Here is a 70,494-nt window from a genome sequence, read left to right as displayed (position 1 = left end):
TCGAAAACTTGGAAACTACATAAAGGTAAAGAATTTCTATCGTTATTAACTTATACATAAATGCTATCTTAGACTAATACTGTGTGTACAGGGGCGGAGTAGGCGACCGGTACTGAGTGGACAAGAGGTACTGAGTGAACTACAGGAGCTGAGTGGACTACAGGCGCTGAGTGGACTACAGGCACTACAGGGGAGCCGTGGACTACAGAGCTGGAGTATGCAGAGTAGCTCGACACAGCAGGCTGGACTACAGACGACACCACAGCAGGGGCGGAGTAAGCTAGCACGTGCGAAGGTGCAGGCGCAGCGGCGGCGCAAGCCAAGATGGCGAAAAGGATGATCTGGAAATAAACAAAAGAAAAATTAGGAAGACATAAAATAAACAAAAGAAAAATTAAGAAGGTCAAAGTCAAAGTCAAGTCCTTTATTTGCTTGGACTATTAAATAGTGCTTACAAATAGCCAAATATTAAAATAATAAAAGAATAAAAATAAAAGTCTAATAAAAAACCTTAAAGTTTTGCTCATATGGAACTTTTACATTTTCATAAACTTTTAGGGCTATATTTCACCGGCACATCATGGCGGCGCAACCAGTCGCCGGCTACCAACAAAATGTATGCAGCTTTGCGCAACCAAACGGACACCAGGTGAGTAACTATCTATAGAGCTGCATACATTTTGTTGGTAGCCGGCGACTGGTTGCGCCGCCATAGTGTCCCTGTGAAATATAGCCCTTAGCCCAGTGCTTCGAGACCAACATTTGGCAAGTTCTGAGAAGAAGCGCCGCAACAAATTCAACTCAAACAAGGTGTTAAATCGGGCACCGAAGGCACGAAACAAAATGGCAAAAAAATCCAACTTCTATGCGGATTATTATTTATCTGATAGAGAGCTAGACACAAACAAGAACGATGCGAGCTACAGAGTTGAGGCACAGGATAGTTGAAGATCAATTAATGTGACCATTCAGCAGTATAAAATGTAACAGTATAATAGTGTATGTTATTTTGTTACACAATTCGGGTAATAATATGCTTATGAAGTTTTAAAGACTCGTAATAATAGTCGATATAATGCGTATTACGAGTATTGTTCAAATTAACGAAACAAATTCTAAACTGTCTAACATTTTTGCTGAATCGTCTAAATGTCAGGAACAAGTACCTAAGTTAAATCAAAACTAAGAGGGTGCGTAATTTTAAGTGTTCCCTTAGGATTTAACCCTTCCGTGCCCGGCGAAACATCTGGCTACGCTTAACAATGTGCCAACCGTTATTATAAAAGCGATGTAATAAAGCTAATGGATAAGAACTGGATGGGTCGGTCGACGAACCCGAAATTGTTTCAGGTAAAGGAATCCCAAATTCCTAAATTAGGTCGCAATATTTTTTGCGTCTAGGTTCTAGTTAGAAATTTATAAACGATTCAGGGCAATGAAGGAATTTGAAATGAGTTATAACGCCGGTGGCAATGAACTGGAGGTGAAAGAGGTACGCTAAGGTAGCTCTTAATTTTTCCAAAACATAAACAGAGTGGGAAATAATGATAAATTTTAGGTCGGAGTTTTCTTTCGAACAATTGATTTGATTTGAGTATATGCGACATTGCTTACAATGTCTCAGACACTACTAATTTTCACAGAACATAAAACTGATAAATTAAGAAAATACAAATGCAAAACAGTACCATTCTGGCGGTCTTATCGTTAGGAAGCGATCTCTTCTAGACAATTTAGTAGAGGATGTATAGTAATTAGTAAAGGAAAGTAGAGAAACATGGGTCAAAGGATATTTTTTATATGAGTTACATATGTATTCACGGCTTGACGTTTCGGCTGCTATGCTGCAGCCGATACGCCGAAATCTTATAAAGTAAAGTAAGTGACGTACCGATTTGTACATGTTGAATAGGTTTCGATCTCGTCTAACAAGCAAACAAGCTGCCACTACGAGGTCTCCTCTTGACTGATGACCAGCTCCCGCCTCAAGAACTTATATATGACTCGTCACGATTTCAAAACAGGCCAAACTAGCCCTCTTTTGTCTTGCCACAGCATCTGCTCGTGACGATACAATATAATACACCTTAATGTCGAGTAGTAAAGGTCATATCCGAAATTTTGCATACTACTAAAAAGAATAACACGCTCGCATAACAGGTTGGGTACTCTTCGAGATGATAGAGCGATGATTTCAATAATTCGTGTCATCTTGTGTTTCGATAATTTATTCAGAAAACACTTCCTCTTCCGATACTAAAAATAATCCTACCTTTTATTAATTAAATTATATTAATCATTTACAAAGCTGTACCACCAACCAAAACAAAAAGCGTTGTACTCATATGATCATAATATTAACGTTTAGAAGGAACACGATATTAACACTTACCTTTTTCTTTAAATCTCCATTTAACCTTATAATTTTTAATTAGATAAAAAATTGTCAAGGTCTAATTAACAGTCCTAACTTATTTTGTGTTCTCTATTAATTTATGAAGTTCCAATTAATTGACAAGTTTTCTAATTAGCACGGGATTAACGTACGACAACGAACTCTACCCAACTTAATCGAAATAATTGAATTAGCCGTAATACCTGGCATCCTTGTTTCCGTATCTAGGGACTAAGTGCGGTTAAATATTTAATGGTTTTCGATAAATGTCTTGAAAATGAACAGGGACTTGAAAATAAACAGGGACTTGAAAATAAACAGACTTTTTGTAATAAATAATAACACCTTTCAGATGTCCTATTTTCACGCTAGCGACCCACCCCGGCTTCAGTCGTGTTAACATTTATTGTTTCTGTTACAGCACTGGCCTATTTTTTGTCCTAACAGTGGTAAGGTAAGGTGTAATACTGTTACTTGTAAAAGTTAGGAGCGCTGAAAACAAATTACTTTTATGGCTTTATTTCACCAGGCCGATAAATAAATAAATTATATCCTTTGACATTTTACACTCCGCCGCCAGACCCAAACTAAGCAAAACTTGTACTATGAGTACTAGACAACGGATATAAACTTACTTAAATACTTTTTTTTTTTCAAATACATAATAAATTGAACGACTCATTGTTATTTTTTAATTTATGATATATAGTTTTTAGGAAATATACAAGTAAAATATTCGGAAACTAATATAGAACCTGATTTACTTCCTATTTTAAATGACGCATTTGAAAAACAATTTCGAAGATTTCCTGTTTTTTATAAAATTACAAAACATTGTTGATCAAGTTCCAGTAGTTTATTTTAACATTTTGACGTGATAAACAATTATAGGAAGACCGATTTAGTGCCTGATATCAACAACTGAATATAATAAAAACAAAACAAACGAAATTAACAAATGAATAGGTACTGTAATGTCAAAACAAAAACAATAAACGATACGTTAAATGTCCATGACGTGTTGCTACGGTATCCGTCACGCCTCTCTTTGGTTTAGGCTCCACGCAAGCGTAGACAGTAAACACGGGGTAAAGGTAATAATATAGAAAAATAATTAAGACTGAATGCTCTTGAAATTTCTATTGAAGTACAGTAAATTTATTGTTTTTTGTTTTTTGTTTAAGTAGGTTTAAAAACCCTAAAAAATATTGTATGTATTTTTTCCTTTTTTTTCTAAGTGAATAAAGACAACAACAAGCCACGCAGCTCTACAAATAACTTGATGTGCTCTGTGCCTGAAGACAATAAAACATACATACGATTGTGATTTGATCGCGAGCTCCTCATTGCGTTTCTCAAATTAAATTCTACGCAAAAAGAAGGGATCACTTGAAACTACAACAAAATTTTTCTTCTAGATCAATTTTTTACTAACATAATATGGACTGTGTTTGTCTATAAATAATTTTTATTTTTTATTTTATTTATTTATTTTAGTATTTTTTTCAAAGGCAAATTAAGGACCGGTAATTTGTCCATCAAAGTTTTCATCTAACGAAGGATGGCAAAACTACAAAGTCGTTTGGAAGACAAGAGTCATGCAAGTGAAATGCGCCATAAAATCCATGTTATGAAAATTATTTTTATCTATAGTAAAATACCACACAAGCCATAATAAGTTCAAGCCTGTGATTAGTTCAACAAAACAATACAATCAAAATTTCGAACCTCCTCCTTTTTGCAGTCGGTTAAATATAATTGTATCTTGTTTCACCGTTTACGCAGCACCTAACCGTTATGTCAGATGACGTACTCACGCACGACATGTGAACTTGACTCGCAATTCGGGCGCACACCGGTCGTGAGTCTGACAACCGGTCGAACGTGTCGTGTCTGCGATGTATCTATTACCAGTATTTACATCTATTATTTAAACAAATCGTTTTATTCACGATGATTCAGCCGAGCTAATTTAATTTAGTGTTAGTTAAAAGTTAGACTGGGTGGGTTGCACCATATACTTTAACTTATTTTAAAGTCTGTCAAACTCCATACAAAAACTACGGTTATGGTTACAGTTACAGTTAAAGGTGGTACAACTCAACCTTAGTGTTATTAAAATATTATTACTGAGTATTATATTAAGGCCCAGTTTTTTTATTCATGGTTAAAATTGTTAAAGGACAATGACCAAAAATGTATAGAGTGTGGTTCAAATGTCCACCACTAACGAGAGCTATGTAGTAAAATAGTCTACTAAATACTGATTCATTATAACCAAACCGCAATCAAAAATATGCTGTCAGTAAAAAGTTATGACTGAATGAGAAGTTTGTTTTTTACCTTTTCATCAGAAAAATGTTCTTGATATCATTCTATCCATTGCACATTTTGGACTAATCTACGCATGTTATGTCATGTCGCATGTGGGGCGGGCTTATAGATGAATTTTATTAAATATTATACTAGCTGTGCCTACGACTTTGTACGCGTGAAATCGTCTGAATAATATTTCCCATTTTTACAACATTTGTCTTTACTGCTCCGCCCCTATTGGTTGTAGGGTGATGTTATTTATCCCAAAACCACCCTTGATAAATGGGCTATCCATAACAAAAATAATTTTTCAAGTCGGACCAGCAGAGATTAGCGCGTAAACTACTACAATTTTTTAAAGTGTTATAACTTTTTACTGACAGATTATTTTTTTTTCGTCCCATACTGAAAGTTAATCTCTATTTAATGGACTATAAGCCAATATAGGTCTCATTAATGGATTAATGGTGGACATTTGGACCACTTTTGGTCATTGTCCTTTTGCTACTAATGGTTAAATATTAACAAAAAACTGGGCCTTAAGCCCGGTTTTTTGATTCGTAGTTAAAATAACCAATAGTCAAATTTGGCAGATGTCAAATGACAAGTGGTTGAATATCAGAAAAAAATATTTTTCGAACAATGGTTAGCTTGACTATTAGTACATTTTTTAACTATTAGTTAGCATTTTGTTAATATTTAACCATTAGTAGCAAAATTTAACAATTTGTTATTTTAAGTATGAATCAAAAAACTGGGCCTAAGTAGTACTAACTAAGTTCAATCATCACCATCGCATCTTAAGCAACAGTCATCTCCATGGGTCATCTGAAAGAGATCGCTTCCTAGTGATAAGCCTGTTGTTTAATTATATGCTGTTTCATTTTGATATTTCTTTCATTTGTCAGTTTTATGTGCAATAACGATAATAATCTATCTATCTTAGGTGGAAAAGCCTTCATCTAAAAAATACTACACACAGCAATATTTCATCTTTACCGAGGCTGAACTCAATTAACCTCGGCCTTCGATGAAACGGAAGGTAAAAGTTTTCGCTTAGTTAACAAAGAGAGTAGATTATAGCTACTCAATACAGTTCTAATAACTCCAAAAATATGCTTTTATAAAGCCCTAATCCGGCTGTCATGCCACTTGAATGACATGCAGAGCTATTCTAAGCTCTGTCATGATAAATTACGGTTTATTTTTAACAACACCAATACGTTCCGATGCATCAAGATGAAGGTCATCGCCCCTTGATGATGGATGCATAGATTAGACTGACTGTTCAACATGTGATATTAATACACTTACATCCTACGAGTATTTATAAATCTCAGTATTTTTGTCAGTTTTACTAGTACCTGTAAAGTTCCAATATATGATATTAATACACACATTGTAATCATTTACCATCAGGTGATCCGTCTGCTCGTTTGCCTCCTATCACATAAAAAAAAAAAAAAAAAATGTTACTTATTTATAAATCACTGTTGTCTTGTCAGTTTCACTAAGTTCCCAAGTTCCTGTAAAGTTATAGGCAGTTATCTGACATAAACAAATGAAGGTTGCTGACCGATTACTTCAACTGCCAGATACCTCTATCCGAGACTAAAATTCGGGGTTTTATTGACAACTAATTAATTTTATAATAGGCTATCAGGGAGTTAATCAGGAACCGGCTAATAACAGTATAAATGACACATTTCCTGTGCAACAATAATTATGTACCCAGTAAGTTTATAGCCAAGATAGCCGAACGGTGAAGGGGTCGGACTGGCCGACTCGAGATCCTAGGAACGCGGGTTCGAATCCCACCGCCGCTCTACTATTGTGGTGAGCCCACTCGTAACACAAGCTTATTTAGCCTAACACGAGGGGCCAACGGGACTATTAGTAATTTGGCAATACAAATTGCTAATAATATTTAAAAAAAAAAGTAGTACAGACAGCGCATCAGACTATAAGTTTTTTGTTGCAAAATCGTCTCTATTGCTAAGTACATAAGAGACCACCGTGATTAGCTTGACGTGCAGTCGTCTATATGTATATCAGATAAGGGCACTTATGGGTTACATTAATGTAAAATAACTACTTGTTTCTACTACTATCCTTGAAATACTGGAGGTTGTCAATTACGTTCCTTTACATAGATAACTAAATGAGCAACAAGTGTCTTGTTGTAAAACAACTTATAATAACACAGTATACGCACACCGAAGTAAATAAATAATGCCGGTGTATATTATTAGACGGAATTTAAATTAGTACATAAATCGGCCATAAAAACCTGTGACTTTAGTAACGTGATTACGGAAATAATTTTATTACTTTTATGATATAAGTTTTGCAAGTAATGCTTTGATACATTAATTTATTAATATGTATTTAAACATCGCAATTATGTTATTTGCCAACTATTTGGTTTTGTGTGATCATTCTTTGTTTTTTTTTTTAAATAAATGTCTGCCTACTAACTTTTTTACTAAACTTGATTCATTTGGTTCTATAAAAGCCTGTTTTGCTAAAACAATTAAGTTTATCTAGTTATGTAACATCTCTAAATCATTAATCAAGTGTAACTATCGTCCACTTATCTCTCAGATAATTATAATAGAGTACTGCCGCGGCCAATATCTAGTTATAAACTTAAATACAAATATTGAATGAAATCGATGTAGCAGTATGGGACAACTTTCCGAGGTGAAACGAATTTATTGACCTCAGATGTACGAGTTGGCAAGAACAATCAGAAACGACTGATCAAAACGGAAAGTTTGCAAGTTTTAATTGCTTACCTGAATTTAGTGTTTCTGGGAATATCTAACGTTAATTTGTTTGTACACATTTGGGTCTGCTCATGTTTACTAGCCTTTCTCAGAGGTTCGATTGCTTATTCTAGAAGTTTCCATCGCTATAAATTTCGTATACCTAAAAGTGGTAGCACTTAGTAGAAACATGCCCGTTTTCACCATCAATCCCTAATTTTTAAGTGACCCTCATTGTGACACATAACAGGCATTTTGGTTTCATAGGCTTCACTTTAAAATTAGGGATTGATGGTGAAAACGGGCAACAGTCTCCTCTCTTTTATTTATTTAAAAACTTCTTTACTTTATTTTCCCAGATAAAAGTATCACTGGTAATCCTACTCTCTCGGACTAGCATCATCTCTGTATTACAAAAGCACCTACTTAGTTAGCGCTAAATGAAAAACATCTAATAGAAAAAATCTGTTTTGCAATATATGCTTAAGTACTCGTATAGCAGGGATATTAAAGAGTACAAGTAGGTAAATGAAATTATTTGTCATAAGATACATAAGCATACCCAATTACCCATTTCTAATCATTAAATTTCAGGATAGGGTGGTTAATTGTTATCGTAGCTTTCCTGTCGAAATTCACCAGATAGTGCAGTGACGTTTTCACATTAGAGGGCAACATATCAAGTCGTCACATAATGAAATAAAAACTTGAATAATGATTCTTCCCTCCGACGCCATGCAAATAGTAGTCATCACATTCCAAGTCTAGCCACCATACCGAAGAGCATACGAGCAACACTTTGGCTGGGTTGCACCATCGTAAGATTACGTAAGTTAACTTTGACAAACGTCAAAAATCTGTCAAACTCCATACAAAAAACAGCGGTTATTGTCAAAGTTACGGTCAAAATTAGGTGGTGCAACTCAGCTTTAATCTTAATTAATTAACTATATTGTTCAAATCAGTTTCCCTCTAACAGCATTTGCTATCGGTTCGTTAGGTATATTCATTACTAGATTTAATTGACTAGAGAAATCATAGCGAAGTAAAAAATGCGAAGGAATGTGCAAGGCCCTCCAAGGCCTCGGAGTCGGAACAGCGCCAGTCTTGCGTAATACGAGTATAATGCGCAGCAGACAATAAACACAGGAACACGTAATCCTGACCTATTTATTTCGCGGGTTTATTATTAAGTATATCCTTCGTCATCATCATCATCATCATCTCAGCCATAGGACGTCCACTGCTGAACATAGGCCCAATCCCCCAATGCTTTCCATGTTACCCGGTTACGGGACTATTCCCACCTCTCGTTCCCACCACTGCAACTCCTGTGCAGCCAGGATCTACAGCTTGACCGCCACAAAAACCCAACCAATGAAGGTCAATGTTACCCAGTTGGTAGCGGCCTGCGTCCAGCGCTTTCCTGCTACCTTTATGATGTCGTCGGTCCACCTTGTGGGTGGACGTCTCACGCAGCGTTTTCCGGTACGCGGCCGTAAACGAACTAAAGTCGCTGACATAGCCCGACGGATTAGCAAGCTGAAGTGGCAATGGGCAGGGCACATAGTACGCAGAACTGACGGCCGATGGGGCAGCAAGGTTCTGGAATGGAGTATATCCTTCACAATAATTATAATTATCCTTTAGCATGTTATCCACACTTATAAAACGTTTAACGTCTACTTGTTTAAGCACATTTTTTAGTTTGTTTTCTACTCGCCTCGCCATAAACATGTCAAATATGCCCACATCAGGCTATCCTGACCCTTCTTGGTACCATGGACATGGACAGTGTAGACCAAATCCTCCATTTGCCTCTGGTAAACTGAAGAAGGTCGTGCAGAGGAGGCTGAAAGACTTGAAAATGATGATGATACTCGCCAGGATGATACTGCTACCAATCGATCAACGTGGAAAGCATTAGGGGAGGCCTATGTTCAGCAGTGGACGTCCTATGGCTGAAATGATGATGGTGATGACTCGCCAGGAAAAGCTCTGCTTAGTGTAGTGTTATTAAGGTTCAGAAAAACAGCTGCAGTTTTAGGTACCTAATTAATTATAGTGATTTAGTTACTGTCTTCATCCACTGGTAATTTTATTGGATATTCACGACAAAATATCTTACAAGATTCTTTGAAAACTTTATTAGGAATATCTATAACCAACCTAAATCCAAAATTAATAAAGCAAAGTCAAAGACCCTCAGATTATTTCCCAATATTATTTCTCGATTTCACAAAACTTTTTCAACTGATGTCGACGACCGAGGTTTTTAATTAGTCTACCTTCAATCCGTTAAAAGCAGGTGTTCCTGTAAAGAGCTGGGACGATGGCGTGTAATTGTTTGAAATTAACTCACGGACTGTAAAAGTTCATTGTTTGGGAATAACAGTAGCCTTTATTCCTGTTAACGTGGCTATTAATAATGCTTTCTAAAATGAATACTAACTAATACTAAGAAATAATGTAGAGTGAGCGCTACCAACCGGGAGATGTGGAAGTCATTGAGGGAGGCCTATGTTCAGCAGTGGACGTCCTGTAACTGAAATGATGATGATGACGAATGTAGAGAGTAAAGGGAACAGATAAGAATATAAAGGCTGATTTACACGTATTAAGTACGTAACTAAATTTTAACTAATTAATTAGTCATTAATAGCATGTAAACACAGAATTTAGTAGCACAGAATTTAACTTGGAACTTGAGTTTACATGCAATTTAATCACTTAAAATTAAGTTACCTATTTCTTTAGTTATTTAACTACTTAATACGTGTAAATCAGCCTTCATAGTTTTCCCTCAGATCATCTTCTATGATCTGAGAGTTTTCCCCAATGATTGCTTACGCAAAACATACCATTTCTTTCTCAATGAATAGATAGATTAACCATACTAACGTAGGTATAATATCATAAGGAAGTAACATTAGAGCTTCCGTAAACGATAAGCTTAAGATTGTCATATGCACGACATAAAATATGTATGACGCATATTTAAATCGCTAGTCATAAGTTAATAACGTTACGCACACAGCTGATAAATACCGTTACCGGATTATCAACTCCTATTATCCTCTTACAATAAACATGAAAGAAACTTTTTCAGCTGGTAGATTACTTTTTCTCATCTAAGCGGCTAAACTGATTTAGCTATTTAGAAATAGATTGGACCTTGGAGTGGGACATAGGCTTTTGTTTTGTAGCAAAAAATCTTTAAATGTGTGGAACGGGGACTAAAATACCTTTGTATTGTACTTACAAATCGCGCTAAAACTATGAAACAATTGTTTTGAAATGTAGAAAGAGGTCCATATAGGTGGATATTCTACCGGAAGTACATATAATAATGTAATGCAAACAAGTCAAAGGTAGTCAAACTATCTTCTATACTTATAATAAATCTGTAGAGAGGTCAATTCTGTACATGAAATATATTTTCAAAATAACTATCAGGGGGTGATTAGTGATCGATACTGATGCCAAAAATGCAATCAGTATAATTTTTGTCTGTCTGTCATACTCCTGAGCAGGTTATAGTATACTTAGGAATTCCCACGGGAACAGGAATTAGCGGGAAAATCCTTTTGTATGAAAAATCTAAACCGCTTAAGTTAGACGCTTGAAATTTGGCATGTAGGTACCTTAGTAAACTTAAAGCTTAGTTACAACAAGGAATTCCCGAAATTCCCACGGAAATGGGAATTAGCGGGAAAATCCTTTTGTATGAAAAATCTAAACCGCTTAAGTTAGATGCTTGAAATTTGGCATGTAGGTACCTTAGTAAACTTAAAGCTTAGTTACAACAATGAAATCCCGAAATTCCCACAGGAACGGGAGTTAGCGGGAAAAAACATTTGTATGAAAAAATCTAAACCGCGTAAGATAGATGAAGGCGGTAAAACGGGATCCACGCGTACGAAGTCGCGGGCGGCCGCTAGTAAGTAATAAGTTTAGTCATAAGGAAAAAGGACATTCAATTTTATTGATTGTCTTTTTAGCCCATATCCATAAATAGGTTGACTAAAAAGATTGACGCACACTTCTCAATCAATTGAACCTCTGAATCTAAGAGGTGAACTTTATTTTAAGAGACTCAAACCCCACTTAGTGCTTCTGCAACTGTGGCATGACTTTTAAATTTGCGGTTTATATCTACAGACACAATGTACGAAATTCATATCTTATTCTAAAGTCTACTTCTGTCGTGTGGGTTTGGGACCATACCAAAATGGTCTCCAGTCAGTATAAGCAGTTACAATTGATTTACCAAGCCTGTTTTATCTGCGCAATTCGNGGTTGGATGTAATATAAACATCGAATTACACTCTCTTCGCGATCACCTGAACAATTTTATCACAACTTTTAAGGATCTAAGTGAAGAACATGGCGAGCAAATCCACCAGGGCCTTTGTACGATAGAGGGACACTATCAGGGCCACTGGAATGCACACATGATGGCTGACTGCTGTTGAATCATTCAGAAGAGCTGTCTGCCTTCAGCATCAGCAAGGAAGTCAAATAAAAGAAAGTTTTTTCAACTTAACAACTTCATAAAATAGGATCATCTCTAAAAAAAGAGTGTTTTTTTACAAAAAGACCCAAGTGTCATATTTTTTTAACCAGAGCTGATACAGATATTTCAATTACAGATTTGAAATCGTCATTAAAAATTAGACTAATATCATGTAACATAACCCAATCATCAGAAATGCTGTTGTGCAGTGAATGCTTTCTAAAATGAATACTAACTAATACTAAGAAATAATGTAGAGTGAGCGCTACCAACCGGGAGATGTGGAAGTCATTGAGGGAGGCCTATGTTCAGCAGTGGACGTCCTGTAACCGAAATGATGATGATGACGAATGTAGAGAGTAAAGGGAACAGATAAGAATATAAAGGCTGATTTACACGTATTAAGTACGTAACTAAATTTTAACTAATTAATTAGTCATTAATAGCATGTAAACACAGAATTTAGTAGCACAGAATTTAACTTGGAACTTGAGTTTACATGCAATTTAATCACTTAAAATTAAGTTACCTATTTCTTTAGATATTTAACTACTTAATACGTGTAAATCAGCCTTAATAGTTTTCCCTCAGATCATCTTCTATGATCTGAGAGTTTTCCCCAATGATTGCTTACGCAAAACATACCATTTCTTTCTCAATGAATAGATAGATTAACCATACTGACGTAGGTATAATATCATAAGGAAGTAACATTAGAGCTTCCGTAAACGATAAGCTTAAGATTGTCATATGCACGACATATGTATGACGCATATTTAAATCGCTAGTCATAAGTTAATAACGTTACGCACACTGCTGATAAATACCGTTACCGGATTATCAACTCCTATTATCCTCTTACAATAAACATGAAAGAAACTTTTTCAGCTGGTAGATTACTTTTTCTCATCTAAGCGGCTAAACTAATTTAGCTGTTTAGAAATAGATTGGACCTTGAAGTGGGACATAGGCTTTTGTTTTGTAGCAAAAAATCTTTAAATGGGTGGAACAGGGACTAAAAATATCTTTGTTTGTTTTTCTTACTTACAAATCGCGCTAAAACTATAAAACAATTATTTTGAAATGTAGAAAGAGGTACATATAGGTGAATATTCGACCGGAAGTAGGTACATATAATAATGTAATGCAAACAAGTCAAAGGTAGATCACTATGAGTAATAAGTTTAGTCATAAGGAAAAAGGACATTCAATTTTATTGATTGTCTTTTTAGCCCATATCCATAAATAGGTTGACTTAAAATATTGACGCACACTTCTCAATCAATTGAACCTCTGAATCTAAGAGGTGAACTTTATTTTAAGAGACTCAAACCCCACTTAGTGCTTCTGTAACTGTGGCATGACTTTTAGATTTGCGGTTTATATCTACAGACACAATGTACGAAATTCATATCTTATTCTAAAGTCTACTTCTGTCGTGTGGGTTTGGGACCATACCAAAATGGTCTCCAGTCAGTATAAGCAGTTACAGTTTATTTACCAAGCCTGTTTTATCTGCGCAATTCGTTATTATACAATTACTAGTTAACATGCAAAAAACAATGTAAGGACATACATTCTCCAACTCTAACAAGATATTTCTCATGGAACATGCAAAGTCATGCTGATCATTGCTATCATATTATTATTGTTATGGTCAGCTAATCTTACGTGCCCGTACAGCGCGGTCCCCGTTTTACCCCCATAGCGGTTGGATTTTGCAAAATCCCGTCTTAGTGAGCACCATGTTCCAATAGCAACCCCCATGCAAGAAACTCCTAGCACTTGTAGTTTCGTAGTTTCTGAGATTTCGTAATGAGTTATTGAGTCAAAATGACATGCGTCAAAAATGCCGCGCGTTAGGCCCAGTTTCCGCCAAAATGAAGATGAGATTTCGTTAAGAGTTTCAGTCGAATTTCAACCAAAGAAGAGAGCCGCTGTGGTGGAAACCGGGCCTTAGTTGTATATGTCAACGTGAAATTGTGATCTCTGTCAGTTTATAATATAACGCGTTAGATTGTAAACTAACAGTGGGTTAGGTTAGGTTAGATTGTAATTTAACTACGTTAGATTATAATCTGACAGAATTCACAATTTTACGGTGACATATATAAATCAAAATGAGATTCGTTCATTCGCTCACGAACCCGATGACTTATGGTCAGTGACAATCATACTAGATTGCATTCTTGGCCTGGATAAGTCGCTGCGACATTCCTAAAAGTACACAGTCCTATAATCAGCATATTGTTGAACCACTTCGCTGGTAATAAACAGTTATTTAATAAACCGCAGAGTAAACTGTCAACCGGTCAATATTTACAGGTAAAGTACTTTAACTAGTTTATAATGTTTTTAACTGAAATTAATACTGCTTCAACACCACTTAATAATTCTCTGATAGACGGAAGAACCTAAAGCCTTGTTTTTACTGTCACTTTATAAGTTACATATTTGAACGATATTAAACCTAAGTGTGTCTTTGTCATGTAAGTATTACGTGTACCCATTCCAATACTTACGGAACTAGTGCTCATAAATATAAATTGATGAGTAGGGAAATATTGTTCGTACACATCTACGAGCCTAGCATAGTTTGAGGCTAGATGTTGTGTTTTGTTTTGGAAGACTGACCAAACATCAGCTGTAAAAATTGTATGGAATCATAAGGCTGTAAGTACTCATTAAAGCGTTTCAGTAGCTCTGTGTAAATGGCTTTTATCAATGTTATATTCGTGAGAAAACGTGTCATTCGTCGACTTCAATACCAGCCCATACGTGTGCCCATGTCGATATTTTTGACGTGACGTATGCGACAACTGACATAGCATAAAGAGTCGGTTTGCTCATTGCAAGGCTGCGACGACAGTTGCAATGGTCGCGGGAAGTGGACTGCGCGATTGCCTTGATCTAGTATCGCTGGTCATGCGTGAGTCCGCGGGGTAAATATATCACTGTTGGACAAACAGCACATCAAGCTAAATGTAGCATCTTATGTAGTCGCAATAAATGCATTTTGTACTTTTGCGAATTAAAAAAAGTTTAAATATTAAGACCCAAGAGCACAAATCACTCTAAGGTGGTCACCGGTCGGATAGAGGACTTCTGGGATACAAATGTTTAAGCCACGTCAATACGACCAGTTGCTGTGTAGCGTGTTGCATAGCAACTTGAAGTATTAATAAAAATACATGAAAAAATCAAGCAAAGTCTAGGTGACTTTGACCAAGTTATTGTGTGGTGATCAAGACCTACCAATTGGAAATTCCTAGAAATTAAATGACAATAAAAGACACATAAATTAATTCTTAATTTATTGCAACACTAATCAAATGATAATAAACCAAAATACCTAACCAAAGGTTGCAATCTCAAATATTGAATTTTTGCTTTTATAAAACTGAGTAGAAAAGCAACCTTTTATGACCGAGGTTTGTCCGACCACTGTGCTCTTTAATCTTTCCAATAAAATTAAAATGTGCATGATATATGACACGGATGTGAATATTTACAAATTCATGAGAACATGAATATTTTTAATCATTCGTTTTTTTTTAATGCAAGCAATAAGTGCCGAAGAAAATTTTTTTTGTTTTAATTTTATAATCTAGCTAGATAGCCTAGGAACTGAAAGTGCGAAATACTTTAATAACAATAGTTGCATTGCAATCCAGTCCATTAACCACGGCCTTAAACTCAGTTTAAAGTATAAATTAGAGACAATCCGTCACTCATCGAACCAATATCTTTTACTTGTAGAGACTTGTAGAGAAAAGTTAACTTGTAAAGACCCTGAAATTTTAATATAACTACAGTGAAATAAGGAGAAACATAGTTATTTAATTTTTAGCGTTAAGAGTCGCATATCAAACTAATTTGAAAATTATAAATAACTTGAAAAAATCGTGGGTTCAATTCCCACCTTAGACAGTTCGATTTTTTCAAGTTATTTATAATTTTCAAAGGAGAAACATGTCTACAACTTTATTTAAATTCTACGTCATTTAAACGACAGTTCAAAACAATTTTCAAGGATAAACAAAAATTACAAAAGTATAGAGCGGTGAATTGCGGAATATTGGCGTTGAAAATAGTGTTAGCAAACTACTTCAAAAGAAAACTTTGATATTTTAGCAAAATCTTAAGTTAAATATATATACATATTATTAAAATATTGTCAGCTTCATAGGTATTTTTTTATGCTAGGCAAGGTACGAGTATACTTTATTATTATTGTTACCAAATGCCACTTATCACCACAGCAGCTATCTTGATCTTATTCTGTATGCAAACTGTATCCGCCCCACCAGAGTACCAGACAGCTGTGACGTCACCAACGCCTGTCATTGCTCTGATACCTACTTCCTTTAGGCACTGTAAGCCTTCTGTTACACCGACGCGTAACTTCTGAGCTAACTGAAATTCGAATGGGTACTGTTTAAATATATGCAGCTAATTAGTTTATGAATTAACCTTCATAACACACCATACTTCTACGGCGGACTTTCTCTCAACTTACGAGAATTTGTCTACCTATCGAACAGAGGTTATTGACCCTCTTGTCAAACTTTACTAACTGCCTAAGGCATCCGTTTCCGTCTGAAATAGCTGACACACGACCGGTAACAGAGTTTAATCTGTCACGAACATGAATGGACCTAGGAGTGCCCAGGACTTTGTCTAAAATAAATATTCATTTATTTTCAACTAGCTTTCACCCGCGTGAAATTTAGTTTGTCACAGATCGTCATAAATTATAGCCTATATGTTATTCTGGGCTATAAACATTTATACTGTAAAGTTTCTTCAAAATCCGTTCAGTAGTTTTTGCGTGAAAGAGTAACAAACATCCAGAAATTCATACAAACTTTCGCATTTATAATATTAGTAACGTGTAAAAGTACATTTTAAAAGCCTACTGGTAAAAATAAAATGAGTGAATGAGTTGAGTGAGTTAGCTTTAAAAAGCACTTTTAAATGTTTCAATATTTTTAATTACTTGCTCACTTCATTGACAGATTCGTTACGGTGTAACAGCTTCCTATTATGCCACGATCTTGTTGTTTAGCGTAGTTTGAATGAAAACAGCAACTGAGTGGTTTATCAGATCGCTCTAGTTCGCCACAAAGCGGTTGCCCACCCACTCGCGGAAACTTGTATGGGAGCTGGGAACAGAGAGTACGTTGCAGTTCTTTACTTAGTTTGTATGAATGACATCTACCGTTTTACATGAGAAAGACATTAAGCCACGCGAAGATGTTATCTAAATAATTATGGTCTCGATGTCTCTACCATACAACCGGCGTAATGTTTTAGTAAACATTTACAGCGCATTCTTTTACTTATTTGCACAGATAGGTTGCTCTTGATAACAATTTTTATACTATAGTTGCAGATTGTACTTTACGATTGTAGGAACACAGAGGTTCGGAAACGCTGAGGCTGAAGGAAATTCAAGAAAGTTGACTCTAAAAGAAAAAATAAAGAATATTCGGCTTTTATTTTTACTTGACAAAGACCATTTAATCTACGCTCAAACACTTCAGTGATTACATACAAATTTAACTCAACTCCAGCATTGGTTCAAATACTTGAAAGTCGCACTCACTCGATTACCAGTTTTAATTATAGTTTCTACTTTAGGAAAACATAAGTATCAGCCAATGGTTCAAGGTACCTAATTATTTATTTTAGTACTATTCAACAAACAAAGATGCATATTTCATTAATTGTAAATCTGATACCTTTATTAGTAGTTTCCGTTAGTTAATTAGACCCTTAAAGTATTTACAAAGTGATTATTTACTTAAGCCCAAAAATAAGTACAAACTTTGTGCAGATATTGCCTGCTATTACAATGGAATAAGGCTGCAATAGAGCTAAAATAGTAAACCTATTTTTGAATTTTACTGTACAAGTTCCTATTTGCGCAAGTTTCGAATGACGAAATGAGTTCACAAATTGCATCAGGAATTCTTCGAGTATTAGGTATTTATTATCCTAGCAAGATAAACATCTAGATAAGCTATTTAATGAAATAATATTTGAGACAGATTAATATTTCCTAATGTATAGCACTTCCGTTGAGTATTTAATATACCGCAATTATGTATTCGTAATAGACTTTTAAGCAAAGGTAGGTGTTTTTATTGTACAAAACACAAAAGTGAATGCTAGAAACACAATCAGTGGTAATGGCACATTTTGGCTGTCTTATTGCTAGGAAGTGAACTCTTCCAGGCAACTCGAGAAGGCGATAGTTTTGTGTAAAAAATAAAATCCAATGTATTACTTATTATTCAATCAGTAATTTCAGAGTTTAGGGCTGACACTGTGTAGGTTTGTGGTCGACGCAACAAGAAGTAATTTAAAAGATGTTTATTCTTTGATTGTAACACTATTCACGTGAAACCCAATAAGTATAAGAATACTGTTTCAAAACTATCTTATTTCATCATTCTAAAGCCCGATCACATCTAATCAGATCGTATCATTTAATTTAACAGCATCGGTACATTTATCGAGTGGCTACATCGAATTTAATATTTAATTACAAAGTATTGTGCCCTGTACAAACAATGGAAAGAAATTACGGGCAACCTCATTTCATAACTCCGAAGTAAGGCTATCTACTGCTATTTGGCTACAATGGACTTCACTGACATTTAATCAACTGTTAAATCCAAGAGATACGAGCAGCTAAAAGTCACGTTTGACGCATTAACGACTTTTATTACGCGTTTCACATGATCCTTTTAGGGCTTGCAGCCGTGAAGTAGAAATATTTTATCACAAATTGTCTTGAGATTGCATTCATGTAGTTAGTTACAAAATAAATGTGTCGCGTTACTGTGTGATTTAACTCCATGTGGACATTTTAGCATTCTGCCTATATTCTTGTTTATGCGGCCTTCAGGTGACAAATTAGATGACTGCCTAAAGGAAAGAAGGTTGGATGAGATAAGTCAGAGTTTGGGCTCATTGACATCGCTGGCTCAAGGGGTAAATCGACAATCCCATCAAAAACAATACTTGTCAAAAAAACCAAGTCTCGCAACTCAGTTGTTCTACGGTAAAAAGTTGTGAGATCCATGTAGGAAGGAAGAGGCCAGGAAATCTTTAACGTTTTACATAAATTATTGACTTGGCCATCGCACTAAATAATTTAATTGACACGTGTTTTCATGCGATGGCCAAGTCAATATATTTATGTAAAACGTTAAAAATTTCCTGGCCTGGACTTGGTATTACATGGATCTCACAACTTTTTACCGTAGAACAACTGAGTTGCGAGACTTGGTTTTTTTGACAAGTATTGTTTTTGATGGGATCTCATTTCTTTTTGTATTTTGTAGACAGCAGTTACGTATCTAGAAAACTGGACCAAAATTTAAAAATTTTACTCGACTTGGCGGGGACACTACCGTGCGCCTTTATATTTATATGGTTAAGTAAGTAGTTAAATATTTATAAAACTGGACCGAAATTGAAAAATTTTGCTAGACTTAACGGTTGCACTACCGTGCCCCCAAATATTTTAGTTTTTCCTTGATTCATACACCAAACACTACTTATATTCCAAATTTGAAGCTTCTAGGTCTGCTAGAAGTGCCTTAGAATTTTGATGATCGGTGAGTCAGTCAGTCAGTCAATCAGTCAGTCAGTCAGTCAGTCAGTCAGTGAGTGACAAAATTAAGAAACTTGATCCGTTATAATTCTTAAACTACCTACTGGTTCAAATTGAATGAAATTTGAAATATACCGTGTCTTTACAATTCTTGCATGGATACTGAAAATTCAGTCTTCTAGATTTATCCACAACGATGATACAGGGGGTCGAAAATGATAGTACGGCCGTGCCGCTTTTTTGCTCGACTTGGTAGGGGCACTGCCGTGCCCCCAGATATAAAACTTTACGCCAGCCGTATGCCAGAGTACTTTAAGTTTCATTGACAATGTATTTATGTAGATGATAATAAGAATTCATCCAAATCAAGTGCGTAAAGCGTGAAATTTAGTAAAAGGCAGTCATTAGTAACATTACAGAGGCAATCGTTCACGTTAATCATCTTAACCTGAAAACATAAAATACCCAAAATTTACACGCCAATGTTAAAGTATCGCGTGCCTGTTGGCTCTTATATAACACCTTTTACTATTTATGCGAGCATTACTCGATGGTCAACCACTATCTCCTTTCAATAAATCCGAAGAAATAGTCTGACACTTTTATGTAACAAGGTTTCGTTTTTAAGCATTCATAAAGTCCATTTGGGGATTATACATACTTTTTTTTTATACTTTCATGATTGATATTATGATTTGTATATATGCTTATGCTTACGCTGACATAGCCCGACGGATTAGCAAGCTGAAGTGGCAATGGACAGGGCACATAGTACGCAGAACTGACGGCCGATGGGGCAGAAAGGTTCTGGAATGGAGGCCGCGTACCGGAAAACGCAGCGTGGGACGTCCACCTACAAGGTGGACCGACGACATCGTAAAGGTAGCAGGGAAGCGCTGGACACAGGCCGCTACCAATCGATCAACATTTAAAGCATTGGGGGAGGCCTATGTTCAGCAGTGGACGTCCTATGGCTGAAATGATGATATGATTTGTAACGTTTCATGATCATGATTTGTTTGATAATGCTATTTAAAAAAACGATATTGAAAATTATCTTTATCAACCCTCCTACAATTTTTATCCCATAACTCTTTCACGTGCAACTATGAGTTGCGTGTATTATTAAATTCCAGTCTATGATTATGTTGTACACTGGAAATGAATAGCCTAGATGATGTTCAAAGATTATAAAATACATGCGAGGACATATTAATGGAGCTGGACTTTTCCAGCCATTCAATAATGTTCGCCCAAGCTCTGCTGTGGTTGGTGATATGTTATGTCATCAAGGTCGTGGTTATGCTGCAGCGTGACCACAAAATTGTTGTAAGTATTCGAAGACTATCAAAATAAAGTTCATAAGTCATTACCTACACCACCACACCTACTTAGTAGCTACAGACGTAAACCATTAATATTGAGTACCTAATATTTAAGCTTAATATTTAATAATTAAATTAAATACATAATTTGAAGATACATTTTATTTAATAGATTCAGCTTATCAAATTGTATTGTAATAATATCATTGAAATAAGAACAATATCTAATTATAGGCACAAAGTAAACTATGAAAATAATATTCCGTTCTGGATGATATGCCTTGATTGTTTTTGTTTTCTTATTCTTACCTATTTTAGAATACTTTATATAATATTATTATCAATGTTTACATTAATAATAATAACTAGCTGTGCCCGCGACTTCGTACGCGTGAAAAACCTGTTTTCGCAACATTTTTCATTATTGCTCTGCTCCTATTGATCGTAGCGTGATGTTGTATAGACTATAGCCTTCCTCGATAAATGAGCTATCTAACACTGAAAGAATTTTTCAAATCGGACCAGTAGTTCCGGAGATTAGCGCGGACAAGTAAACAAACAAACTCTTCAGCTTTATAATATTAGTATAGATTTAAATCTAATGTCAATTAAATTGTTTAATTTATACTTATTTAAATGCTTCGCTAGATCAATTACTTTTGTGTAACACTATAATTTAGATAGCACTTAACCTGTTATACATGTATAATATTTATGTAAAATATGTAATTTACCTACTAGGTACTAATAATACTAGGTACTACAACTAATAAATTAATATGATACATTGAAATAATGGTTTTCAACAGGGCCCATCAGATTTTCTATTCCAATCATTGTCAGATTGCGATGATGTGGATCCCGTAGTGCGTTTTGGTATTACTCAGAAGAAATATAACCGAAGCACTAATGTTTTGGAAATTAGCTTCGGGGCGCCGTATGACCTTGGAGACGACATAGTTGTGAGTGTTTCTTATTTAGATACATAGGGGTACGGGGCTATTCCCACCTTCCTTACGTGCCCAACGCTGTAACTCCTGTGTAACCAGAATCCAGAATCTACAGCTTGACCACCAATAAAAACCCAAGTAATGAAGGTCAAGTAGTAGATTCAATATCAAGCAGACTGCGGGCTATAAGGACGATCGGGTTGCCGCACAGATGGTACCAATACTATCTACGAAATTTCATAACGTTTTGCTTTCATACAGACTCATGAGATTCGATAATACCTGTACTGTAAGCCAAAAATTGTAAGAATTTCAAAACACAACACTAGTGAAGTGACTATCTGGATATTGGCTAACAGCAGTTAGTTTTTACATCAGGTGACTTCACCTACTCTGGGTTTACTATTAATTTATATCATTATGATCAGTCTTCTATTGGAATACGGATAATTTTCCATTAAAACATTTTCCACTATGCCTTATCCTTAGCTTCTTATATGGACGCCACTTTATGGTGGAGTTCTAAAAGTCGTTATCCATATCAAAATAATTCGTCGACCCCAACGGCCATCAGTTCCGTATTGTTTGTGACCAGCCCATTTTCTCTTTAGCCTTACACAAAGTTCATAGAAGTAGCCCACCTGTTGATTACTTTATTCTCTGTTGAATATCTTTATTTATCATCCATATTTGTGCACTTGGAAGTCCATAATATTTTACAGGTCGAACTTAAGGGCTCTCTAAAAAAAGATGGAGGCTACAAACCCGGCGCGTACTACATGAAGGACACACTTTGTAACCTACTGAAGAGTATTGTGGGAGATATCGCGAACGATATTTTATCGCAAGCGGGAAGCGAAGGATGCCCCACTCCTGCCGTAAGTTGCTTTATTACAGAAACTATAAGTTCAAATTCAAATAAGTTCCCAAAGAGCACTTTTACAAGTCCCAACCCTACCACTGCTTCGAGACAGTAATATGGGCCAGAGCTGAGAAGAAGCAGTGCAAGCCACTCAGTCACTTTAATGTCAGGCTCTTTTTAAAGATTTAGTAGAAGCAAGAAGAAAGTAGTGTAAGTAGTAAATGCTACCTAATTAATTTCTATCAACATCCGCATACAGAAATTGTCTTTTTCTGGAATTAGACTTCCCCAGTCGACTTCGGTAAAATCTATTAAAGTGGCTAAATTCAATCAGTTTTTTTACCCTCGTCGGAAAGGAGTAAGTACCTATTATAAGTCGTAAGTGTTTTAAGTGATATAAACTACCTTAAATGTATATTTTTCTTCAGGGGGACTACATAGCCGAGCAGTACTACTTCGACAACACGAAATTCAACGTGCCGCAGGTTTTTGGTGACTATAGAATGGAAGTGTTCTTGTACAAGGACGAGGTGTTGCAAAGTTGTTATTTGGCGTACTATGAACTTAAACAGAAATGTGACTAAGTTACTGTAAACTTTAAACATCGTCACAGTATCATTCCATTGGGTATGAATGACAGTAGATCAGCAATTCTCTTTGAGTTCTTATGTAATTAAAACTTAAATGTATTTACTTATAGTTTTTATGTACCTACTGTCGACTACCTATACTAGACAACAAAAACCTTTTTGTCTCCAAGATTTAATCGTTTAATTTGCAACTCATGTTACCAAGTTCTCGGTCATCATTATACCTAGCTTCCTTTAAAAACAATCAAGTCAAGTATCGAACTAACCAAACATACTTAATTGCCAATTTACTAATATCTTATTTAACTTTGAGTCCAACACAGAACATGTTAAGAGAGTTCAACACTCTCAATCATTAGACCATTGAAGCCTTTATACGAGTATACAGGGTGGAATTTTCTAATGCCACCAAAATTTTACTGAAAGAAAACATTCCTTTATTTTTGAAAAGAAAGGGAACTGCATTCAAAGATTTTCGAAAATTCACTACCATGCCATACAATTTTCTGTAACATAATCAAGATATTTTAAGATTTCATGGTTTTCCTTTCATTTGATTTATCAAGTTTGTTAGAGAGATTTCATCCTTATACTTGACCCTAACGATCGATGTAAAAAAATACAGGGTGTAATTTTTAAGACATAGGTTGTTGGTTCGATTTCCCGGGTGTGGCAAGCAAATTATTGAAAATCTTTGAATGCAGTTTTATTTTTTTTAAATAAAGGAATATTTTCTTTGAGAAAAAATTCTATCTATAATATTAAGAGTACTTTCCCTCCAGGTGGCATTACAAAATTCCACCCTGTATATTAGAACACTAATAAAATGGCCTTCGGATAATTATGTAGTTGGATATAATTATTTATACCAAGGTTCGTTCGTATCCTACGGCATTGAAGTTACCTACTTTAAGCGATAGCAGGGCGGTGAATTGCTATAAACTAAGCAAAGGATTCCGGGTCAGCCAGGTCAATGAAGTAACTAAATGGTCTTTTCATAGGTATAAAAATACACAATAGGTATCTAGATACGTACTTTGTACAGAGAACAATAGTGTATGGACAAACCTTAAGAAGATATAAAACACTATTTAACGGTTTTTAAGCGCACTTCGTATCTTCCCTTTCTGTTTTAATCTAAGCATCCACACAAAAATAATTCTAGCTCCTTACTTCGAAAACTCTACAACTGGTACGGACAAACTTTATATAATTGACAAGGAACCCCAATCCAAACTTTAAAACGATTCATGTTCAAATGTCTAAATCAAAATGATAGAGGTCCCATCCCTCAGGCCGTTGACCCAAAGGAAAACAAATGAATCCATACGCGGCAATGCGGCATTAAGTAACGTCAACCTTCGTCTGACGCGGGTGCTATCAATCCTGCAACTCGGGCAACCATGCGGCACCGGGCAATCATCTTAGTGGCCCCTTTCCGAAGGGTTAATGTCCGTCATTTGGATCATTCATGCTAAATGCAAAGTTGGTGGTCACGTAAAAATATTAGAAATTAAATGAACAGTTTAAGAACTTGCAGTTAAGAACTTGATTTTTTGACATTAGTTAAACTTAAGAATGCGGCGGTCGTTAATAAGATGAGTACCAGTTGAATTGATCGCAATATCAATATCAACACCTGAAAATAGGCACTATACTTAATTGACATCATATTGCAAACTTAGAATATGGACCGCGTTGAAAAACGTTTCATTGATTCTTTTAAAAAACTTAGTAGCTCGTTACTAACGTTATCTAATTAACAATTAGATAATCACATAATTCAAGAAGTATAACGATGTAATTACGTACAACACGTGGATTGATATAATTAGGAAGCTGCTAAATTAATTGTTTATTTATTCAAATGTGCAACATTGATTTAATTAGACCATGAATGTTAGATGAGGCTGTTATTTTCGTTATTATATTAGAACAAAACAAATTTTAATGGTTGTTTATTATGCGATCTTATTCTTAGTAAGTACCACGTGGGTGTAGATACTTATTTGTAGTTGATTTTGAGCTAACGAAGAAATTCTATTTATAAATGTTAACAAGTAGAGAAGTGTATTTTTATACGAACCTACCTACTAATTGCGCCTGTCTGTGCTAAATTAAGATATTGCTCTCTGTGTTCTTAAGAATCAAAATTGCAAAATGCGAGGCGTTTTATCGATTGAAACAAACCATATCTTAAAATAAGACATAATAATGGTCCATAAAACATTGTTATAATTTTAACCAACGCACGCCCTCACTGTGTTTTTTATTCTGAACAGTACTTAGTATACATAAAAGTCCTTCTAAGAAATTTAAGTGCGACTCTACGTAGGTACATAGAGGAATATTAATGCAATATTACCGTCCGTCAAATCTTGCAATTCTCTAGCTGGTCTCATTGTTATTTCGAAAGCTATGGCTGGGCGCCGGCTAGTATGACATAAACCCAATACACGGCAATATCCTTATTCACACTCATACAGACAATGCACCTAACCTGCAATGAGTGATTAAGTGTACAGAGCATTCGAAGTGTTAATGAGCGAGCTAATATTACCTCCATATGGCAAGATATTCGAAGAGATAGAGTTACTTTCTTCTTCTAAATATTTTACAACAAAACTGTATTTTTATGAAAATTCTAGCACTTTCTGTCCTAGATACTTAAACCTAGATATTTTTATTTTAAAACACATATTGTAATACTCAAATCATTTTGTAACTCAAAGTATCGGTGACTTAAAAATTATCTTTGTTCATATCAATCAATAGTATCAATTTCATCAAATCTCTATATTTCACACCCATAAGTTGGGTTAAGGCGTATGTTCTGCAGAGGAACATAAGGCTCATTTTGCATTGAGTGCATTTTAGATACAACTAATTAACCATCTGTCTGTCATCTACAACCTAATGCGTTTAGAGATTTAAGTCCCACACCAGGGTTCAAGCAATTCAAGCGGTCTACGTCGTCTGACCAGAAAAGTATTAAACTTTGCCCTTGAGAAAGTGTAACGTCCTTCTTACGGTCACTCTAAGGTTCCCGAAAATATTTGTATCGACAGCGTGAAAGTTATTTTATCATAGTGTTTATTTATTGATTGTTTCGTACTTTGGGGGATGAAATGCTGTTCGCTGTAAGTTGTTTGCAGTGCAATGACTTGAGATTGAAAAGATAATTTATTTTAGGATAAGCTAAAAATAGTAACTCTTGCATTATTTTTATACAGTGGAAAATGTTCTTTCAGTAAACCAGATTAATAAACAAGCACGTTGACACGTAAGTATTATTTATAAATGCAGCAATATAATAAAACCTAATGTGTAAGCAATTTTACGCCTAAATGATCACATATTCGCTCTTTTGTAAATGTTTCTCCATGAAACATACTTAATTTAGTTCTAAGTTGTGTATAGAGTCAATTGAAACGCACTTATATCAACCGTGTGTCCTTTAACTACAAAAACACGGAACTAAAGTGTTAGTAATCGAATAATTCCTAGTTCGCGCTTGAATGGCCGCCCGGCTCCTTTCTTCGGCGCGTGCGCCGCCGACGAAGGCTGCGCGCCATTCACGATCTAATGCTTATTGATTTAGATACGCTTATGGAATCATTAGGAAGCTAAGATATGGCCTTCCAAGAATGAAGTAAATACAAGGACGTGGGATGTCAAAGTCCTGGACAAGCTGCAAGCTAAAATTATGTCGTCGGGCTGGTGAGATGAATTATTCGGCCAACCGGATCTACAGAAAAAGCTATGAAGTTGTTATAGCCGGTTCTCACCGGACCTAGAATTTATTTTTATCAAATCAATGCAAATGCATTCATACATTCAACAGATAACGTAAGATGTGAGTCATATTGATGCTCTGATGTTTAATTTGGTTATATTATTATAGATTACAAATTGTTGTGACCCGGCGAACAAAATGATAGAAATACGAACGAATATGTAATCTTGAACTTATTTACCGGTGTATTACTCGTATTTTATCAAAGTTGTGATAATTATGTAATATTGCATTTTAATTAGGCAATCTGAAAACCCCTCAAATGGTGGTTGATGCTAAGTGAAGATGTGGACTGCAATTCAATAGGATGAAATAACGTCGAAGATTTAAACTACTTAAGTTAAATGATACGACTTGACACAAGAGTATAAAAAAATACAAAAAATAATTCTCTACAAAAATGCGAAAATATTAAAGTAAACCCCCTTTTCATTTTCCAACTCAAAATATTAAATTAGTTTACCCATTTTTTGGCTATGATATCATAATTGTTATAACCGCTTTTATTACGTAGCAGGCGGTATGAACTACCCGGCTAAAGCATCGCGAATGGCCGCCGTTGCGCACTACATACTCCGACCACGAAATTCTTTCGCTTTGACCGCCACACACGCACCGAGGTCACGCATTTTATTGACAACTGACATTGTTCTAACAGATATTATTAAAGTCGAAATTCGCCTTACCTTTTAATTATATCCGGTCAGTATAAATATGACGGAGTGCAACTCGAATTTATCAGTCGACCGTGTGCGGTTTGAAGTGATCTAGTTCGTCAGAAAACACAGACCACGTTCANTTCACTCGTACCTCCAGAAATAGCAACTCATTGGAATATATCCTGGTGTAAAATATGTCCATAAACATGTTACATTTACAAAATAATAATTGAATAGGTGCTAAGCATGGATTAGAATTGAAAATTCTTTCCTTAAATTTTCCTATGGGGTTTTTTGCTCGCGGATTTATGGCAAACGTACTTATCAGAAATAAGATCAATCGCTGCGCAAAAGCTGCCCTCAACGAGGTTGTTTACTTTCACCTGACACTTGACATTGCTTGTTCACAAATAATTTAAGCCTCGTAATATAATAAGCTAATTATTTCATGGCTGTTAGTATAAAAAGCCTGTGTGTTGAGTAAGCAGTATCAGTCGACCGATCAACGGTTTGAAGTGATCCTCTAGTGTTCGTCGAATTACAACACAGACCACGTTCGCAATGAATCCGATGGTGGTGTTGTTCGCTCTGTTCGCCGCAGCTTGCGGCTCGCTGGTGCCGCTGGCGCAGCCCGCGCACCACCCCGCGCTCGTGCTGGACCCGCACGGCCGCCCCCTGGACACCGCCGAGGTCATCGGCGCGCGCGCCCTGCACCTGCAGGCCAAGGCGCTGGAGCACTCCTACGCCCCCGTGGCCCACGCCGCCGTCGTCGCCCCCGTCGCCCACAGCGTGTACGCCGCGCCCGTGGCCCACTCCGTGCTCGCGCCCGCCGCCGTCTCCCACCAGTCCCGCGTCGACGTGCACTCCAGCCCCGCTGTCGTGTCGCACGCCGTGCACGCGCCCGTGCTCGCGCACGCCGCCTACTCGCCGCTGCTCGGCCACTCCGCCTACGGCCTCGCTGGACACGGCCATCTGCTGAAGAAGCGCTCCCTGGCCCACGTCGCCTACAGCGCCCCCGTCGTCGCCGTCGCTCCCTCCGCCGTCTCCCACCAGTCTCGCGTTGATGTCGTGTCCAGCCCTGCTGTGGTGTCCCACGCTGTCGCCGCCCCCGTCGTTGCCCACGCCGCCCCTATCGTCGCCCACGCCGCCCCCGTCGTCGCTGTGGCTCCCTCCGCCGTGTCCCACCAGTCCCGTGTTGACGTGCGCACCAGCCCCGCTGTAGTGTCCCACTCCGTGGTCGCCCCCGTCGCCCACAGCGTGTACGCCGCTGCCCCCGTCGCCCACAGCGTCTACGCCGCTGCCCCTGTCGCGCACGGCGTGTACGGTGCCGGCGCCTACGGTCACGGTGTGGTCGCTCCCCTTGCCCACAGCTCTGCCTACCATCATGCCTCTCCCTTGGTCCATGCCTGGTGAACAGCGAATCTGACGAACCTAAGAACTTAGTGAATTGTAAAAATGTAAAAAAAATATTTATAAATAAAATATGTGAAAACCATAACATTTCTGTATATTTTTTCTATATATCTCGACCTCCTTCCTCTACATAAGAGTTATTTCAAAACATTAACATAAAACCTTCAAAGGAGACACTTACCTACTCGTATTTTGTGTGTATTCCTTAAGCGATTCGCCAAAAGTTCTCGTAAATAAAAACACTACTTAGAACAGTCACAGGCTAACAGGATAGACAGAGGTAACAAAAAGACATTTTAGTTTATGCCTTGAGCCTATTTTTAAGCCAAACATGGGCTTAGCATTGATCAAATAAAATTAAAAGTATTAACGAACATTTTCAGTGACATTGTTGCCAATTTTAAGACTGAATAATGAAAGTATAACTTAATACGTAATTTCAAGTGAAGTAAGTTTTAACGATACCCGATAACCTTCTACACATGAACTAAGAATGTTTTATGTAAGTCCAGAGATATGTATAATACCAATATTAATTTTATGTCTCTTTCTCCTATTTAAAATCGTTTTTAGTTAGCATAAAAAGTGTAACAAGGAGGCAAAAGCTTTAAGATATTTCTATACTTTACAAGCTTTTATTTAACTTGAACTGTTCAGATGTACAAGTAAGCGACCACTTAATGGAAACCTGTCCTATCTGATTAAGATAATTTTGCATACACTTTTGTTGTCATGTTTAGAAAAATAAAATATGTTAAATGCCATTATTTGATATTGCGGAAATAAAATCGCTACACAGAAATTACAGGATTTAGTCACAGTGAGGATGATTAGGATTCATGAACACTACATAAAATAGAAGAAAACACAGTTGCTTATCCGCAGTTTGAGTAGCCTAATTACGTATCGTATCTGAAAAAATATGATTACCTTCACATTCTTACTTATTTTAAACAACCCTAGGTTGTCTGGAAGAGATCGTTCAAGTTCAAGTTAAAACGTTTATTTGCCAAAAACACAGTAATAAAAGGTAACAATATTATGGTAATTAAGCTCATGTGTTCAATCTGCTCGCAGACGTGTAAAAATTTCAAAATTTAATAAAATAATAGTTAATAAATAAGATAAAATTTCAAATAATTAAGTTAATGTCAGCGTGCCTCAGCGGGAGGCATGCTACGCTCTGTATGAACGAACCATCACAGATAACTAGCCATTAATGAAGTCTAACACCACGTTTTATGCCCTCATTTAAAGAAGGCCGACCATTCATATTTATTTTTTAACCATTTTGTTGATGTCTTTTTTGGTTGATTTCTCACACGATATACAGAGTGTCAGAAAATTAGCACTTCATACTGATATTGGAGGTACTGGGCATGAGACGCATCGAAGAAGAATTTACAAAACACCTTTTGTTTGTCGAATAAAAAAACATTAATTGTTCAGTTGTCTCCACGTCACACATTATCCCAATAACCTTATATTTTTAAATATCTTCAAAATTATAAGTTGAATTATCGTAAATACCGGATCAGTTTAATGACATACTTGTTCCATTGCTTTTGCAGTGGTTATAAATCAGCTAATTGAGCCAATGGTATATACTACCGACCTGCCTATAATTTCCGAAGCCATGACATTATGCAAAATAATGTTCCTGTGTTAAACTGCTGTATAATTAACAAGAATTATTATAAGTACCCCTGAAAATAATTAGAGTGTGACTGATAGACGTAATTATTGTGGTATAAAGACTCTTAAGATAAAACTTTTTTGCAAATTCCTCGTACAAGTCGACTTAATCTTACCGACTATTACTTATCTTAAAAACTTTCCTACAACTATTAAAGTTTGCTATATTTCTTTTATTACAAAAGTAATTGCCACTGCTACTGTCAAAATTACTCGTAGCAACTTTATTAATACTCTAACAACATCAGTAGCCACTCCAATCTGATATCACTTTATTTATGAGTCAATTTTCTAGGGAACATGACACAAAATACTCGTCTGTTATTTTGTAAATTCTTAACTTACTCGTATGTAACTATGTATTATACATAGATACTGCAATAATACTCTTAACTTAGTAATGTTTGGGGTGATAAGGCATCAATTGAAATTAAAGAAATGTGTAAATTTGTAAAATTGGTCTATATTTGTCTATTCATTTTAATAAAATAAACTATTAAAACGAAAACTACATCGTTCGTCGAATCGTTGTTCACCAAAGGGCGGAATGGAAGAGTCCAGAATGGGAAAGATGCGCAGCGGGGGCGGTCCAGACGGCGGAGTGCGCGAGGGGCGCCACGTGAGCGTAGGACACGGAGGGGACGGCGTGAGCGACGGCCACGGGGGCAGACACGACCTCGGACACCACGGCGGGTTTCGAGATCACGTCAACGCGAGACTGATGCGACACGGCGGAGGGAGCAATGTGAGCAACGTGGGCAACGGGAGCGTAGACGTGAGCAAGAGAACGCTTCTTCAGGAGATGGCCGTGAGAGAGACCCAAGCCAGCGTGAGCACCGTAGACGGAAGATACACCGTGACCGTAGGCGCCGGCACCGTACACGCTGTGGGCGNTTTTTCTATACTCGTATATCTCAACCTCCTTCCTCTACATAAGAGTTATTTCAAAACATTAGCATAAAACCTTCAAAGGAGACACTTACTCGTATTTTGTGTGTATTCCATAATAAGCAATTTGCCAAAAGTTCTCGTAAATAAAAACACTACTTAGAACAGTCACAGGCTAACAGGATAGACAGAGGTAACAAAACATTTTAGTTTGTGCCTTGAGCCTATTTTTATGCCAAACATGGGCTTAGCATTGATAAATAAAATTAAAAGTATTAACGAACATTTTCAGTGACATTGTTGCCAATTTTAAGACTGAATAATGAAAATATGACTTAATATGTAATTTCAAGTGAAGTAAGTTTTAACGATACCCGATAACCTTCTACAAATGAACTAAGAATGTTTTAAGTAAGTCCAGAGTTGTATACTTGTTTTACTTAATAACAATATTAATTGTATGTTTCTTTCTCCTATTTAAAATCGTTTTTAGTTAGCATAGAAAGTGTAACAAGGAGGCAAAAGCTTTAAGATGTTTCTATACTTTACGAGCTTTTATTTAACTTGAACTGTTCGGATGTACCTACAAGTTAGCGACCACTTAATGGAACCTACGTGTACATCCTATCTGATTAAGATAATTTTGCATACACCTTTGTTGTCATGTTTAGAAAAATAAAATATGTTGACGAATGACATCCACTGCTGGACAAAGGCCTTCCCCAAGGTTTTCCACAATGAAAGGTCCTGCACCGCCCGCATCTAGGCTCCTCCCGCGACCTTTACCAGATCGTCGGTCCACCTAGTAGGAGGCCTGCCCACGCTACGTCTTCCAGCCCGTGGTCGCCATTCGAGAACTTTTCTGCCCCAACGACCATCGTCTCTACGAGCTATGTGCCCCGGCCACTGCCACTTGATTTTAGCAATTCTGCGTGCTATCACTTTGGTTCTCCTTCGGATCTCCTCATTTCCGATTCGATCACGCAGGGAAACTCCGAGCATAGCCCGCTCCATCGCTCTTTGGGTGACCTTGAGACTTCTTATGAGGCCCATAGTAAGCGACCACGTTTCAGATGTATATGTTATATCACAGAATAATAATAAGTACTGTTATAGTCAAACTCATAATCAGTCAAAACGACTATTGACTACAAAAGATAAGACGCCCTTCGTTAATATCACTTTACGACTAGAAAAATTAGTCAAAAATGGTGTTGACCGATTATAAGTTTTACTGCAACATCTTATGCAAAAAGTATATTTACAAGTAGGTATGTATAAATATAACTTACGTGTCTCGGGTGGCATGCCAAGCTCTATGAACGAACCATCACAAACGCTTAGCGACTGAATTACGTAGTATGTCCTCATTATAAAGGAAAGAAAGTAAGAAAGAAAAAATATTTATTTGGTACTAAAAGGTTGTGGTAAAAATCGTTGATTGTTCAGTTGTCACCTTGTCACACTTTATCCCAATAATCTTATATTTTAAAATATCGTCAAAATTATGAGAAATCTTAAAATATCGTAAATACCGGATCAGTTTAATGACATACTTGTTCCATTGCTTTTGCAGTGGTTATAAATCAGCTAATTGAGCCAATGGTTTAAACTACCGACCTGTCTATAATTTCCGAAGCCATGACATTATGTTCCTGTGTTAAACTGCTGTATAATTAACAAGAATTATTATTAGTACCCCTGAAAATAATTAGAGTGTGACTGATACACGTAATTATTTGTGGTATAAAGACTCTCAAAAGACAAAACTTTTTTGCAAATTCCTCGTACAAGTCGACTTAATCTTAACGACTATTACTTATCTTCGAAATGAAAATAAAAACTTTCCTACAACTACACTCGGCATCAAATAAATCGCACCTTCCGCAACAAGCACTTTTCAAAAGTATGCATCCTCACTTCCCACCAACATTGGTACCATTTGAAAGCCTAGTTCTAAACTTAATTTCATTAAAAGAAAGGTTTTTATCCCAAAAATGTGTCTTTAGAAGGATCCAGAGTCACTTCTTCGAAAAATAGGTAGTTGTTACGCTTGAACCAACTTTATTAATCGCTATCCATCTGTTAAAGAGGACACGTGAGGTTATTATTTGGTTTTATAACCATAAAAATTGGTCTAATTGATCCCACAAGTGAGCCCAAAGTGAGGTCATTTTTCAAGTCACATTTATGGTATATGTTAATCATTTATTAAGAAACTAGCTTTCCGCCCGCGGCTTCGCCCGCGTGGAATTTTGTCTGTCACAGAAAAACTTTATCGCGCGCGTCCCTGTTTCAAAAACCGGGATAAAAACTATCCTATGTTCTTTCCCGGGACTCAAACTATCTCTATGCCAAATTTAATCAAAATCGGTTGCGAGGTTTAAGCGGGAAAGCGTAACAGACAGACAGACAGACAGACAGACAGACAGACAGACAGACAGAGTTACTTTCGCATTTATAATATTAGTTGGGATTAAATGTGTTTTTCTTTAAGGATATTTATTCAAATAACACCAATATTGTTGGAGCACCATGATTGTGTCAGAAAAAAAGTTCGCGTCGCGGAAGGTGCGATTTATTTGATGTTGAGTATATTAAAGTTTGCTATTATTTCTTTTATTACAAAAGTAATTGCCACTGCTACTGTCAAAATTACTCGTAGCAACTTTATTAATACTCTAACAACATCAGTAGCCACTCCAATCTGATATCACTTTATTTATCCGTCAATTTCTCTAGGGAACATGACACAAAATACTCGTCTGTTATTTTATAAATTCTTAACTTATGTAACTATGTATTATACATAGATACTTCAATAATTGATAATACTCTTACTTAGTAATGTTTGGGGTGATTAGGCATCAATTGAAATTAAAGAAATGTGTAAATTTGTAAAATTGGTCTATATTTGTCTATTCATTTTAATAAAATAAACTATTAAAACGAAAACTACATCGTTCGTCGAATCGTTGTTCACCAAAGGGCGGAATGGAAGAGTCCGGAATGGGAAAGATGCGCAGCGGGGGCGGTCCAGACGGCGGAGTGCGCGAGGGGCGCCACGTGAGCGTAGGACACGGAGGGGACGGCGTGAGCGACGGCCACGGGGGCAGACACGACCTCGGACACCACAGCGGGTTTCGAGATCACGTCAACGCGAGACTGATGCGACACGGCGGAGGGAGCAATGTGAGCAACGTGGGCAACGGGAGCGTAGACGTGAGCAAGAGAACGCTTCTTCAGGAGATGGCCGTGAGAGAGACCCAAGCCAGCGTGAGCACCGTAGATGGAAGATACACCGTGACCGTAGGCGCCGGCACCGTACACGCTGTGGGCACCATCTTGTAGGTGGACTTATTGGGTCTTGTGGGTTTATTCGCTTTAGCAACCCATAATAAAACCCTTAAGAAGAAATAAAACTTTAACCCCTTTATTAATAAAAGTTACACCCTAGTTGAACTCTGGCTTAAATTGTCATTTGGTATGGAAATGTCATTATAATCTTTTAATCAAGGTTTTTTTTAATCAAGGTTCTTCCTACGTGTAACTTTTTATTAATAAGGGGGTAACTTCTTTGAATAAAAATATTTATTTCACAATTGTCCCCATCAATAATTATAGAGTTAAGGAAGGATGCTGGAGCAGTAAACCCTTCCTGCCTCGCATAACCTAAGTACCATACGATGGACACGTATGATACTTCTTCTTCTTCTTCCTCGGTCCCTCACTGATGAGGATCGCGACCACAGATAGTCTTCCTCCACAGACTGCGGTCATAAGCTGTGTGGACCGCACGATGCAAACTCCCGTCCACCGTCTTCCTCACCGCGACCATCTCGTCGGTGCCCTGCCCCTAGCGCGTCCCCCTTCATACTGTATGATACTTAGGTTACACAAAGAGTATCTTTATCTTCGAACGCAACCAGATCTGAGGCTGGTGGCCATAGTAAATGTTGTTCGTCTTGGTAAGACCTTTCATATGACACTACAAACATAACTATTGGAGCTGGGTAGCATTCTGCAAAAAAGTATGTATATCTTCGTACACAACCAGATCTGAGGCTGGTGGTCATAGTAAAAGTTGTTCATCTCGGTAAGACCTTTCAAACGATACTAGACACATATCTATTGGAGCCGGGTACCATTTTGCCCATTGTCCTTTTCGCTATTCAATCACACACTCACGATTGCAACCGAAATTGAATTGATCTGCCCCCTAGACAAGTGGCAAAATCTGATATTCTATTCGGACGGATTCGATTTTCGAAAAGTGTGACTAGTCTAGTCTACTAATAGACCCACTGATCGCGTTCAAAGCACCTGTGCGGAGCTATACTCGTCACGACATGCAACGAGACAATGGGCCAACTATCCGGCCGCCGGATATCCGGCTATCCGGCCTAGCAGCTGGCCGGATATCCGGTATCCGGTATCCGGCCAAACAACTATCCGTTTCATCTCTAATAATCATATTATCTTTGAAAAAAAAAATGATCTGAAGAAAATAATTTTTAAAATATATTATTACCACGAACCGTAAAGTTCACCGGTATTATTTTTCTTTATAACATTATCACCATCTAAAAAAAATAATCGGTGTCTGCCATAACTACATTTTTATTTGATTATGGCTACTTATTTAGACTAAAACCTGTATAAGATTCCAAAAGTTTGTCCGGAGTTGGTACACTTCAGACATTTGCTAGAGAACAAAGTTGAAGTTCCTATAGTCATAAACTTTCGAGACGTCAACACAACAGTTATGAAGACGCGAGCGGAGCAACAAAAGTTTTANCGATAAGGCAACTTCCCCTTCCATTCGTCCAAGTCAACCGGCTCGAAACGACTTATCGACAGCATGCCCCGGAAGTAGTCAAAATCAATACTTAAATAACAATTTATATCTAAAATACTAAATTGTATACAATAAAATTTCTAAAATAATTACATTAAATAATAAACATGAAATATGTAATTGAATATAATACAAAATAAATTAATATCTGCAACAATGTCCAGGAAGTAATCAAGTAAAGTATTTAATTTTAATAATGGGTTTTTAAATTCTACCAAAATTATTACAATAACTATTTATAAGCAACTAATAATCGTATAAAATACAATATTAATTCTAAAATCATTACAGGTGAAAGTAAACAACCTCGTTGAGGGCAGCTTTTCCGCAGCGATTGATCTTATTTCTGATAAGTACGTTTGCCATAAATCCGCGAGCAAAAAACCCCATAGGAAAATTTAAGGAAAGAATTTTCAATTCTAATCCATGCTTAGCACCTATTCAATTATTATTTTGTAAATGTAACATGTTTATGGACATATTTTACACCAGGATATATTCCAATGAGTTGCTATTTCTGGAGGTACGAGTGAAACCAAAGTTCCGACAGATGACGTAGACATTCCTCCCTAATCAGTGGAATTCAACAACTATAGCAACTACTTTTAAAGTGACTTCAATTATGGACATTCAAACGCCGAGTCAAACTTGCAAGGCAAATATGGTGATGTAATGTAAATACGAGAATAATATTTGCAAATAGTATCTAGATAAAATAATGTGTGTAAGATTACTAAAAATGCTAACTGTTCGTATTATTTCTTAGATTTATTACTACTTAATATTAATATTAACTTTTAAAAGCATTGAAATATCAATAAAAATTAAAATAATGATTAAAGCAAACATTATTCTAAGTTATTAACATCTTGTATGTCCTTATCAAAGGTATATTCTTCATATACGTAAGCTCAAAACATTCTTTAAACAATCGAAATGATCGGGTTATACAATAAAACATCATTTGTATACATAAATAACTGCATAATATGTTTTACATTTTAATACAAAATCACGCAAAGTATAATTAAAAAGATTGCAATGAGATGAGCAAAAACAATACAGTGAAATTATTATCAATGACGTAATTATGTAACCCGGAAAATAATTCATTTCAAATTAACGTGCACACAATGTACGAGTAAGAATTTGGCAAGGTCAGATGCAAGCATTCCAATTCAATAGGACTTGTAATAAATAAATAAGTTATTGTTCCGATATTATGTAATACGTTATGTTATTACTTGTTTATCAGGTTCAACTACATTTTATGAATGGACTATAAAACTAGACCGCTTGAGTTGTGTAAAAACAAATGAACAAAACGAATACTTTGTGACTCAGTTGACATATCGATTTCGATGTAACACATGACAGCACCTCAAGCCAAACTTTGTGGCATCTTATACTCGTACATAGTTAGGTAAATGGGTTTATAAGCCGACACTGACCCATGTTAACATGTGCATAATTATAAATGGTATGGTGAAGTCAGAAATTTGATATCATCATTTTAATTTCTTTAATTATAAAATCAGATTTGTATCAAAATTAAAAAAAATATTACTCCTCTGTAACATGGGCTAGTGTCGGCTCATAAACTCATTTACCTAACAACCTCTATGTAGCTTTGATAGGTCTACTATTGAGTTACGATATATCTAATGTACTACAAGTACAACTAAAGTGCTACGTAAGTAGGTAAATATTAATTCAATGGGCTCTACTTGGCAACATAAACGTACTTTATTCAAAATCAAAATCAAAATCAAAAGTATTTATTCAGTTTAGACCACAAGTGGCACTTATGAACGTCAAAATTATTATAGAAAATAATAAAAAAGAAAGAAAAGTTAGCCCTTATGGGGCACTTTACATGTCTCCTTATCTTTGTACATACAACTGTACGAGTACTGTACGATTTCATTTTTCTAAATCTCATAACTCCGTTTTAGACACTTGCCGCGAATTTTCATGTAATTTCTTTTAATTGTAATAACTACTTACCTATTTATAAAAACTTCATAACAAAAGTTTCTTGCTGAAGATTCGTCTGCTCGTTTGCCTCCTGTCACATAAAAAAATGTGCTTTCTGTATTTGATCTAATGGAGTTACGAGCTTTGACACTTTTTAGCTGACGATAGAGATAATGTTCACGGATAAAATTTCAATTTTAAATACAAGTCAAATGATTCATTACAAACTACGAGTATTATGTACTAGCACCTTCTGATCATCTCTAGCCATCAGTTGACGTTTCTTCTAAAATGCTGTTGCCCGACAGGGTCCATAATTGTAATTTAAAATAATACCGCCTCTGTAATATTAAGGCTGGATTGGACCATTAGGCTGAGTTGCACCACCTAAATTTAACCGTAACTATAACGATAACCGGTGTTTTTTTATGGAATTTGACAGATTTTTAACGTTTGTTAAGAGACCTAGAGCTTCCTCGTTCTAATTAAAAAAAGCTTCTACTTAAAGTTTCGCTTGTGTAGCTTTTAGTCCGTCACTGACATCCTAAATACTTGAATGTGAATTCTCATATCTCTAAATGATATTAATCAGGTTTTACGTAGATATTATTCAGGTTTTTAGTAAAAATAATATACTTTCGTACTGTTTACTCAAGTTCAGTTACTATGTATTATTCCTACTCATAGCTTTGTCTACGTGATTTTAAAGATACCCTAAGGACATCAGATTGTCAGATTTTAAGCATTTTATACTGAAATAAAACTTACATCCAAATTATACTAACATTTAGCGCTGATTTCGCTTCTAAAACTTGCAATATTGTTCTTAATAAACATTAACATTTTACAACATGACTGCTATAAGCGCGTATTAATAAAATAAAACGTATTCATAATGTGTAAAAATTTTATTTATTTACATAATACATACATTTTCTTTAACGCTTACGGGATCCTTAATACTGTAATCTAGATTTACCAGCTGTACACAGCGGGGGTCAGAACCGAGCGGGCCTCGACCACGGGGGCCACTAGATGTTCGGAAACCACGGCCGGGGAGGACTGCACGTCGACGCGGGACTGGTGGGACACGGCAGAACCACCGGCGTACACGGTGCTGACGGGAGCGGCGGCGTAGGCCACCACAGGCTCGACGACGGGGGCGGATGCGACCACGGGGACAGAAGCGACTACGGCAGGGGATGAGCGGACGTCCACGCGGGATTGGTGGGACACGGCAGCGGGGGCGGCGTAGACAGCGCGCGCCTCTACCACGGGCTCGGCTACCACGTGAGTAGCGACTACTGGCTCAGCTACGTACTGAGTCACCACAGCTGGGGACGAGTGCACGTCCACCCGGGACTGATGGGACACGGCCGAGGGCACGTACAGCGAGGGGGCGGCCACCGCCGCGGCGATTACAGCGCACAACACCACCAGCGATCTCATATCGAACGAGGTCTGTGTTGGGATCCGAGTAAGGAAGATCACTTCGCACCGATCACGGTCGACTGATGCCTATTTCGGACTCGTCCTGCTATTTATACTAATGATAATATCTACGATTGATACCCGAGATCGTTTGGGCGTCTAGGAATACAAAGTGATCGTCCTTGTAAATGTCGCCGATATCAGTGGTAAAGGTCGCTCCTAAGTGTCTGCTACTGTTGGCTCTCGCGGTAGTAGGCAGCGGTAGCGAGCTGTTGACATTTGTGGACGGATAGTTGACATCGTGGGTGGCTACATGCAAAAAGCTCATTGTATGGTGATCTACAAACGTTTATTTCCAAGGGCACTCTATATCCGTTTCACATCCGCAATAAATCGCCTATACCAATCAGAAGTACCCACATACTTAAGAGATTAATAGTTTACAAGTAGTTATCATGTTTTTAATTAAAGAAATTTACATATCGAGTTATACGAGAAGTTTCTAAGAAAACTATTTTTATTCGCAGCAGATAATTGGGTTTCCTCAAAACCGGTTATTTAAGAACACCATAAAACCTTAATATGTTAAAGTAGAATCTGACGTGATTGATTGACTTTAGTACCTAGAGGTAGATGTTATCACACTAATATTATAAAGGCGAAATTGTCCAATAAACGCGCTGAAAGCTTGGGGGCAATGTCATGGCCAGTACATACACATTAACTTTATACAAATTCAGTGAATACTCAAATATACATTTATATTTTATCATGCAATGATAGAAAATCTAACTTCTAAGTGGTTTTCGGTGAAATTTGAACTGCTAATCTGATATTGAAACTTATAAGAACTTATTGTCAGCGCAGGCCACGACGTGTATGTGCCCAAAACTTTCAATATAATAAAACTTATAAATTATTCGTTAGTCTTACTTTGACTGCAGAAAGTTCAATACGAGTGAAACCGCAAGAAAAGCCTAGTGCAAAACAAAAAAGTGACAGAATAAAGTACTTTAGCCGTTTGACATTCACGATTTTAATTAAACTGAGGATTTATAACGACCACCACGTCATTAAATAAAATACATTTTGTTTTTTTACAAGTAATCAAATTATTTCCCAAACTAGGTAGGTACCTAACATTAGGTTTTTGTGAGGTTCGACATGTAGGAGGACCTTAAGTTATAGCTTGCTATCAACAGTTGAACATTGATAATATAATCTGTTTAACTATTTTTAATTCAATTATACAACAGTGTTACGTGACCGATAATTAGGGAAGTATAACATTAATCTTCTAATTAATTATTTAAGCTAGTTGCACCACCTTACTTTAACTTTAACAAACTTCAGAAATCTGTCAATTACCATATACAAAGCACCAGTTATTGAATTAATTTAAACGGGTTTTAACGCGATACGCGGATAGTTTAAAATTAATTCAATTATGCAATGCGAAAGTTTAAAATTAATCTCCGGTTATTGTTACGGTTAAAGTAAGTTGGTGCAACTCAGCCTTAAAAAGACGTCTAGCTAGTTAAGAGATTCCGCAACCATTCTCCTACGACCGATTCATCAATGGACTTTTCGTAGACGATTCATTTATTTCCATTTCCCTATTATAAGTAGTTAAGCTTAAAAGCTTCAATTTGATTCAAGCTTAACCACACGTTTCAGAATTCAGAGTTATAAAGACACAGATAAATATTTTATTAACATTTTTATGTATTAATTATAGCCTTTGTTTGAACGATTTAATTACAATCGTGGGAAGGCGTAACGACATACAGGCATATTAATGTTTGTTGTTTGTTTATTGTTGTTATAAAATATTTGTAAACATAAAAGAACGCCCTCTAGCTAACAAGTGTTCAATCATATAACCATGCCGTTGCCATAAAAGCAAGTGGGTTTAATAGCATACAAACCTGTGATAAATTAGTTCATATTAGCTAACACATTTTTATACACTAACTATTCGGATCATTACCATTATTAGAAATATGTGAAACATTTCTTTTTTCCTACCTGCTTACTACGAGCAATGGACTACGACACTACTACGCCATACGAACTCAAACAACGCCACCTGTCTAAATACTTGCAAAACGAAAAGGTTTAGTAGCGAGACGACTACGCGGTCTCGTGGTGGAAAGTTGAACCAAGAAAACTATTATGAAAGAAATACGCGTTTATCCGATAGATGGCACTGTATAAAGTGGACCATAACAGTGCTACGAAAATGAGACGCTACGAATTCATACATTCTATAGAGCTACAAGGCTACATCTTTTTAATTTTCAGTGTTTATTTAGATATTATAACTTTAATGATAGTAAAGCATTCATAACGAAAGGGAAATTATTTATTTGGTTTAAAATACTTAAAAAAGCAAATAAAAGTATATTTTTGAAGGGTTCAGAAATAAATATCTCTCTAACTATAAGTATTCAGAATCGCATAATTATATCATAATCATTAATGTGTAACCTATTTGATTACTTCTAGAACTCTCTCAAATATTTTTTGTCACAGTTATTACTGTTACTTTTTATTCCTGCTAGATAACATACATAACGGAAAAATTGAATACAATGAACGAACGTATCAGTCATATTACTCTACATAACACAACAATCAATCACCGTACTGTAAAAATATACATTATCCAGTTCCACCAACCATAATAATTGCAGTAAATAAGTATGAGAACATTGCTACTTAAGTAATAGCTGCTTTCTCCACGGAGGATGTGACGTCATGGCTCGGTGGTGGCAAAGTTTCCAATTTCCATTGTTTTTGCGTACTTTATTAGCGCATCGCTTACTTTCTGATACCTTTGTATTGTCATGTAAATTAGTGTAGGTTCTCGTTAGCAAGGCTCATCTCAGATTTTTCCCTGATGTGTTGAAAAATACAATATTGTAGTTTCGTTACAATAAAAAGTATAAAATTTATTAAATAATACTAAAAGCATGATTAAAGGAAGTTCTCACATGCATTTCCCATTTTTACAATCGAGTAGACGATCAGAAGAAAATATAAAACCTACGAGTATTTCAGTTAACATCATATGAATTCATTAGTTCCTTTCATTACTTTCAACTTCAATGCGGCAGTGACTTTGTAAATTATCTACAACAGTTAATCACTATTAAACTTACTAATTAACTAAATGTTAGAACTAATAAAGCACAATTACATGAATACTCCGCAAATAACTTATTATTAGAAACTTGTATCCAAAAAACCGTTGCATAGTTTTTAAGAATGCCTTGAAAAAACAATTAGTTTCCATTTCAGTTCTCACGAGCCTGGAAAAACCCGGCTCGGTTGCGGTAGGAGTCCTTGGCAGGAGCAGGGAAGCCCAGAGTTACGTGGCGCTGCAGTCGACCGAAAGTAGGCCATCGAATCGATTAGAACAGCAGTGGCGTAGAGTCGTTTTATAACGATCACACAATGTTTTTTTATTTGATTGTTATTGTTATAACAAGATTTACTTAATTATTATGTTTACTATCTTTGGCTAAAAAGTATCTGAGGATACATTTTATATAAACTATAGTCATTTTATGTTTTTATCATTTAAATAATTTTAACATATTTTACTCAATTCCGAGTAACTATAATGAATAGAAAAATAATTTGTTACATATGGAAACAAAAGTATAACTTTTTTTGTTTTAATTTTACAAACTAAGTAAATTGTGGTGCAGATTTTCCCACCATGACGTATTGCGATAAGTCAAGACTGTGCTTTACTGTAAAAATTGTACAAATCATTGGTAAAGCATAGTTTACTAGTTTACGGGACTATTCCCACCTCTCGTTCCCACCACTGCAACTCCTGTGTAGCCAGGATCTACAGCTTGACCGCCACAAAAACCCAACCAATGAAGGTCAAGTTTGTCCCGGGGGAAAGTTAAACTGTCATTGGACCCGCAACGAAATTAATCAGAACATAGGAGGAGTTCGAAATTAAGGTTCGACTTCCCTCCATTGCAAAGCGGATGACAGGTGACAAACAAAGGTTTAAAACCTTTAAGAAAAAGATTATGCACCACGGACAATAAATTAAATTAAGGGGGCCTATCTTATGAGCAATTAGCAACTACCTGCCAATAATATTTTTCACAAAATCGCTTAAAAGCACGGAAATGTTTCCTTGTCGCGACAAGATCGGTGTAATAAATTGCGGAAACAGATGTATGTTGTATTGAATTAAGCATTATATCACGTTCATGTTTCATAGTTTACTAGTTTAAAAACTCGTCTTCTCTTATACTCAGATACTCGTAGCTATAATCCCCTTTTGATAAATTGTCTATTCCGCAACTGTTTATAATCGGCCTAAGTTGTCTAGAAGAGATCACACAAGCAATAAGAATGGCGCATAAATGGCATTCTAATCCATAAGTTCCTTCTATTTGTCAATATTGTGTATTGTAAAAAAAAGTGCTACCAATGAAATGAACGAACAAACGACGACTCTACAGCGGCTATATTCCGCATCTCTCGCGTGGCCTCCGCGCACCGCAATAGGCGCAGTTCGGAAAACCCGTGTCTTGCAATAAATTCCCAGTAATTGGCCAAAATAATATACTAACAATATTCAGCAACCTTCTTGAGAAATGTTTAATAGTTTTGATTAGAAAAACAAGGAAAACGGGAATTCCAACTAGGGCGACAACAATCATAATCTTAGAAAATGTAGCTAAGTTAAGAAACTAAGCAATTAATTTTAAATTGAAACTTTTCCATGCTTCTTTTATAATATTTCCATCCTGAATTGACGAGCAAAGGCCGTCATTCACTTTCAAGACATAAAAATAGTCGAGTGTACCAAATATTTAAACAGAAGTCAATAACCTATTGCGCAATACCAATTACAAAGTAGTCTACTCCAGCAACAGTGGCAGCAAAAAATGTAAACAGCGACGTCTTCGAAGCTACCTCACATTACGTCATCGAGTCCAGTGATCTTGTACCTCCTTGTACGCACTAGCGAAACTACACGTGACGCAGAGCGCTGCGATACTGAATTAAGCTTTTATACAGATTGAAATAGAGCTTAAAGTCTATCAAACCGTAAAAATGCACTGGTGTAAACGTCGGCGATAGAAGTTCAAAGTAAGGAAGTCGTAGTTGCAGGCTGTTGACGAGAACTGGCCACTCGACTATGTACTTTATGAATCTAGATAAAAGGCACAGAACTGAATTACATAACTGAGTGTTTTGAACTATAGTGAACTTGGGTTCGTTGCACCGTAGATGGGTGCAATGTCTTTAATCCACGGATATCACTCTAAGATCTCTGTATCCACCATCAATAACTTTGTTCCTAAAATAGTACAATAAAATGTAGCATTTTTGTGAAGAAATGTTGGCGCCAGTACAGCTGGTGCCGCCAACTCGCTAAATTAAGTTTCTTACGAAATCTATGTTGATTTCGAACAAAAAGCAAAAAAATTGCTAAATTCACTATTTTTATCTTTTATACAAAATTACAAATGAGTAAAGAAAAAAGATGGCCATGAAACTAATTATATTGTAATGTATGTAAAATATTTCGCTTGGCCAACAGTTGACGAAGTTCTTAGAGAGAAGTCAAAGGTACATGAATTAAAAATGCACCAAGACACACTGAATTCAAGGTTCCCCAGGATAATTTCAACGGTTTATCATTAATTTATCGATACATGCTTCATAGTTTTGGGAAGTTTACTTATCACAGCATCACGAGCTGCTGACCTTCTTAAAATAGTATTCAAATTGTTGAAACCTATTTATAAGAGTAATACGTGATGCCACCTGACTGGATGGGCTGATGATTTTAGTTGATGTCTGAGACATAATGTATGCGAAGACTGCATGATTTACTAAGAGCAGTGACTTTAGACTTATTTCATTAATTCTTTTAATCATTCTAGAATATCAAGATTTCCAAACTCAACACCCGGCCTACTTACTCGTATTTAGCTTCAACAACTATTTTAATACTTAGTCATAATGTAGTGCTTAATGGAGCATCAAAACAACAAATGTGAAGTAACACGGACCAGTAGCAATAGCACATTAGACTTTACACTTTTGTTGTAAAATAGCGTCTATTACAACCAACATAAGACGCTGGACTGTAAAGCTTGATGTGCTGCTTAGTACCACACGCGAGTCGCTCTGAATCGTGGTTCAGCGAACTGTTGCACAAGCTACGCCGGCGCAGGTCCGGCTCGCCGCGACTTGTGCAACGGACGCCGAAAACCTAAGTCCTGTTTTACGCAAAACTGTGATATCATGCTTATCATTGCACACGATGACTCATCGCTATTTCTAAACTCTTCTTCTACTTCTGTCTTTTTGGACCACGTGGGTGTAAACCTCTTTCAAATCAAGCCACCTTTTACGGATTAATTTCGATCCACTTTAATCCTGCTGTTCTGTTAGTCTTCGTGCAAACGCATTTGCGGTCCTCCTTATAGTCATTTAAAGAATATCATTAAAAAATACGATTACTTAGTAGACAGATCAATAGACTATACCTACGAGCTAAGTATCAATATTCTTGTATCAAACAATTACAACCTTCTGCTCAGTGGCACGAATCACTGAAAACTCTAATTTTAGTCAAAAGTAATAGAAACAAGCCCTAGGAACAAATTACTCCTTATTTATTTGGACCTCGCCAAACACAAGAGCCACCAAAAATCGATTATGTTGATTTAAAATTGCAACTGAATCGTCGAAATTGTTATTAATATAAACGGAACTACTCAATTTCAGTCGACTTCTCATTATAATATACTTAGAACATCATAATAATCATATACTTGGCGTAAATGTTGCGTAATTTTAGTAACACTACGACTACTTACATACATAAATATTAATTTAATTTTAAATGTAAATTTACATAGCTCTCTGAAACGAATGAGCGTCTTACCAAGCATAAAACAAAGATCGTTTGGCTTATGCCACAACAATCAAGAGTTTTGTTTAGTGGTTGGGGTTTTAAACATTTATTAAAATAGGTTCTATCAAACAATTTATTAATATTCTGTAGCTTGTATTATGTCGTATCCACTGATCACGTCTTCAGCCAAATCGAATCCGCAACGCAGTTGGCGTTTATGTCTATTGCGAATTACTAAGGCCCAGAACAGACGGTGAAACGCAACTGCAACGAAACTGCAACTGCTAGTTACTTTTGAATTGCATCTAAGTTTCTGCCATAGCGTCCGTTGAGAGACCACGCATGACACGACCAGTTTGAAACTTTCAGTTTCAGTTTCATTCATAAGAATCATCAGAAAGTTGCAGTTTCGTTGCACCGTCTGTTCTGGGCCTAACAAGCTGCCATCAACTTCACAACAACAGTAGTATGCTATGGCTATACAAAAATTGCAACACAAAGCTTTATGTCACTGCATGACTTCGGCCTGCATTATGAAATGGCACACAAGTATGAATGTACACTCAAGAATAAATCCACATAAATCCAACTTATCGTGACGATTAAGAAGCATGAGTTTGAATCGAGTTTTGAGCTTAATAGAACCACCAAATATAAGGGAATGATTACACTATGCCTGAAATACGCCTGATTTTGAGTCGTCCGCAGATTACGAGTATTTTGACCGACTCAAGCAGATTCTCCTTAATGCCTCACGACACACGAACTTTGTTTAACTAACAGCTACCTATTAACGAAACTAATGAATTTTATTTTATCTGAAGTTAAATTAACGAGCAGAAAAAAGTTGCATTTAACAGGATTAAAAACGATGTCATCGATGTCTGCGGGATACCCCGAAGGCCAATCTCATTGAGGACACTGAGTCACTCTGCGACCTCAAACCAACTCAGGACTCAAGACACGCGTTGCGACTTATGGCCATGGTGTAACAAGTTATGAATAAACACAGTAAACAAATCATATTAAGTGATAACAACAATTCATTTACAAAATATAATGCATGCGCGCTAACGCGTTGATGTCTTTTCTATGCTTGATGATAATTTCGCTCGCTATGTAATAACTATTGTATTACATTTACATTATCCAACTAAAACGAAACGAATATAATTGAAGCATTACTACAAATCAGTAATAATAACGTTTTAATATAAAATTATTACAACAGGCATACATCTGTTTTCTTTTACGCCATCAGAACTTTAAAATTAACGCAATAATGGGTCAATATCGTAATTCAATGCTATTAAGGCAGTTTTAGGGTGGCAATATCATTAAAAAGTATGTCACTGATCCTTATAGGACCGAGATGGCTGGGGAAAGCGAGGTATTGGCCTAATAAGGGATCCTCGCATTAGATAACTGCATTGTGTTGTAAGCATCAACAAAATTATAACAACTGACCAATGTCCACACTTTCTCACTAGTCGATCGAGGAGTTTGTTAGAGTGAAATGTACTCGTAATAAATATTAGAAACGAGATATATCAATAAAATTACTTATTTATTGAAATAAATCGATGCAATAATTAAAAAAACAAACAAACAATTGAAGCACGGGTGATATTTTTTTACTAAAATAAACTGACTCTCGAGTGCAATAAATTACTCAATATATTTATTATTGAGGTGTATTTTATGTTCCTGTTGCATAGACACTGCAATCGTGGTAATACCCAAAAACAATGGCACACAAGATCCGTAAAGTTGACCTCAATCGAACCCAGTTGCCTAACGTCTACTCGGAACACACTCGTCAATGAAATACTCCAAGGGTTGATCAATGAGACGCAAATGACGTCAGTGCCTGTACCACTACACCATTCAACGGCTTTTGATATCGCTAACTTACATCGAGATGTGACCAAATTGGAACCCAAACAGAGTCTATTGGTAGGAGGCAGAAACGCCAGTCTTACAAAATCGCTGTGCGTGCATCTTTGCCTCGGACGAAGTATAAAGCGTTGTAGTGATAGTTTGAGAGGCATTCGTACCCAAACAGTGCGACGGTGTGGTGGTGCAAGAGAGTTGAAGATAAACATTAGTGATAAATAAAGGATAACTGAAACAGAAGTAAGTTTCCATCAAGTGACAGAAAAGTGATATTTTAAAATGTGCGCGAAAATATTTGGGACTTTATCAAACAGTTGCAGTGCTGAAATTGCGCCAGTTTTTACTGGTGCCAAAAGTTGTAGATAATTTTAAAAAATCAGGCAGTACGTTGCGTCGTTTCCTGTGCTACAATATCTGTATTTAAAAATAATCAAGTGTCAGCTGTGCCTTGGATACGAGAGCTAATCCTCTCAGGTTCACGGGAACTTTCACTTTCCCTCGGAGGAAAGTCCTCCGTTCATTACTTGCAACCTAACGAGATCGCTACTGTTCTTGACAATAGAACAATGCCATTTAATTTCCTGTTTACCGCGTTTTGATGATTACTGAATAATTTTTACATGATAACAATCAAAACAATGTCTAATCGCTTTATTCTTTTATTTATTTCAATGGTTTTAGTTTGTGTAATTTATTATTTCTTCATAAACGGCCAATTATAAAATTGTTACAAAATTCGATATAAACAAGAGTAATATTATTTTTATATTTTTACATCATTATTTAAAATACTGAACTTTTTATGTCGCATTATAAATTAGATAATGTCTATTATAATTGTATTGATGAAACAAACACTTTCTTCCATTCAAGTCTCTTACTTTATATCACACGCTACTTTCCGCTCTATTGTTACGATTCAGTTAAGTTAATAAGAAAACTCCTAGATCTATTTGATGTATAAATAGGTGAAATTTGCATATAAGAGGACTCGTAATAAGTCGTTTCGTTGTGCTGTAACTCGTTGCATAAATAAACAAGATAAAAGCATTTCCGAGGTTGCGTAACTGTTACGCCGCAGTGACGCATCGGTCGCGACGCGCGCGGACTGCCGATGGGCCACTCGCGCCGGTTTTCGGTGACACTGACACCAATAACACTTTCGTTACAAAACAATGGGTGACACCAATCATCAATAATATTATGCTACCATTGTTTATATGCTCATCTTCTGAAATCAGATGACATATATGTTTGATCTTTGCATTACATAACAAGCTTCAATTTCTCTGAATTTGTAAACTATTTACTTAATAACTGAGCCATGATTCAGATTTCTGTACATAACGTCGACTTATACAACGCGTGAGAGTGCTTTCGAGAGCCCACGTTAGCCTGCGCCGGCGCAGCCGCTAGTGCGCTGACATTATGGAGTCTTACATAACCCGACTGTCCGCAAAAGTAAAAGTGATTCTTCGCCTACTAAAGTTTCGAAACAAAGACATGCTTTAATAAACAAGGATTAAATCACACTTATTTTTTCCAGATCATGCGGTGGTTTACTGTTACGTGTATATTGTTACCGTTAATAATAGCGAGCACATCGGCGGAATGGTCTTGGGGACAAGAATCGAAAGCAGAGGGTAAACAGGAGAATGCTCAGCAAACTACAGACTTGTTACAAGGCGAAGAACTTCCGAAAGCTGAAGAGAAAAGTTCTGATTCTAACAGTACCGTTCTGGATGACATCGTAGACGAACTGATCAGCAGCAAGCAGGGCAGGAGTTTGGGCGGTTTCGACGACGACGTGTACAGCGATCCCACGATCAAGGAAGCCTTGGACGCAGGTGATGACGCTGAAGCAAGAAACCTCATCAAAGGACGCCTTTGCACTTTAGGACTCATTCAAGTAAGTATTCTTTAAAAAGTAGTTCATACTGAACAAAATAATAATAGCACTAATTCGATTCTACGTAATATTTGTTACATAGTCATGCCAGTTATACGCAATTACATTCGTCTTTATTTGTAGATTTATAAGTAGTTTAAGTAATGATATTAAGTATTATTTAATTATTTCAGTGCGATGAAGATGACACCCAAGAAAAACGAACCTACTTGTCACCAGATGAACTGATTTATGCTCAACCTGTTGACATCAAGCCAATTGGCAAACCCATTGCGTCCATTCCCGTCCGCGGACCACCCAGAGCCTATGGACCACCTAGGCCTATGCCTACTTACCACACACGCCCGCAGAAAGTACCCCCGAAAAGAGTCGGATACGGAGGTAACTTCCGCCCTGGATTCTCTGAGAAATACGGTGTCGCAGGAAACAACTTCCAGTTCTCACAAAGCAGCAGCGGTGGACTGTTTAATGGACATGAGGCGAATTACGTAACTAAACCACCTACATATGCTAATGACAGCCCTTACAACTTCGATAACAATAAACCAAGCTACAACAAGGGCTCTTCGCAATCAGGCACTAAAACAGACTCTGTAGTACAACAACATGTTCACCACCACTATGTACACAGTGATGGAGACAAGGACCCCAAAGTTATTATCAAACCTGTCGCTATTCCTGTAGGATCAGTAGGACACCTGGCGTCACAATCTCCTCAGACTTTTGGACACCAATCAAGCGATATTATCACAGCCGGTGGTGGCGACTACAGTAGCCTTAGTTCCGGAGGTTTCAAACCAATGACTGGAGACTTTGGTGGATTAAACAGCAAACCAGTATATGAATCTGACACTATATACGGATCCCAGTATGGCCACAGCGGTTTCAACAAAGAAGGATCTAGTATTTTAAGCCAGGGTTTGCCAAACCAGTACCAAAACAATTTATTCGAAGACCAGCAAAAATATGGTAACTCTCTAGGATCGTATGGATCACAGAACAGTGAATTCTACAAAAAAGAACTCAATGTTGGTTCTGCTAACAATTTGTACAATCAGGGTGGATCATTCGGAGCTAATGGAGCTTACCAAGAAAGTTACCATGTGCCAAAGGCGCAAGGACTTGACTGCGTGTGTGTAAACTATGACCAATGTCCCAGCCAGGAGGTCATCGGCCGCAGAGACGACTTATATTTGCCCATCGATCCTCGTAACAAAGCCAGCGAAATCACCGCGCTGACCGATGAACAAATTGATAACATAACCAAATTAGATGCAGCTGAACAGGCTAACCAAAATGCTACCACTGAAACCAAGAAAGTCAGCAAGAGGGAAACGAAAGAAGCTGATGATAACAAGGCTGAAGAAGCTTCGAAACAAATTGAAGCAGTAAGTAAACACCTTTAAATGACTTACATTAATCTTACACAATCATTGTAACTAACACTTATTTTGAAACCTTTCGTCGCCACCCATTTAAAAACATATCATCATTTTTCATTTATCATAGACATGCGTGTATAAAACTGGGGTAACATTTGTTGCATTCGGAAATGTGTATGATCCGTATTTAAACCTGAATGTAACAGCTTTCAAAAGAAACACTAAACAATGGGCATTGACATAATTATATCTAACATTGGATTGATACTTTAATTATAACATTAATTTACAAAAGTAAATATTACTGCAGCGCCTCATTGGATTGGCCGGCTACGGCGGCAATGGCGGCAATAGCAACAAACAAGTGCAGCCCACGTTTGGTGTCTCTTTTGGGTTGCCCCAGCCTTCCCACGGCGGTTATCCTATCAATCCTTTTAACTCAAATCCTCTATACAACCCCTATGGTCCAGCACTTAACAGCGGAGGTCTAAACTTAGGTTTAGTCTCAGTAAATCCTCTTCTAGCAGTTCAGGTCACCAAAAATGATTATGGCGAAAAAATCGTCAAGCCCTTTGTTAATTTGCACGTCACGCCAAATGAACATGTAGTTAACAAACTATCCAATATATTTCATGAGAAAAAGTTATACCTTCTGAATAAGCATGAGCATTACCACCACTTCAATCCTCATCATGACCACCACTTCAATCCTTATCATGACCATCACTATCCAGTACCCCATCATCCTATACAGCCAATATACAGTCATAATCATCATAATCCTCCACCGCACTATTCACACCATGGGCCACCGCCAGTTTATTCCCCACAATACAATCAATACAAGCCATCGTATGGTCATATACACCCGTATCAATCTCACGAGCCACCTAGTTATAATGACGATTACTATGATGACAATGAAAATGTGCCTAATCATTTTGATGATGGCGCTGATTATAATAATGTTTACCAAGGTGGATTTTATGGCCCTGGTTTTGAAAGAAATGCTAACATAAGTGCAAATGATAGACAAGGCACATACGCCAATAGGCATGGTTACTCCCGTTCCCTTTCCCTTCCTCAAAATAGACCTGGGGCTAACCGTGGAGGCCAAACTATCCGATTCCCTGAGAACAGGAAGAAGAGAGAAACCACGGTAGAAAAATCTGTTGAAAATATACAGGAGGTAATACTAGACCTATCTGATATAGTGTATCATATAAAAATAGGATAGAATCACCTTTTTAAATCAGTCAATTACTATTTGATATCTCCTGAATATGTTTTTAATAATCATTTTAATTTCAGCGTCAAGGTTACTTCGGTCGTCCTCCAGTTCAACAATGCAGACAGAACCAGGTTTGCTGCCGTAGACCTTTGAAACCTCAAGCCGGAAACAGAGGCCAGTGTGGTATCAGACATTCCCAGGGAATCAATGGTAGAATCAAGACCCCATCTTACGTCGATGGAGAGAGTGAATTTGGCGAATACCCATGGCAAGCGGCTATTTTGAAAAAGGACCCCAAGGAGTCAGTTTATGTGTGTGGAGGAACATTGATTGACGCTAACCACATAATGACTGCAGCTCATTGTATTAAATCGTAAGTTCTTGCTAATGTTTTTACTTAGTGTTTACTATACATATTTATTTTCAAAGTTAAATCATTAAAGGGATGCAATATTCAGTTAAAATAAAAATATTCCCTTAATTATTTCAGATACAAAGGATTCGAGCTGAGAATTCGTCTTGGTGAATGGGATGTCAACCGTGACGTCGAGTTCTTCCCCTACATTGAGAGGGACGTTGTCTCCGTCCATGTCCACCCACTTTACTACGCTGGAACTTTGGATAATGACCTCGCCATATTGAAAATGGACCACCCTGTTGAATGGACCAAATACCCTCACATCAGCCCGGCTTGTCTGCCTGACAAATACACAGATTACGCCGGACAGCGATGCTGGACTACTGGATGGGGCAAAGATGCCTTTGGCGACTACGGAAAATACCAAAACGTATTGAAAGAAGTCGATGTCCCAATTCTGTCTCACGGTCAATGCCAACAGCAGCTGAAGCAAACGAGATTGGGTTACAACTATGAGCTGAATCAAGGTTTCCTCTGCGCTGGTGGGGAAGAAGGCAAAGACGCCTGCAAAGGTGACGGTGGCGGTCCCTTGGTGTGCGAGCGTGGAGGCACGTGGCAACTCGTGGGGGTGGTGTCCTGGGGTATTGGCTGCGGCCAGCCTGGCGTTCCCGGCGTCTACGTGAAAGTCGCTCACTACCTCGACTGGATCTCTCAGATTACTGGCAAATTCTCGCCATACTGAAGCGTTAAATCTATTTTGTAGACGCAATGAGTCACAAATTGACTGAATGTTATATCATATTTATTATTAGGCGCTAGATTATATTTAATATTTATTCTTACTTTGGATGGTAATATCCAGAGACACGAGTAATCGCATAATGCAGATAAATTTTACAAATATATTAAATATTGAAATAAATAAAATGTTTATTACTTTTATACCTCCCACTTTTAACATAATTAAATATTAAATCTAGTAGGTAGGTATTTTAATAAATTATGAAAGCACTGAACAATAGACAAATTACAGCATATTAGAGCCTTCTTACTACACATTTTTCAAAAGCATTTAATCTGTCGGTAAACTTTTGACACTTACCATAAATGTTATTGCTTCGATGTTTGTTTTTGTTGTGCACTGCTTTCGAATTTTACTATTTACTGAGAAAATAATCAAGTCTTTCTGTGAATAAAATGGCAGGGAAAACTACAGACCGTAAAGGGAAGGGCAAAGAAACTAAATCGGCCGTTAACGAGTTAACAGAAAATCTAGCGGCGTTCACTTTGCCCGACAGTCTGCCCTGCTCCGAAGTAGAATTCCCTGTCCTCATCAAAAGAAAGGCTGGTGCTAGCTGGAAGCAGATACTGGAGGAAAGTGATGAGAAATTCAAAGAAATAGAAGCGTTTGCCGAAAGCAAGAAAGAAGCAATACCAAAATCGCCCTTTTTAAGTAAATACATACTAGATATTATAATTTATCAAATGCTTTGAGTACTTAGTAGCTCATTAGTTAGGTAAATTGCGCATTAACTCATGATAAAAGAACCTCTCTATATTCTTCACTTGCTTATCCAAGAAGTAACTATCTACTTACCTAGTTCATATCATTGAAAAAGCTTGACAGTTTTAATTAACAAAATTACATCATTTAGACCCTAAAACATAAAACACAATGCAACTCTTTTCCCGACACAGAGACTGAATGCGATTACATCAAAAGTGAAGTTTTCGAACATCTCATACCGGCTTTGGAGGAAACTCTGAATAAAGCTAAGATCTGGGAAGCATTATTGCGTCAAAAGTGCTTCTTCAATGGCATAGATCACATTGTTCAGGTAAAAACTGATACTGATATATATAAAATCTGTGTCCCGCTGTGTGTTGTTCCCCTAAAAATAATTGTGAGCAAAGTTGCAAATCAACAGCAGCAGTAGACAAGTAGGTACAGTGTTCTGGGTGTACATACACATTCCAAAGAGAAATCGCCAAAGCTGATACTATGTTACATTATCCATGAGTGACGATGGGAACCATATGGGTTAACTTGGTGGGTTACAGATTAAGAATCAGAATGCAACGAAAAGTACAACAGACCTCACAACTCTTTCGATTTCAGATTTTGTGGAACAATAATCCTAGATATCCAGAACGCAAAGACAAAAACGTGCATTTATTCAACATGCCTTGGGTCCGTGCTTACCTCAAAGAGAAGTAAGTACTATATTCGAAAAAATGTCTTAAGAAATCGTTTAAGTACTTACGCCAAAGAAAGGTGGGTCATGGTGGGCACAAAATACCAGAACTTATTTTTTCATTTCAGTCCACGACCATATTACCCCAAGTCGTGGCTGTGGCCCGAAGACTACGCTGCCACCTTGATACAAAAAACAGTCCGACAGTACTTCGTACAAAGAGAAGAGGAAGTCCAGGAGATGCGTGACTTCTGGAGGGTAAGTTCAAAACATTGTAGCTATTGAAAAAGTCCCTACTTGTGTTTAATAATGTCCTTAATAATGTGACTACATAATTTTTGGTAAGCAATTTAAAATCCAAATATTGTAGCCATTGCAAATGAAGCAATTTAATGTGCGCAAATCAAAATCAATCAAGGTAGTTTGAGAAAAATATCCTGCCTTGGTAGGTAACTACTACACATTTGCAAACAACTTCAATGAGAAATCGTGTCGTGAGATCATGACGGAATGATCGAGCTCTTTGGCGCTCCTTGGGACAGTCTTAGGTCCAGCAAACTGTAATGAGGGCTATCGAATTTGCCCTCACCAGTTGGCGCCACTGTAAGAAGGTCCAGTCACTAGGTGGTGGCTGACAGTGACACCATTGTAGAGTAAGGTCCTGCCAATCGCCAGTAGTGCCAACCGGTGAGCGCAAATACGATACCATTCATTGGTTGATGATGAAATAAGTAAATACTTTTATATTAATTTCAGAAACTGGAGGTGGAGCGCAACGTCCATGATATGGAAACCAATCCGTATTTAGCCAAAAAATTCGCATCGATACAAAATTTCCGCAAAAACTGATGAACTTAGAGATGTCTTAAATGACAGAATATTTTTTTAAACAGCTTTAATTGTAATCTAATTAATTAAACTATAAATACAGAACAAATGTGTGTTTTAATTCAGCTGCACTCCTTCATAAAGAGAGAGACTAACTGGTTTCCCAAGGCCCATAGTAAACTGGACGGTGGGTTGCTCACCGGGCTCTGCAATCCTTAGGACTCGGTTGGGGCTCTTGTTGTAGCTTAGAGGCATCACATACTCCTTCATAGTCTGGAATGAGAAACAAAATTGTATTAAACACCAAGCATACTTTCTGATGAAGATTGGGTTTTCTGTAACATGTTTTTTCTCAAAGCGTTGGTGGTAGGGCCCAAAAGATAAGGAGAGATTATTTTGATGTTCTTATATGCCAAATATTAGTCTTAGTTGAATGAAGATTTTTCATTATTCATGTTGTCTTGCTGTCTGCTGAGACTGAGAAAAATCTGCACATAGGTACTTTCATAAAATTTATTTATATTAGAATACTGAAAAAGTTTGAAGATTTATACTTCTTATTTATATTCAAGATAGTCTTAAGAATAAACCCTAGTGGTATTTGACGCACCCGTGGTGGACGCCCCCGATTTAAATAAATTTAATATCATATTTTTTTCGGCTTTTGCACTAAGTACAGTCAACGAAAAAAGTTTCACAAGCTAATTATTATACTAAACTATGCATGTTTGACGCTATTTATGCAATATGGGAGCAAAATTTTAACCCAAAACCAGCAGTAGTAAGAAACAAAAAACTTTTGTAGGAATTATTTTCATTTCATTACATTCATTTTTGTGTTTAATTCTACTGGCCTAATAAATATTTATTCGTTTATAAACATTTTTGTGCCTGACTGTACATTTGATTAAAAATTGCTTCAAATCGAATTTAACTGACCGGGGGCGTCGACCACGGGTGCGTCGAAAACTGGGGGACTCGGCCACGGACCCGTTTTTATAGTCTATCGATATTATTAATGTACTGTGTTTTTTTCAATGATAAATAAATAAAAAATAAAAAACTTAAATACGTAACGTAACATTTAGAAGATAAGATCAGTACTTAATTACCTCTAAGCCCTTCTTTTCATGATCCTTCACAATAAACTGCTTCATTAATGGAGGCATTTCAATTGTGGTTGGTAGAATAACTTCTGGGAAATTGTGTTCCTTAGTTACGGAGGCCAACAGTTTGGCCTCTTCATTCTTGGGTATGAGCTTGTAGTCGGGCTTGTAGGAAGTGCGGTAGATTTCCGTAAGAGTTGGCAGTTTACGTCCCCTGAAAGTCTTTTCAACCCAGATGCGAACTCTACGCCGTTCCTGTAATGTTACATTAGAACCGAAGTTAGAGATCTAAAGTAACTATTTATTTCATGTTGTAACTAAGATCAGGTTTGTGGTTTGATACCGCTATATTATGTAAATCAAAGGGCCTGGGCCCTTTCATTCCCTTTATATATAAAGTTGTTTATGTGTTTATTATAATTTTAAGCCGCTATAAAAGCTTACTTACAAATTGAGTGCTATTAACTTACACATTGCTCTCTGTTTTGATTGAAAACGAAGGCATAAAAGAGCTTGAGTTTCGAGTTCGAAGGGCATCAACAATATGCAAACACTTACCTCATCAGGACAAGTTTCCACTTTAACTATTTTCATGAAACTTGGTTCAGGGTAGCGCTCGAACACGGATCGCACAATAATTCTTCCAACTCCTAAGTTTTTCAAACTTCCTACAATCTCCCACAAGGTTTTACCTTGAAAATTGGTGGTTCTTCCAACATATTTGATAACGGGAGAAGTCATTTTATGTTTTATCCAGTTAAAATTACTCAATTTAGAATAAAATCTCACATCAAAATAGAGTTAGGTTAGGATTCCTTCCTAACATCATTTTTTATATGTATCGAAGCAAGTACAACCTTAACAGCTTATTATTAGGGTGCAAAATTCTGTGAGAAATGCTTGAAGATAAAACAGATGACACTGACGTTTCTCGAATAGCTGACATTGACAGCTATGAACAGTATTGCCAGTTAGAATAATATATCAGAACATAGTGTATCTGTGCCGATAACGATCAAACCGTTATTTATCGTTTTTGTAACGATCAACCTGAGCTTTAAAAGCTATTCGCGTGGTGCCGCGTAAAAATGATATTTAGTATTGTTTTACCCATATTTTGCCTAATATTAAGTTCACGAATATCGGAATTCTTGAGATTGTAATGTAAGGAGCTGCACAACAAATTGACAGATTGACAGATTCAAAAGATCGTAATCACTTCGCAGCAGTTTTAAATATTAGTCATAACACAGGTCATAGTAAATAATAGGCCGAAACTGTTAAAAACTTCAAAAATATAATTAAAATAATAATAAAAAAAACAAGTATTTTACTAATAAGTTGGTCATCTAACTCATCGTTAATAAAGGGAAAGAAATAAATCAAATAAATAAATAATTTGCGTACTCTTATTTTCAACTCACTATTTTCACTGCGCTTTTTAGCACCATGCATTCAGGAAAATCTGCTTTGGGCATTTCATTTACCTAGGTTGTTTTAGTGCTCTTTATACCTACCTATATTTTTTTTTTAATCCAGTAATATTTTAAAGTATTTGGATTCTGAATTTCTGGCCTATTATAAATTTGTATAGTTAGCTTAATATGTTGAGGGAAATAAGAAGACATCGTTATCAAAAAATCAACTTCAATTTATTCTCAATTTCTTATTTTGTTACTTTACGGAATTTACGCAATACAAATGTTGTAAAATATAATTACAATAGATAACAGTTATTAAATTTTAAATGCAGAATTATTTATTATTATTAGTATATTAACAATGTCATGGAGTAGTCCAAATGCTGCTGACAACTATTGTTGAGTAAGTATGCCATCGTCGAAAATACATTTCACTACATACTGAAAAGAATAGAAAAGTTTCCATTCTAATGGCTGAAATTCTAATACTATATTCACTAAATGAGGGTTTTTATATTGAACTATGGATTTAATCCAATTATACAATAATAAGCCCTAATTTAAATATTCCAGGCAAGTTTTAGGCATTTCATACGCTAATCATTATAAACAGGCTACATTAATAAATCATGAATAATTTTGATAAAATACCATCGAAACTTTTCTTAGACATAATGCCATGACATTGAATGTTTACGATGGCGTAAAAGTATTATAATTGTAACAATACAAAATATAAAACAGAAAATTCAATTAGGTAGGTGTACTAATACGTAAGCAACAACCCCAATCTAAATTAACAATGACGCAATTTAGATAATCAATTTAAGCATTCCAATAGCATTATTAATTGTCACCTTTGGTGGCGATATCCGTATACCTTTTGCTAAGTTAGGATTATAGTGCACGCGCAGATGCACGGTAAAGCGGCGCCCTCGACGGCCGCGGCCGGAGAGCGCCAGAAGAAGCTAACCTTCTCGCATCAGACCGTTTCCATCCCCACGAGTACAGCCATATCGGCTAACCATCCACACCTGATAATTAACAATAATTCAAAATTGAATAATATTTTTTTTATCGTTAGCTATAATGACAAACGTAACGTAAAACATGGAAACAGACCGATCGTAATTTCCTACTGTTATAATTCTGTACAACAGTCACATTCCGTTGGCAAATAATTAAAATAAAATAAATAATATTTAATTTAGCTATAAATTGCCTAGTTACCAACCGGAATGGGCTTTGTGAACACGCAGGTGGTGAATAACAAATCCATTCTTACATGGGTCCGCGTATGGCTACAACGGCCCGCGATTACACATTACACTATAACCTAAGCGATTGCAATAATAATAATTTAAGACAAATATTTACACATCATCACCGATATCCACAATTAAATAAGAAACTTAAATTAGAATAATTTAAGATAAGATAGTCGGGATATACTAATAATAGGAATCAGTCATTCAGTATCAACAGCGGTCGGTATAGCTGATGTCGTCTCGTAAACATCCTCCAGAGGAGCGCCGGGCGCGGGCCCGCGCGGGTCGCTGGCGCCGAGCGCTGCGCCGGCCCGCGCCGGACGATGCAGGTGTCAAGGACGCCGATTCTTCTGGGCACGAGGTCACTCATCGCTAAAGCTTTCTGGCTGGATGGTTTTCGTGCTCGATATGAAGGCTTACAGTACCCTAAAAGTGTGCATACGCCGTGCGGGGGGCGGGGTGCGGGCGCGGGTCCCGGGAGCCGCGGCGGCGGCGCGGGCACAACTCGAGGCGGCGCCGCGCCGCCGCTTAAGTCGTGTCCCGCCCGTAGGTGCCGATGCGGACCTCGTCGATGACGCGGGTCCACTCTAATGCGTATGACTCAGGGTCTTCGAGGTAGTAAGTACGATTGGGCTGTAAAGCAGAAAACAATGTTATTCACTGATGTAAGATTTGTCGAAACTTTATAAAGATAAAAATACGATGAAAAGACAGCCATCGCAGAAATAAGACTTTAAAGCAACTCACCGTATGCACTAAGAATATTCTGAAGTTCTTGGCTTCAACGCGTAGTTCAGGTGACCAGGGTATTTCACCCTTGAGCACCATGTTGGTGGGGTCCACGTAGAAGAGCCGGGGGCCGGTGGTGAGCAGGAGCATGCGGCGTCTTGGAAACAGTCCCTTCCGTTTGTCCACGTAGCCGTGTTTCAATATTAACTCGCCGTCGACGAACTGGTGCCACTTGTTGTCTCTAGCTTGGATTTCCAAACGACGTCGTTTTTCTTCAGGGCTGATGTCCAATATGCCTAGAACAAAGAAAAAAACTTGTTACAAAACACTTATAAATTACAAAATATTTAAGATTTATAATACAATGCTATTGTAATATCCCCATGTGATAAAAATAATATCCGTAGCCATAATTCATGCATGCATCGACACAATGAAGAACATTATTATCAGCAATGTGCAGTGCGCGCTTTGTCAGCTGATCATAAGGTCGTTATTCAATAAAGATCGCTGGGCCGGGCTCATTCATGATTTCATGTCATGGCGCAGGCGGCCGAGAGCGTGGAACTCCGACGCAGCGCGCGGCGCGCCGGAAGGCTGACGTCATGCCTACTATAGAACCGTAAACCAAGAACTGAGGACGTCCGTTCCGAATTGTGAATACCAGCGAATGCGATGACGCAGAATTGTGCATGCACCATATGGGAAGATTATGTGTCTGTACCATTTACACTTGCAAGATATTATAAGTAATTATATGGAAATAAATTGTTTCAGTTATTGGCAAAAAAAGAAACCGTAAAAACGGAACATTACGGACTCGGTTCAGTTATGAAACAAGACGCGTATAAATTTGCTAAGAATTTAGGTCACGGACGCTCCAGTTGCCTCTTACTCGTCGCTTCACTGCACTCGCTCGAGCCTTTGTAATTGTCTACATCCATGCACTAGAACCGCTATCTAACGATAACCATTATTCAACTCGACATAAAGAGAACAAGATTTTTTTGTGCATAACTTGAATAGAAATATTCTTAAAAAATAATTACCTTTAGAGGTGGACAGGTCGAATTCCCATAGCCGCACGAGCTGGTTGTTGCCCAATCCTGGCTCCAGGTGGTCAGGTACATTGTATTCTTCTTCGAACGATCCACCAGGTAAATAGGGGCTGATGGTGGGAGGAGTTTGTTCCCAAATATTTTCCCAATCAATACCAGAGAAAAATGGGTGATTTCGAATGCTTTCATAAATATCGCCTTTATCATTGGCGCCGATTCTCTTTGTATGATCCAAAACTAATAGTTTTTCAACCAAATCCTTTGCATCAGCAGGAAAACCTTCAGGGAACTCATAGTCCAACTTCAATATTTTCTGGAAGGTCAAAAATTCCGTAGCTGCTCGGAATGGAGGCAGGCCCGATATCATCTGGTAGATGATGCAACCCAACGCCCACAAATCGGAGTTGCGGGTGTCTACGCAGTTTTGAAGCAACTCCGGGCTTACATACTGAGGTGTTCCTACAAAACTAATTTTTCTACCTCTTGATGCGTCATCATCTGCAATGGGGGCCGTTTTGATTTCATCAGGGTCCATAATTTTGGCGGTTCCGAAATCGGCAATTTGCAAATGCATATTTTCATCAAGTAAAATATTTTCCGGTTTTAAATCTCGGTGGATGATACCCTTGGCGTGCATCTTTTCTAATGCTGATAAAAGTTCAGCTGCATAAAATTTTGCTACATTTAGCTCGAAAGAGCCAACTTTATTAATATAAGACAATAACTCGCCGTTCTTTGCGTACGACAATACAAAGTATAATCTTTCCGCATCTTGGAACGTACAATACAGCTTGACAAAACCGTGTGGAACTTTGAAAAGCATATTTAAAGCGTCTTTCTCTCGTTTGATATACTCCATTTTCTTTTTTCGGACGATATGCCGTTTTTCGCAGACTTTAACTGAAACAAAAAAGACGAGAAATTAATATTTTTTATTCTAAATAAATAACTGCAAATAATTAATTTTCAACTAGATAATATGGGTAATTAAATGCATTCGGTGTACATTTTTGATAATCTACTTTACTTACTTGCATATTCCTTTCCACTGTGAATGTCTTTTGCGAGGAACACTGTGCTGAACATTCCGTCGCCAATGAGTTTGCCAAATATGTAATCTTTAGCCGTTCTTTTGGTGGGTTTAAACGACTGACTAGGTGCCGGCGACGCCGCTGGGGTGGGCGCAGGCGCAGGTGCTGCCGGAGACGCTTGCATCCTGACCGGCGACTCGATGACGGACTCTGCGGCGGCAATCGGAGCCCGCACTTCGTTAGTCACTCGGCCGTTCGTCTGCAACAACAAACACCACTGGTTAGACGAGCTCACAAAAATATTGCCAATATTAGTAACGTGCACCACCGCGGCACCGATCCGAACACAGTATACCTAGTGGCGGCGTCGGCGCGTCAACGCGCTTCGAAAGCGTGCACTTGTTTATCGGTCGGCGGGCACGGCGGCGGCGGCGGCGACGGTGGGTTGGTAGCTTACACGTCATGCGCGGTGGGGGCCAGGGGGCAACGCGCCGTCTGGCGCACCGACGTCTTTGAAATTAGGTGACCACTAACTATGCTAAACAAATTCTGACAGCTGACTCAGAAATAAATATACTGGGTTTTGTCTGGACCAGTTGAGATAGCGATGATATTTGGGATATTTTCTTATGTTAAAGACTCTGTTTTTAGAAATATAGATTTTTTATAAAAAAGAAAATTATATCTTCAAAAACCACTACCATTACAAGCTACAGAAAATGGTTTTCACGTTCGCTCCGATTTCTGTGGAGACTACTTTCACGTGGGTCTTTTATAATATCTACTCGTAGTGTACCCGCGACAGACTCTCGGGCACCGTAAACCGTTTACCGATTGTAATAGTTGTTATCAAAAGGGAAAACTTCGTTGCATCGTCTTTAAATAGCATTTACTGAGTTACTTTCTGGCTGACTGATAAGATTACAAGAATATAAGCAGATTTGGTAATCCCATCCCAACTAATATTATAAATGCGAAAGTAACTCTGTCTGTCTGTCTGTCTGTTACGCTTTCCCGCTTAAACCTCGCAACCGATTTTGATGAAATTTGGCATAGAGATAGTTTGAGTCCCGGGAAAGAACATAGGATAGTTTTTATCCCGGTTTTTGAAACAGGGACGCGCGCGATAAAGTTTTTCTGTGACAGACAAAATTCCACGCGGGCGAAGCCGCGGGCGGAAAGCTAGTCTAATATAAATTACATAGAATAGTAATTTAAAAGCGATATTTGAATGTGGAAAGTTTGTACACAAATCAAATAATGCCACCCGCCACGTTCACTGGCCTCACCTACAGTTCGATGATCCAATTTTCAAGAGTTCGCGGCTCGCGTTTTTTGTCCATTTTCTAAGGCGTCATGTAACAAAAAATGCCGCTTCCATTCAACAACGTGAGTGAAGAGGTAGAGATAGTTACAATTGGCGATTCTTTCCCTTTCTAACAGCGCTACACAGAGACGAAGACGTGGTTAACGGTTAATTGGCCAAAAACAAACTTGATGAAAAGCAAATGAAAGTATGAGGTACCGTTGTGTTGTGCCGCTGTTGATTTTTTGTGCGAAAAATTTAAGTTTACGAGGATTTTTGGAATTCATTAAATTTTCATGGCTTTAAAACTGTGTTGTGTAACAAAATATTAGCTATCGCAACTGTTCATGTACTTTGCTATCTATTTCAGCGGCGCCAAGTTGACGGTGGAAAAAACCACCGAGGTGTCGCGGCACGCGGTGGGATGCATGCTATAATTACCACTAGGTCGCAGCTAATTACGTATGACATTCTGAGATAAATACTATCCTACCAGATTACAGTTACAGGCTGACAACATTGTATTTATCAACATTTTGTTATCATCGCGTATGATTGACATTAAAAATGCTCGATACCTACTCGATATCTGGATAAAAGTCAATTTGTTTACAGGTATAACTTAATATTTAAACAACCAAAAGTGAGGAATAATGTGGTAGTATAATGTATCCAAAGAAAGAGGCAATATTGAATGCATGTTTTTGTTCCGAATACACAATGTTTCCCTTTGTTGTCGTTGTAGTAAAAGCATCTGAGTAATTGTTCCAAGAAATTTGAGATAACATTTGATGGGTAAAGATTTTAGGGAAGAATGCACCCAAGTTCTTTGAACCCAAGAATGTTCCCCTTTTAAAGGGGCGCATGAGTCACCTAATGTATAAGTAAGTTGGTGGGCACAGGCCGCAAGTGGGTCTTGAATTCCGCGGCGGGCGGCGGCGCGGTGTAGACCGGCGCAACGGTACTTAGAGCGCATTCCCACAGTAACGCATTCCGCATCGTACACTCCGTCCATGCCCGACCTCGATCCCCACCACAATACCCACTGCGCCACCGTCCGCGTCCGCGCCTACAACACATTCATCAAGCAATTTTTATTGCACAAGCGACATGCCGCCGACAGTTAATGCGCTTCGAACAAGTTGGACGATGGCTTTGAACGAGCCGCCATACCTGCACTCGTTAACTCCACAATTGAGTTCGAGTATTTCGAGTCGAGACCGAGAGAAAGACGTGTGTTGCATGCTGCGTATGCACACAAGTATGCCAGAGAAAATGCAGTGATTACATAAATATTGAGGATTGGTAATCCAGTGAAATTGGTGCTGAAAGGTGTCAGGAATTCCTTTCTTTACGATGTCATTAATAGCTATGTTTTGATATTAGCGGAATTGTTGCAGCTAATAATAGATTACGATTATGGAACCTTATTATAGCTATTGGTCTATCCATTTGTGGTGGTAAGGCCTTGTCCTAGATAGACTAGACGGATGTAGAGCCGTATTGCAAGACCAAACCCCCTCCGCACTGCATCCGGCTACAGCTTGTAGATCAATTAGATCGCGCGCATGCCATTCCGAACAATTACTACGCGAAAATTAGTTGAGCAGGACATGATTTCTCGGAGATTAATGGATTTCTTATGTGGGTGCATTACACTGACTGAAAATATGTATAATCTTGATGACGCACCTCCAACTTTGCATAATACGGTACTGTTGATAACTGGCTCGTTGCATGCTGTTATCAACAGACATTCACCAAATTAACGTCCAGTCCAAACCAACCCGGTCATATCGGAATGACCTTTCGGAACATAAATAGGACTGCAGTAAAAACATATTTTTATGCAGCTTCAAACTGGTTTGGTAACTTGCAAGCAAATCTCATCTCAGCTGCTTGATTTCTTGGAAGTATCTAATAAGAGGTTTATTTAATGATTTTGGTCATCTTTAACCAATGCAAGATTCCAAATCATCATTAGGTATTTATTGAAGTGACGTAACCCAGACATTCTTGATGTACTTAATAGGTGAATGAATCAAAGTTTAGTTTCCATCAAAATATGTACAGGTGCAGATGCCAATATTTTCAGACAATTAACAACGGGGTTGAGTCAGCCCATTCGAGTAACTGTGTCAGGTCAGTTATGAAAAATTCTGCTCATTTCAACAATAGCAATGTCAATAAACATGATTGCGAACCGCTTGCAACAACAAGTGATATTGGTTTCCGTTACATGAGTTATTTGTGTGGCCCAGCTGCGAGGCGAGGGTGTAGTTGTGAATGCACCGTCAGTGTTGAAGGAAACGTTCGTACTTCGTGTCGTCATTACGGGCGGAGTGATGAATGCGGATCGTGAGGCGTCCGTAGTTGTAAACAAGGTGGTCACGCCGGCGGCGCGTGAACAAACAAGTGCGGTGCCGGGGCCACCGCGCCCGCGCTCAACTCCCAGCACTTTGCATCATACGCGGCCGACTCGCTGCTGTGAGCGGTGCCCGCGTATACTACACAAGCGGCCGAGCGAAAGTGCACAATCACTGCGCTATGCAGCGAAAGTTCACCAAATGCGTTTACATTGAAAAACAATCTGGACGTAGGAATGTCCAGTAAGAATCTCCAGATGTTACTAACATCACAAATGTTCAGAATCGTACAATATGAGAAATAACAAATGATAAACACCAATTTATCAATGACGATGACTGTTAGAAAAGAATAAACATCTTAAACAATGAATGTGAAACTAAAATAATAAACGTGTAGGTAGGTAGATGATTTCCACGCAGAATTTAATTAAAAAGCTACGTAGCTAGCTCTCTTACTTCTTTAAAGAATTTTAATAACTACTATGCAATGCAAAAGATCATTAATAAATAAAAGCTCCTACATCACTCGTTCACACCACATCATAAACAAGCTCACGAATTCTCCCACACTTCTCACCCTTTCACTTTTTTAATAATTACATTTTAGTGCATAACCAAAACACAAATATTTTAACGACCGAAAAATTTAGGTAAACAACTGCGACATAAAATTTTGTTTGTTATTGACTAAACAGCCAAACAAGTGGGTACACGCAGTACAGAATAGCAGACGCGCGGAGTCGTTGACCTTACCTTAGATTTGGGAGAGGGCTGTTTCCCGCGCTTTGATGAGCTAACGCCGAGTAGCCGTAGAATTCTGTTAGCTGCTTCAAGAAGAGTAGCACTACCCCTCGATCCTCGTTTAACTCTAATGGTCAATCCACTCATTTCGACCCGTCTCACAGGTTTTATCTTTCTGTTGTATTATTGTTCAAAACGGTCAAAAACACGATCACAGTTCATGAAGCTTGCTTGCTCAGTCCGATAAAACTAATTAAAATCACTTTTAGTAGAAGAATAAACAAAATTTACTAAGGAATGCAGTGTACAAGTAGTGTGACTAATAAATAACAAATAAACAATCGTTTGTCTAGGCTTGGAAAGCGCGCGTACGTCCGTTCGGTAGAGCGGCGCGTTGCGGACTGAAGAACGACGCGACAAAGTCGAACGCGCTCGCTTGACGCAAACGAGGCATTGACTACGTCCCCGCTCGCTAGACGGAATAATCGCACGGAACGTACGGTGCGCGGCGCGGCGCATGGCATGGGGTACGGTATAGTGTTGATGTATAATAATATGTGGCGCCCCGACTAGGGTTGCCAGGTGACATGTTTGGCTTTTTTAGAGGCTTGTCTGGCCAAATATTGTCTTGTCCGGCCTGTCCGGCTTTTGTTAGGCTTTTTATGTGGCTGACGCGCTAGTCGAAACTCGAGCCACAGAATAATGTTCATTCAAAGATGATAGTACCCACTCATGAGCTATGACGCTAATTGTCTCCCTTTACTATACCATTATTAAAAAGGTATGTCCGGCTTTTAGGGTAAAATGTCCGGCCAAATGAAGCACAGAGTCCGGCTTTTGTGTTTTTAGACCTGGCAACCCTAGCCCCGACCCCTACCCTCCGCGCCTGTCCTCCGAGCCTCCGTGGGGCGGCGGGCGATGCAACGTGCCCCCTTCTGCTATCCACCCACGCCGCTCAGCCACCCATTCTCACCCACCCCGTAGTACTGAATCGCAGAAAGTTCTACAAACGTACACGTGAAAACCTACCTACTTACCTGAATTATTGCAAAATTCACTCTACGGAATCCAATAAATCAAGGTAAAGGTAAGTCAAAGGCATATCGTAATAGCAATCACGTTTGCGAGGGTATCTCTTTTTTAATTAAGTACACCACATAGTAATAAATAAATGGATTATGTATTAAAAACTGTAGTCTGTTATTTTAAAAATCAATGGAGTAAATAGAGCCAAACAATGATATTATATAAAAACAAAAGTTCTTTAATATCATTTCATCATTTAGTTCTTTAATATCATTGGAGCCAAACATTTGAACCAACGTGCGTTGCACCCACGTGGCTGTATTTTGATGTATTTGGGGGCGAGCCTCGTAGTCGCGCGGCAAGACGGGGGGCGGGGTAAGCTACGAGCGCGGGGCGGCGAGATTTCGTGGAACGCGGGAAACGGGAACGAAATCAATAACACCAAGAAAGATGCAACGTAGCACGCCGACTTGCAGTAGTCCAGTATACTACCTAGGTCCTAGGTCATGCCTTGCGCTACGAATGCTACGATCTTTTACACAATGCTACGATGTTTTAAGTGACTTCTAGGAACTTACTCTTCATAATAATGATGTAGGATTGAAGGTGCGAAGCTTCATTAGTAACAATATGCACATGACGCATATTGTTTATAGTCATATTGTAAAGAACGTCATACTTTGGTGTAAGTACAAGTAAATACATTAGTCGGCACAACGGACTATTCAATTTGTCATTTTTTGTTATTCAATTCCAAAAAGAGATGATGAGACACCGGATACGATCGAGTTCGTAGTCACCAGACCGTTAAGAATAAGTCTGAAGTTAAAAAGATACAACAAAAGCACTGTGGGATCGATTTGAACATAAAATCTGGGTTGATTTGTAGACGGCGCTCGGTCCCGCCATCCGCGCCCCACTTGAATGAGCGGCCGTTATGCGGCAGTTTGGAGCGCGCGCGCATATGCGGGCGGGACAAACATATGATTAATACAATAATTACACATTGCCCTATTCTTATCGTTTCTTAAAAACTAAGCTCTTCCTGGAGCTCCAAAGCCAAATGTGTATATCAGTTTGCCTGAGCTTGCTACATTTTTTAACTATGTCCATATTTCCATTACTCACTTTATGACTTCTGCCGTCATTAATAATAATAAACAAAATAAAATTGATACACCGTGTATCATACAAATGGGTTAAACCCAAATAGTAAAAATTTCAGACTGTGACAAACCACAGAACATAGAAAGAAAGGACCAAACTATGCATCTGAAAGTTCTGCTACTTCACAAATGCTTGAATCGCTCCTACCCGACAAATACGGAATCCAACAAAGTTTAAAAACATGACAATGTCGACGAAGAGAAGTAAATAAACATTGTTGATCTCTTTTTTCGTAACATATTTTTTGTTTATCATTTGTGTTTCGTCCAAAGTGCAGCTGTCGCGGCACGTGCAAGCCGCTCGTGCTGCTCCTTTCGAACATGTGAACCAACAATATGCTACTTACATACATATAAAAGCATTACTCTTTCCATATTGTAAAAGCCAAGCATACACAAACTAATCCATGAAGTTAAAAATAAATGCCACGTAAGATACACTTCAAAATATTATTCTTTGGTTCAAAGATGTGACGCTGAACGCAGTGGCTCATCAAA

The 70,494-nt window shown here is 37.6% G+C and overlaps 9 protein-coding genes across 12 annotated transcripts in view; 4 read left to right on the top strand and 5 right to left on the bottom strand.

Annotated features, from left to right (window-relative positions):
- Positions 1–2,031, bottom strand: part of LOC114357719 (A-kinase anchor protein 14-like) — a 2,163-nt gene extending 132 nt beyond the window's left edge. The window contains exons 1-2 of the mRNA XM_028311468.1: positions 1,892–2,031; positions 1–341 (exon numbers count right to left, since the gene is read on the bottom strand). The exon at positions 1–341 is cut by the window's left edge and continues 132 nt beyond it. Of these exons, the coding sequence (XP_028167269.1) occupies positions 69–341; positions 1,892–1,903 (285 nt within the window). The 5' untranslated portion in view covers positions 1,904–2,031 and the 3' untranslated portion in view covers positions 1–68. The remainder of the gene's footprint in view (positions 342–1,891) is intronic.
- Positions 2,032–20,857: 18,826 nt separating this feature from the next.
- On the top strand, positions 20,858–23,485 carry LOC114357717 (uncharacterized). Its single transcript, XM_028311466.1, has 4 exons — positions 20,858–20,951; positions 21,757–21,909; positions 22,620–22,775; positions 23,188–23,485. The coding sequence occupies exons 1-4, from the start codon at positions 20,868–20,870 to the stop codon at positions 23,341–23,343; spliced, it is 549 nt and encodes a 182-aa protein (XP_028167267.1). The 5' UTR covers positions 20,858–20,867; the 3' UTR covers positions 23,344–23,485.
- Positions 23,486–27,868: 4,383 nt separating this feature from the next.
- Positions 27,869–29,302, top strand: CPH8 (cuticular protein hypothetical 8). Of its 2 annotated transcripts, none has more exons than XM_028311463.1 (2): positions 27,869–27,943; positions 28,364–29,302. In XM_028311463.1, exon 2 carries the CDS (start codon positions 28,366–28,368, stop codon positions 29,215–29,217), a length of 852 nt encoding a protein of 283 aa, XP_028167264.1. In that variant the 5' UTR covers positions 27,869–27,943; positions 28,364–28,365; the 3' UTR covers positions 29,218–29,302. The 2 variants fall into 2 exon arrangements, with proteins under 2 accessions (XP_028167264.1, XP_028167265.1); XM_028311464.1 differs by having other exon boundaries at positions 27,893–27,935; positions 28,356–29,302.
- Positions 29,303–31,355: 2,053 nt separating this feature from the next.
- On the bottom strand, positions 31,356–33,365 carry LOC114357683 (uncharacterized). The gene is made up of 2 exons (XM_028311420.1): positions 33,357–33,365; positions 31,356–31,840 (listed from the first exon to the last, which is right to left on the bottom strand). The coding sequence occupies exons 1-2, from the start codon at positions 33,363–33,365 to the stop codon at positions 31,445–31,447; spliced, it is 405 nt and encodes a 134-aa protein (XP_028167221.1). The 3' UTR covers positions 31,356–31,444.
- A 1,325-nt stretch (positions 33,366–34,690) lies between these two features.
- Positions 34,691–40,160, bottom strand: LOC114357682 (cuticle protein 38-like). The gene is made up of 2 exons (XM_028311419.1): positions 39,619–40,160; positions 34,691–35,144 (listed from the first exon to the last, which is right to left on the bottom strand). The coding sequence occupies exons 1-2, from the start codon at positions 40,082–40,084 to the stop codon at positions 34,780–34,782; spliced, it is 831 nt and encodes a 276-aa protein (XP_028167220.1). The 5' UTR covers positions 40,085–40,160; the 3' UTR covers positions 34,691–34,779.
- An 8,816-nt stretch (positions 40,161–48,976) lies between these two features.
- Positions 48,977–54,640, top strand: LOC114357723 (uncharacterized). 2 transcript variants are annotated; one of them, XM_028311473.1, is made up of 6 exons: positions 48,977–49,112; positions 50,419–50,781; positions 50,955–52,169; positions 52,474–53,352; positions 53,475–53,767; positions 53,885–54,640. In XM_028311473.1, exons 2-6 carry the CDS (start codon positions 50,422–50,424, stop codon positions 54,492–54,494), a joined length of 3,357 nt encoding a protein of 1,118 aa, XP_028167274.1. In that variant the 5' UTR covers positions 48,977–49,112; positions 50,419–50,421; the 3' UTR covers positions 54,495–54,640. The 2 variants fall into 2 exon arrangements, with proteins under 2 accessions (XP_028167274.1, XP_028167272.1); XM_028311471.1 differs by lacking the exon at positions 52,474–53,352 and having other exon boundaries at positions 48,986–49,112.
- A 234-nt stretch (positions 54,641–54,874) lies between these two features.
- LOC114357707 (IQ domain-containing protein K-like) lies at positions 54,875–56,890 on the top strand. Its single transcript, XM_028311454.1, has 5 exons — positions 54,875–55,205; positions 55,451–55,590; positions 55,872–55,966; positions 56,076–56,205; positions 56,704–56,890. Exons 1-5 carry the CDS (start codon positions 54,950–54,952, stop codon positions 56,794–56,796), a joined length of 714 nt encoding a protein of 237 aa, XP_028167255.1. The 5' UTR covers positions 54,875–54,949; the 3' UTR covers positions 56,797–56,890.
- mRpS34 (mitochondrial ribosomal protein S34) lies at positions 56,826–58,711 on the bottom strand. Its single transcript, XM_028311455.1, has 3 exons — positions 58,440–58,711; positions 57,888–58,136; positions 56,826–57,048 (listed from the first exon to the last, which is right to left on the bottom strand). Exons 1-3 carry the CDS (start codon positions 58,620–58,622, stop codon positions 56,893–56,895), a joined length of 588 nt encoding a protein of 195 aa, XP_028167256.1. The 5' UTR covers positions 58,623–58,711; the 3' UTR covers positions 56,826–56,892.
- Positions 58,712–59,511: 800 nt separating this feature from the next.
- On the bottom strand, positions 59,512–68,288 carry Pdk1 (Phosphoinositide-dependent kinase 1). Of its 2 annotated transcripts, none has more exons than XM_028311445.1 (5): positions 67,817–68,288; positions 63,389–63,647; positions 62,349–63,257; positions 61,318–61,595; positions 59,512–61,203 (listed from the first exon to the last, which is right to left on the bottom strand). In XM_028311445.1, the coding sequence occupies exons 1-5, from the start codon at positions 67,949–67,951 to the stop codon at positions 61,099–61,101; spliced, it is 1,686 nt and encodes a 561-aa protein (XP_028167246.1). In that variant the 5' UTR covers positions 67,952–68,288; the 3' UTR covers positions 59,512–61,098. The 2 variants fall into 2 exon arrangements, with proteins under 2 accessions (XP_028167246.1, XP_028167247.1); XM_028311446.1 differs by lacking the exon at positions 67,817–68,288 and adding an exon at positions 63,744–63,764.
- Between the last annotated feature and the right edge of the window lie 2,206 nt (positions 68,289–70,494).

The sequence above is a fragment of the Ostrinia furnacalis genome, unplaced genomic scaffold (genome assembly GCF_004193835.3).
Source record: "Ostrinia furnacalis isolate ACB-3 unplaced genomic scaffold, ASM419383v2 OfSCF3323, whole genome shotgun sequence".
NCBI classification, from domain to species: domain Eukaryota; kingdom Metazoa; phylum Arthropoda; class Insecta; order Lepidoptera; family Crambidae; genus Ostrinia; species Ostrinia furnacalis.
This window is presented reverse-complemented; position numbering and strand designations above follow the sequence as displayed.

What these genes read in the sequence shown, in the direction of transcription:
- LOC114357717 (XM_028311466.1), top strand. Translation starts at nt 20,868, where the DNA reads ATGTTCGCCCAAGCTCTGCTGTGGTTGGTGATATGTTATGTCATCAAG. An exon ending in ACCTTGGAGACGACATAGTT is followed by an intron (nt 21,910 to 22,619) that starts GTGAGTGTTTCT and finishes AATATTTTACAG; the next exon opens with GTCGAACTTAAGGGCTCTCT. An exon ending in AAGGATGCCCCACTCCTGCC is followed by an intron (nt 22,776 to 23,187) that starts GTAAGTTGCTTT and finishes ATTTTTCTTCAG; the next exon opens with GGGGACTACATAGCCGAGCA.
- CPH8 (XM_028311463.1), top strand. Translation starts at nt 28,366, where the DNA reads ATGAATCCGATGGTGGTGTTGTTCGCTCTGTTCGCCGCAGCTTGCGGC.
- LOC114357682 (XM_028311419.1), bottom strand. Translation starts at nt 40,084, where the DNA reads ATGAGATCGCTGGTGGTGTTGTGCGCTGTAATCGCCGCGGCGGTGGCC. An exon ending in TCTGACCCCCGCTGTGTACA is followed by an intron (nt 35,145 to 39,618) that starts GCTGGTAAATCT and finishes TCCACCTACAAG; the next exon opens with ATGGTGCCCACAGCGTGTAC.
- LOC114357723 (XM_028311473.1), top strand. Translation starts at nt 50,422, where the DNA reads ATGCGGTGGTTTACTGTTACGTGTATATTGTTACCGTTAATAATAGCG. An exon ending in CTTCGAAACAAATTGAAGCA is followed by an intron (nt 52,170 to 52,473) that starts GTAAGTAAACAC and finishes ATATTACTGCAG; the next exon opens with CGCCTCATTGGATTGGCCGG. An exon ending in CTGTTGAAAATATACAGGAG is followed by an intron (nt 53,353 to 53,474) that starts GTAATACTAGAC and finishes TTTTAATTTCAG; the next exon opens with CGTCAAGGTTACTTCGGTCG.
- LOC114357707 (XM_028311454.1), top strand. Translation starts at nt 54,950, where the DNA reads ATGGCAGGGAAAACTACAGACCGTAAAGGGAAGGGCAAAGAAACTAAA. An exon ending in ACCAAAATCGCCCTTTTTAA is followed by an intron (nt 55,206 to 55,450) that starts GTAAATACATAC and finishes TTCCCGACACAG; the next exon opens with AGACTGAATGCGATTACATC. An exon ending in GCATAGATCACATTGTTCAG is followed by an intron (nt 55,591 to 55,871) that starts GTAAAAACTGAT and finishes TTTCGATTTCAG; the next exon opens with ATTTTGTGGAACAATAATCC.
- mRpS34 (XM_028311455.1), bottom strand. Translation starts at nt 58,622, where the DNA reads ATGACTTCTCCCGTTATCAAATATGTTGGAAGAACCACCAATTTTCAA. An exon ending in TGGAAACTTGTCCTGATGAG is followed by an intron (nt 58,137 to 58,439) that starts GTAAGTGTTTGC and finishes GTAACATTACAG; the next exon opens with GAACGGCGTAGAGTTCGCAT. An exon ending in ATGAAAAGAAGGGCTTAGAG is followed by an intron (nt 57,049 to 57,887) that starts GTAATTAAGTAC and finishes TTCTCATTCCAG; the next exon opens with ACTATGAAGGAGTATGTGAT.
- Pdk1 (XM_028311445.1), bottom strand. Translation starts at nt 67,951, where the DNA reads ATGAGTGGATTGACCATTAGAGTTAAACGAGGATCGAGGGGTAGTGCT. An exon ending in AGCCCTCTCCCAAATCTAAG is followed by an intron (nt 63,648 to 67,816) that starts GTAAGGTCAACG and finishes TTGTTGTTGCAG; the next exon opens with ACGAACGGCCGAGTGACTAA. An exon ending in CGACCTGTCCACCTCTAAAG is followed by an intron (nt 61,596 to 62,348) that starts GTAATTATTTTT and finishes TCTTTGTTCTAG; the next exon opens with GCATATTGGACATCAGCCCT.